We start from the raw sequence: 69,421 nt of genomic DNA, 5'->3' as shown, positions 1-69,421 counted from the left end.
AGATTTTCTTGATAAGTGTATATCTACTTATCTCAATAATATTCTTATCTTTACTGATAAGTTCAGAAAAGAATATTAAGAATATGTACAAAGAGTATTACAATGACTATAAGAAGCAGAACAATTAATAAATATAGATAAGTATAATTTTAAAGTCAAGAGAATAAAATATCTAAATTTATTATAGAAGCTGATAAGAGAATCTGAATAAATTCTGAGAAGATCTCTACTATTCTTAAATAAGAAGCTTCACACACTGTGAAAGATGTATAAAGCTTCATTGAATTCACTAACTTCTATCAATAATTTATATAAAACTTCTCAGATATTACTAGATTACTTACAGAACTCATTAAAAAGAACTCAGTATTTTAATAATCAGCAGACACTAAAGCTGAATTCATATAGATAAAGAAAATATTTATTAATACTTCTCTACTAATAATATTTAACTCTGATTATAAGATAGTTGTTAAAGCTGATTTCTCTGACTATATTATAGAAGAAGCTATATTGTAAGAGATCTACGCTAAATAGATCAGTATATTATTTATAGATCTTATAATACAAAAGAGGAAAATGTTGCAGAAAAAAAAAAGAGAAAGTGCAGAAACCAGTGATCAGAGTGAATATTTATACATGTACATAATAAAGCTTCTGAGTAAAAGAATAGAGATTCTGTGTACATAGTAAAGCTTTGAAGCAGAAGAATAGAAATTCTGTGAGTTTTTCAGTCAAGAATCAGTGACTGAGAATCAGAGCTTTCAGTGAAATCTATGAAGTGTAATAAAATAGTCTATATAATTGATCAGGCGCAGCCTGTCACATTAGCTTTCTCTTTTCAGAAGTGAGATTGTGTATAGTTCTCATCAGTCAAGAGCTGCTGTTTCAGATAATATGAAGCTCAGAGTTCAGATCAGATAATTATAGCTGACTTATTTCATACAAGATACTGTCAGTCACAGCTGTGAAGTCTTTTATTAAGAATATCTTCAATCTCTCACTCAAGTTCATTATCTTCTTCTACAATCCCTGACAGCTGTTAGTCAGAAGTCAGTTGAGAAGAGAATAAATCAGTAATAGTGCAGCAGAGTAAGCTCATGTGAAAGATATTATGAATTTCTGATAATATATTAAGATAGTAGTTATGACTGTCTAGAACTTCTATCACTTTATACTTAATATAATGATAATTCAATGTACAAGATGAGTGTGTGATCTGTATATTCTTAAGATTCAATTACATCAGATTTTCTATCTTATATTACTTAGTGAGATCTCAGTGAATATTAATTTAATTCTCTTAATCTTGTTTAATGCTTATTATAAAGACTTCTGCTCAGTTACAGATGTCTCAGAGCTCTATTACTATATTATCAGTTATCTGAATCAGACTGTAGAGATTTAATATAAAATATATAATCTCTAGAAGATTTAACATCTTTATATAATAACTGTGTGTAAGAAAGAACAGACTTATATCTATTAAAACAGCATCTTGATTATTAATAGTGATCTCTGTATGTAGAAGAAGATTATATCAATTATCTTATAAATAATTACAGAACTTATGAAGATAATTCTTTATAGTCTGAATTATTCATTCTGATACATTATCAGTCTCAGAGTAATAGACAGTTGATAAACAGTATATAATCTTGACAACTTGACAGATTCTTATTCAGAGAATACTTATGAATTAACAGTCTTAATCTGATACTATAGATCTCAGTAATTTATACATCTGATAGAACAAGCTTTATAGAAAGACTTCAGTGTCTTGTTCAGTATCTATCTTATTATAAGATTCTAATATAACATCTTTACTCAATTAATCAATGATAATCAGAATGTTCTTATAACTCTTACTCTTAGAGAGATTAATGGTAAAGTTAATTACTACATCTCACTCGATTCTATCAGAAATATTGAGTGATTTCAGTAGATCTTTTCTGTGATTCTTTTATAAGATGATGAAAGAACAATGACTGCAGTTTCAGATGAAATATCTGATACTATTTAATATTTCAGATCAGTAGAGCTCTTAAGAGATTATTTAATACAGTTATTCATGACCTGAATAACTGATTATACACAAATCATGCATCTCTTGCATTATTCAGATATGTAAGAGTTTAAAGTAAGAGATTCAGTGTCATTCATAGAATCACAGAGTGTTATTATTATTGATTAAGTATTCTGAGATGTCAGTTCTTATACATAGTTCTGAGAGAAATCAGAGTGCTTCTTGATATACTGCTTTAATAGATACTTAAAGAAGTTCATCAATTTGAGCTGTTATATATCACAATTATTATTATTATTATTATTATTATTCTTTCATTATACTCATATACAAGTGAAGCTTATAATGAGTCCTTGCATGATGTTAAATACAGGTCAAGTGTTAGTTATACAGGAGGAAATACAGGTGTTGTGACCACATCAAGATAACAAGAACATAGGAAAATACAAAGAAGTGACAATTAGATACATGCAATAATAACTTCCCAGCTCAGAAACATAGAGTGATTTATTGAAGTGATTTGTACATCTCTGTATTTATTAGAAACCTGAGGTGCTTGAGTTCCGGATTTAATGTATCCTCTACGGGTTTCAAACCCACATATCTTGATTTCTCATGCCAAGGTGCTACTGAGTAGCTGTATTAATCATTCAGTCATCAGAGCTATATATCACAATTTATTTAGTGTAGATTCAGAAGAAGTTGAGATATCAGTAATAGTTCAGAGAGAGAGTATTCTAATTGAAGAAGCATATATAGTGTCATCAGTTATTTCATCTTGATTAACTAATATCTTCAGATTTAAGAGCTGATACTCTCAATTTATTCAGTAAGTGTCTGTCATATTGAATAATATATCTTACTCTCATTGTGAGAGAGTATCTGTCATTGAGTTCTAACTGTCAGAGTGATAGTGTATTGTGAAATAAAAACAGCTTAATAGCTCAGATTATCACATCTGTCATTCAGTAAGCTTACAGATAATAGTGAAATATTTAAGAGTCTTATAATCTGTGATTATCTCAAATTTGAAGATACTTTGAAGCTCAGAGTTTTATTCTTCTAGATAAGTATACTATTGTGAGAAGTTTCTTATCATAGATCTCATAGTTGTATTCAGCAGAACTCAACTTCTTAGATATAAAAGTGCATGATTATAAGACATCTTTATCATTATATTACAATATAGCTCTTTCTGTAATATAGTCAGAGAAGTCAGCTTCAACAACTGTTTCACAGTCAGAATTAAATATTATTAGTAGAGAGATATTAATGAATATCTTCTTTATCTGTGTAAATGCAGCTTTGATGTTCACTAATTATTGAAATACTGAGTTCTTCTTAATAAGTTCTGTAAGTGATCTCATAATATCTGAGAAGTTTCATATAAATCATCAATAGAAGTTAGTGAATCTGATGAAGCTTTGTACATCTTTCACAGTATGCAGAGTCTCTTATTCAAGAATAGCAGAGATCTTCTCAGAATTTATTCAGATTCTCTTATCAGCTTCTATGATAAAGTCTAGATACTTTGTACTTTTAACTTTAAAATTATACTTATCTATATCTATTAGTAGTTCTGCTTCTTGTAGTTATTGTAATACTCTTTATACATACTCTTGATATTCTTTTCTGAACTCATCAGCAAAGATGAGAATATTATCAAAATAAACAGATATGAACTTATTAAGAAAATCTTGAAATACTCAGTTAATATACTTCTGAAATGTACTGAGAATGTTAATCAATTCAAAAGATGTAACTACTCATTTAAAAAGATTATATTATATTCAGAATACTGTAAGTCACTTATCTTCTTCAGTAATACAGATCTTATGAAAAGCAGTGATAATATTAAGCTTTATAAATTATTAAGCTTATCTGATGCAAGCTAGAGTTTCATTGATAAGAGATAAGAGATAGCAGTTCTTCTTAATTAATCTGTTCAATTCTTGATAGTTCACACAGAATTAAAGTTCTTTATCTGATTTCTTTGCAAAAAGAATAGAGGCTGTGACAGAAGAGTTACTAATATGTATAAATTCTTTATTTAATAGATCATTGAGTGTCTTCTGAAGAAGAAGAAGAAGTTCATCTCAGAATATATTATAAAGAGAGTCTCACAGTAATTCAGAATTCTTATCATTCTTCGTTTCTAACTTGATACTGTGATTCACTTCTGAGTCTTGTAAAGAGAGTAGATTTGTAATATTATCTTATTAAAAGATATCTAGATATGTGTAATATTATTAAGAGAGTTTTATATGAGAATCTGTTATTGTAATATGAGATAACTTTTCTAGAGCTTTTTTAATATTAGTCAGACTGACAGAGTAGATTATTATATAATCTCACTGTTGACTCTGTTGATGACTTCATCAGAAGTTCTTTCAGAGTATTTCATAAGTGTTAACAGAGATCTGTGTCAGATTCATAGTCTTGTGAATATTATTCTCATGAACTTAATTATTATTAGAAAATATCAAACTTCTGTTTTAAGCATTTAATAAAATACCTTGTTCAGATAGTCAGACAAGTTCTAGTATAAGATTATAGTCAAGATTATTAACTTTATATGTATAAGCATCTTTGTAAGAGGCCTACGCTAAATAGATTGATATAATATTTATAGGTCTTATATAACAAAGTGAAAAACATTAAAGAAGAAAAGAAAAGAGAAAGTGTGAGAATTAGCAATCAAAGTGAATATTTATATATGTTCATGATAATGTATGCAGTGAAGCTTCGGGGTGGAAGAATAGAAATTTCATGAGTTTTTCAGCTAAGAATTAGCAATTGAGAATCACTGAGAATCAGAGCAGCGGGAATCTATGAAGTGTAATGAAATAGTTTATATAATTGATCAGGCGCAGCCTGTCACATTAGCCTCTCCCTTCTCTAATCATGTGTAGCTCTCATTGGTCAAGAGCCGCGGTCTCAGATAATGCGGAACTCGGAGTCCAGATTAAGTAATTATAGCTGACTCATTTCATAAGATATTATCAGCCACAGCTGCAGAGTCTCTTATTGAGAATATTCTTAATCTCTTACTTAAGTTCATTATCTTCTTCTATAATCTCTGACAGCTGTCAGTCAGAAGTCAGTTGAGAAGAGAATGAATCAGTGACAGTGTGATAAAGCAAGCTTATATGAAATATATTATGAATTTCTGACAGAGTATTAAGATGATAGTTATGACTGTCTAGAACTTCTGTCACTGTGTATTTTACATAATGATAATTTAATATATAGAATGAGTATGTGATCTGTATGTTTTTAAGATTTAATTATATAAGATCTTCTATCTTATACTGTTCTGTGAGATCTTATCAGATATTGACTTAATCTTCTTAATCTTATTTCACAGTTATTATAGAGACTTCTGCTCAGTCATAGATATCTCAGAGCTTTATTACTATATTATCAGCAATCTGAATTGAACTGCAGAGATTCAGTGTGAAATATATGATCTCTAGAAGATTTAACACTTTCATATATAATCTGTGTGTAAGAAAGAACAGGCTTATATCTGTTGAAACAGCATCTCAGCTGTTAATAGCAATCTCTGTGTGTAGAAGAAGATCATGTCAATCATTTTATAAGTAATTACAGAACTTATAAAGATAATTCTTTACAGTCTGAATTATTTATTCTGACACATTATCAATCTCAGAGTGATAGACAGTTAATAAGTAGTATATAATCTTGAGAACTTGACAGATTCTTGTTCAGAGAGTGCTCATGAATTGACAGCTCTGATCTGATATTATAGATCTCAGTAATTTATATATCTGATAGAACAGACTCTGTAGAAAAGCTTCAGTAACTTGTTCAGTATTCATCTTATTACAAGATTTCAATATTATATCTTTACTCAATTGATTTATAATGATTAGAATGTTTCTATAATTCTTACTCTTAGAGAGATTAACAGCAAAGTCAATTATTACATCTTATCAGATTCTATCAGAAATATCAAGCAGTTTCAGCAGATCTTTTCTACAGTTCTTTTATAAGATGATGAAAGAATAATAGTTGCAGTTTCAGATAAAACATCTGATACTGTTTGATATCTCAGATTAGTAGAATTCTTGAGAGATTATTCAATACAGTTGTTCACAGCCTGAATAATCAGTTATACACAAATCATGTATCTCTTGCATTATCTGAGTGCATAAGAATTCAGAGTGACAGATTCAGCATTGTTCATGAAATTATAGAGTGTTATTATCATCAATTGAACATTCTGAAATGTTGATTCTTATACATAGTTCTGAGAGAAATCAGGGAGCTTCTTAACATACTGCTTTGATAAGTACTTGAAGAAGTTTATCAGTTTGAGCTGCTGTATGTCATAGTTCATCTAGTGTAGATTCAAGAGAAGTTGAGATATCAGTGACAGTTCTAATCAGAGAAGTATGTATAGTGTCATGTATTGTTTCATCTTAATCAACTAATATCTTCAGATTCAAAAGCTGATGCTCTTAGTTCATTCAGTAAGTATCTGTTATATTAAATAGCATATCTTACTCTTATTATGAGAGAGTATCTGTCATCAAGTTCTGACTGCTGAGACAGTAGTGTATTATGAAATGAAAACAGCTTAATAGCTCAGATTATCACATCTGCCATTCAGTAAGCTTATAGATGATTATGAAATGCTTGAGATTCTTATGATCTGTGATTATCTTAAATTTGAAGATACTTTGAAGTTCAGAGTCTCATTCTTCTAGACAGTGTATAATTATAAGAAGTTTCTTATCATAGATCTTGTAATTGCATTCAGTGAGACTCAGTTTCTTAGATATAAAGATGCATAATTATAAGACATCTTTATTATAATATTGCAATATAGCTTCTTCTGTGATATAGTCAGAGAAATCAGCTTCAATAACTGTCTCATGATAAGAATTAAATATTATCAGCAGAGAGGTATTAATAAACATCTTCTTTATTTATATGAATGCAGCTTCAGTGTCTGCTGATCACTGAAATACTGAGTTCTTCTTAATGAGTTCTGTAAGTGATCTCATGATATCTGAGAAGTTTTATATAAATCACTGATAGAAGTTAGTAAATCTGATAAAGCTTTGTATATCTTTCACAGTATTTGAAGCTTCTCATTCAAGAATGACAGAAACCTTCTCAGAATTCATTTGAATTCCCTTGCCAGCTTCTATGATAAAACCTAGGTATTTTGTCTTAACTTTGAAATCACACTTATTAATATCTATTGATAGTTCTGCTTCTTATAATTATTATAGTATTCTCTGCACATACTCTTAATATTTCTTTCTGAATTCATTAGTGAAGATGAGAATGTCATCTAGATATACAGATGCAAATTCATCAAGAAAATCTTGAAGTGCTCAGTTGATATACTTCTGAAATATACTGAGAGTATTGATCAGTTCAAAGAATGTGACTACTCATTCAAAGAAATTATAATATATTTAAAATACTGTGAGTCATTCATCTTCTTCAGTGATATGAATCTTATGAAATATGATAATGACATCTAGCTTTGTAAATCATTGAGCTTATCTAATATATGCTAGAATTTCATTGATGAGAGATAAGAGATAACAATCTTTCTTTATCAATCTGTTCAGATCTTAATAATTCACACAGAATTGAAGTTCTTCACCTGATTTCTTTGTAAAGAGAATAGAAGCTGCAGTGAAAGAGTTACTAACATGTATGAATCTCTTATTCAACAGATCATTGAGTGTCTTCTGAAGAAGAAGAAGTTCATCTTGAGATATATTATAAAGAGAATCTTATGATGACTCAGAGTTCTTATTATTCTTCTTTTCTAACTTAATACTGTGATCTACTTCTGAGCCTTGTAAGAAGAGTATATTCATAATGTTATCTTATCAGAAGACATCTAGATATTCATAATATTATTAAAAGAGTATTGTATGAGAATCTGTTATTATAGTATGAGATAACTTCTCTAGAGCTTTCTTGATATTGATCAGACTGACAGAATAAATTGATACATAATTCTGCTATCAGTGACTTTGTCAGTGATTTCATTGATAACTTCTTTTTCAGAGCATTTCATAAGTATTGACAGAGATCTGTGTAAGATTCATAGTCTTGTGAATATTATCTTCATGAATTCTATCATTGTTAGAGAATATTAAGCTTCTGTTTCAAGCATTTAATAAGATGCCTTATTCAGATAGTCAGGCAAGTTTTAATATAAGATTATAATCAAGATTATCAACTTCATATGTATAGACATCTTCATGTTAATGTTCTCTGACATCTATAGTTAACTTCATTATGTAACAGGTACAAATGTCTTTTAAGTCATCAAATTCTGTAAGAACTCAAAGTTTTAATAAGAGAATATGCTGAAGATTGTAACATCTTATAACTGAAGATTTAATCATTGCATAATGACATAGATCACTGTCTATCATGACTTTCATATTATATATGTTATTGATCACAGTAGATACAAGAATTACATTCATTATCATTTTCTCTTTAAATTGTTATCATCTGATCTCTTCAAGCTTCTGTTTACAAATTTGAACAGAAGCTAATCTTTTCTCTGTTTTATCAGAGTATTCTCATAGTTGTCTTCTGAATCTTTCTTCAATGCAATGTGATTGACACAGACTGCCAGTATTAATCTTTCTTTAAAATAAGAAGGTACATAGACTGATCAGTAGTTGAAAGCAATATATTCTAGTCAGTTACAATTGATGCATATCTCTTGTTAATATCAATTAATGACTTATTCAGAGGTTATCTCAGAAACTTGAAAGCCTGTTCAGACAGCAGAGACCTTTGCTTACACATAGATATTCAAGTCTACTCAGTTTATAGTATTTGTATCATTGTTGTTATTCTTCAAGCACAGATGTATAAGTAACTGAGATGTAACATCTTCTATCACTGTTCTATATACTCTTGAGCTTAGTAAGACAGTTATTCAATGTTCAGAGTTGTGTGCAGAAGTCTTCATAAGTTGAGTCTTCATTTACACTTATAAGAGTCTGTAAGAGTTCAACAGTTAATATCTTCTTGAGCATGCTAATCTTTATTCAATTCTTTCAAGATTGATCACCTGCTTCTAGAATCTTGATGTCAAAGTCAGAGATAAATGTTGTGAGAGAAGTGTTTCTCTGTCAGATACTCTGTAATCAATCTAACACTTTCTGTTGCATGGCAGTGTCTTGAAACAGAATGTCAAGATATTTGATGATGTTATCGGATGTTTACAATGCTGATTCACATGCTTTTATTTATGAATAAAACTTCTGTTTCACACGATTTTTCAATCATTCATTGATATATCAATCTTGATTGATTAGTGAATCAATGACATCTTCATCTACACTTAGTTTTGTAAGCATTTTCAACCTTCATGATGAGTAGAGAGTGAGATTAGAAGTATTAAAATATGTAGAAGTATCTAAGTATTCTTTCAGTACTTACATTGTATTCAATTCTATTAATATTGAAATTGCATGAGTTTCTTGTGAAGTGAATTATTGAATTTCCTTGTATTGATGTTGTTGATTTGCATGCATATTAGCTATTTATTATTATTGTAATTTCAACATTGCTCAGAGTCACTGTGATATTATATCTATGCTTGCATTTGAGAGTTCTTTCATATTATCATTAGACATAATTATATCATTTATTGAATGTGTGATATCTGTGAAATTGAAAGAAGTGTAATTATATGAATATCTCATACATCTGTATCAGAACTCTCAGGTAGACTGATCACTGAGATTATGAATTTCATATTTGATCTCATTTGATCTGATCCCATACATTTCTTGGCGTGAATCCCGCTGAGACTAGTCATTAAAAAAACATGCAAAGTAACCATATATGAGATCTTAAAATGAAACCATGACTTGAAAAAAATGAGAAAGTGGTCTCATTTGATCTCATTTAGTCTCATTCTTGGCATAAAGTTACTATTTTTAGACATTTTAAGGTTTTTTTTAGACTATTTTTAATTTTTTAAAAAGTAACACTTTTTGATAACACTTAAATGAGATTTAAAGTCATTTAAAGCAATAAAAATAATTTAAATTGAGAAGTGAAAATCATAGTCTCATTTGGAAAATGTGATAAGAGTAGACAGTAAGTCTCACTGAGACAGTATGAGACTACTATTGAATGTTAAAACTGTGTAATGGAATCGGTCAAATTGATAATAAGATTATCAAAAAATCTAGTTCTGATTTCAGACACGGTCACACGGTCAGTCTACTCTCGGGTCTTTTACTGATATTCTCTTATGAGATCTTGTTACAGAGTCAGAGTGACTGATAAGCAAGCTTCTATTTAGAGACTCAGTGTTCACTTAACTGTTTAATTGTTTCTCTATTTCTTATATGTTGTTACACATTCAGCTATCTCAGTGAGTAATTATTTCTGATAAGAAGATAATAAATGTGAATAATTATTTCTAATAAGAAGATGATGAATGTTTTTCAAGTGTAAGAAGTCTACACTGAAGAGATCAGTATAATATTTATAGGTCTTATATAACAAAGTGAAAATCATTAAAGAAGAAAAGAAAAGAGAAAGTGTGAGAATCAGCAATCAAAGTGAATATTTATACACATTTGTGATGATGTACGCGGTGGAGCTTTGGAGTGGAAGAATAGGAATTTCATGGGTTTTTCAGCTGAGAATCGGCGATTGAGAATCACCGAGAATCGGAGCGGCGGAATCTATGAAGTGTAATGGAATAGTCTATATAATTAATCAGGCGCAGCCTGTCACAATCTTCGTGTTGATGTTCTTTGACATCTATATTTAATTTCATCATGTAACAGATATAAATGTCTTTTAAGTTATTAAGTTCTGCAAGAAGTCAGGGTTTTGATAAGAGAATACACTGAAGGTTATGATGTCTTATGACTGAAGATTTAATCATTGTATAGTGATATAGATCACTGTCTATCATGACTTTCATATTATACATATTATCTATTATACTAGATACAAGAATTATATTCATTATTATTTTCTCTATAAACTATTGTTATCTGACCTCTTCAAGCTTCTGCTTGTGAGTTTGGGCAGAAGCTAATCTTTTCCCTGTTTTATCAGAGTATTCTCATAGTTATCTTTCAAATCTTTCTCTAATGTAACATGATTGACGCGGACAGACACTAATTCATTCTTTAAATGAGAAGATATATAGACTGAATAGTAGTTGAAAGTGATATGTTCTGATCAGTTACAATTGATTTATAGCTCTTATTAACATTGATCAGTGACTTTCTCAGAAGTGATTTTAGAGACTTGAAAGCTTGTTCATATAACAGAGACTCTTGATTATATATAGATATTTAAGTTCACTCAATTCATAGCATCTGTATTGTTATTCTTTGACACAGATGTATAAGTGACTGAGATATAACATCTTCTGTCACTGTTCTGTATACTCTTAAGCTTGATAAGATAGTTATCTAATGTCTAAAGTTATATACAGAAGTCTTTATAAGTTAAATCTTCATCTATACTTATAAGAATCTGTAAGAGTTTGAAAGTTAGTGTCTTCTTGAGTATGTTAATCTTTATTTAATTCTTTCAAGATTAATCATCCGCTTCTAAGATCTTGATATTAAAATCAGAGATGAATATTATGAGAGAAGTATTTCTCTATCAGATACTCTGTAATCAATTTAATATCTTCTATTACATAGCAGTGTCTTGAAACAGAATATTGAGATGTTTGATAATATTGTCAGATGTATATAACACTAGTTCACATGTCTTTATTCATGAATGAAACTTCTATCTCATATGATCTTTTAATTGATCATTGATATATCAATCTTAATTAGTTAATAAACTGATGATATATTCATCTATACTTAGTTTCACAAGTATTTTCAATCTTTATGATGAATAGAGAGTGAGATTAAAAGTATTGAAATATATAGAAGTATCTAAGTGTTTCTTCAGTACTTGTATTATATTCATATTTGATTCTGTCAGTGTTGAAATTGTCTGTGCAGAGGTTTCTTATTGAGACAATAATTGAATTTCTTTGTATTGATGTTATTGAGCTGCATGCATATCAGCTATCTGTTATTATTGTAATTTCAACATTGCTCAGAGTCACTGTAGCACTGCATCTATACTCACATTTGAGAGTTCTCTCATATTATCAGTAGACATAGCTGTATTGTTCATGAAATGTGTGATATCTACATTTGAGAGTTCTTCAGAATTGAAAGTGTAATTGTATGAATATCTCATACATCTAAGATGTTAGCACTCTCAGATCTTTCACTGATATTCTCTTATAAGATCTTGTTGCAGAGTCAGAGTGACTAATAAGCAAGCTTCTATCTAGAGACTCAGTGTCTGCTTAACTGATTGTTCATTTTCTCTATTTCTTACATATTATTACATGTTTAGATACCTTCTCAATGAATAATCATTTCTAATAAGAAGACAATGAATATTTTCCTAGTATAAGAGGCTCACACTAAATAGATTGATATAATATTTATAGATCTTATGATACAAAAGAGGAAAACATTAGAGAAGGAAAAAAAGAGAAAGTGCAGAAATCAGTAATTGAAGTAAATATTTATACATGTACGCGGTGAAGCTTCTGAGTGAAAGAATAGAGATTCTGTGTACACAGAGAAGCTTCAGAGTGAAAGAATAGAAATTCTGTGAGTTTTTCAGCTGAGAATCAGTGACTGAGAATCGGAGCTTTCAGCGGAATCTATGAAGTGTAATGAAATACTCTATATGATTGATCGGGCGCAGCCCGCCACATATATTATAATATAATAATAAAAATATCTTACAATTATATATCTTTATATCTAAGAAATTGAGTCTCACTGAGTGTAATTATAAGATCTATAATAAGAAACTTCTTATAATAGTATGCTATCTAGAAGAATGAGACTCTTAACCCTGAAATGTCTTTAAATTTAAGATAATCACAGATTATAAGAATCTTAAGTATTTTATAATTACTTATAAGCTTACTAAATGACAGATGCAATGATCTGAGCTATTAAGTTATTTTCATTTCATAATACACTATCATCTCAGCAGTCAAAACTTAATAACAGATGCTCTCTTATAATAAGAGTAAGATATGTCTTTTAATATAATAGATATCTGCTGAATAAATTAAGAGTATCAGCTTTTAAATCTGAAAATACTAGTTGATTATAATGAAATAATTCATGACACTATATATACTTCTCTGATTAGAATACTCTCTCTTCAAACTATCACTGATATACTCTCTTTTTAAACTGTCACTGATATTTCAACTTCTCTCAAATCTACACTAAACAAGCTGTGATATATAACAGCCTAAACTGACAAACTTCTTTAAGTATTTACTGAAGTAGTATATTAAGAAGTATTCTGATTCCTCTCAGAACTATGTATAAGAACTGATATCTTAGAATACTCAATTGATAATAATAATACTCTGCAATTCTGTGAATAATACTGAGTCTCTCAGTCTTAGACTGACCGTGTGACCGTGTCTGAGACCAGGACCAGATTTTTTGATAGTCTCATTACCAATTCGACTGATCCCATTACACAGTTTTAATATTAGATAGTAGTCTCATACTGTCTCAGTGAGACTTACTGTCTACTCTTGTCACATTTTTTAAATAAGATCATGATTTTCACTTCTCAATTTAAATTATTTTTATTGCTTTAAATGACTTTAAATCTTATTTGAGTGTTATCAAAAAGTGTTACTTTTTAAAAAATTAAAAATAGTCTAAAAAAAACCTTAAAATGTCTAAAAATAGTAACTTTATGTCAAGAATGGGACTAAATGAGACCAAATGAGATCACTTTCTCATTTTTTTCAAGTCATGATTTCATTTTAAGATCTGATATATAGTCACTTTGCATGTTTTTTTGATGACTAGTCCCAGGGGAATTCACGCCAAGAAATGTATGAGACCAGATCAAATGAAATCAAATGTGAAATTCATGATCTCAGCGGTCAGTCTACTCAGTCTGAACTCTTATATGTCTGAATAATACAAGAGATGCATGATTTATATATAATTAGTTCTTTAGATTATGAATAATTATATTAAATAATCTCTTAAGAATTCTACTAATCTGAGATAATAAACAGTATCAGACACTTTATTTAAAACTGTAACTATTATTTCTCTATCATCTTATAAAAGAATTATAGAAATAATCTACTGAAACTGCTCAATATTTTTAATAAAATCTGATAAGATATAGTAATTGACTTCACTATTAATCTCTCTAAGAGTAAGAGTTGTAAGAATATTCTGATCATTATTAATCAATTGAGTAAAGATGTAATATTGAAATCTTATAATAAGATGAATACTGAATAAGTCACTGAAGTCTTCTTACAGAGCTTATTCTATCAGATATATAAATTACTGAGATCTATAGTATCTAATTAAAACTGTCAATTTATAAGCACTCTCTGAACAAGAATCTGTCAAGTTCTTAAGATTATATATTACTTATTAACTACTTATCACTCTAAGACTGATAATATATCAGAATAAATAATTCAGACTGTGAAGAATTATCTTCATAAGTTCTATAACTATTTATAAGATGACTGATATAATCTTCTTCTATATACTGAAGTTACTATTAATAACTGAGATGCTATTTCAACAGATATAAGCTTATTCTTTCTTATATATAGTTATTACATGAAGATGTTAAATCTTCTAGAGATTACATAGTTTACACTAAATTCTTACAGTTTAATTCAGATTACTGATAATATAGTAATAAAGTTTTAAAATACTTATAACTGAGCAGAAGTCTTCATAATAAGTATTAAATAAAATTAAGAGAATTAAGTTATTATTATTATTATTATTATTCTTTTATTATACTTATATACAAGTAAAGCTTATAATGAGTTCTTGTATGATGTTAAATACAGGTTAAGTGTTAATTATACAGAAGGAAATACAGGTGTTGAGATCATATCAAGATAATAAGAATGTAGAAAATACAAAGAAGTGACAATTAAATACATGTGATAATAACTTCTCATCTCAGGAATATAGAGTAATTTATTGAAGCAATTTATACACCTCTGTATTTATTAGAAACCTGAGGTGCTTGAGTTCTGAATTTAATGTATCCTCTGCGGGTTTCGAACTCACATGCCTTGATTTCCCACGCCAAGGCGCTACCGGGTGGCCGTATTAACCATTCGGCCACCGGGGTAAGAGAATTAAGTTAATATCTGATAAGATTCTACTGAGTAATATAAGATAGAAGATCTTATATAATTAAATCTTAAAAATATACAGATTACATACTGATCTTATATATTGAATTATTATTATACTAGATACAGAGTAATAGAAGTTCTAGATAGTTATAACTATTATTTTAATACTTTATTAAAAATTCATAATATATTTTATACAAGCTTACTCTACTATACTATCACTGACTCATTCTCTTCTTAACTGACTTCTGACTGATAATTACCAGAGATCATAGAAGAAGATAATAAACTTAAATAAGAGATTAAAGATATTCTTAATAAAAGACTCTGTAACTGTAACTGATAATATTTTATAAAATAAGTTAATTATAACTGTTTGATCTGAATCTCAGACTCTGTATTATCTGATACAGCAGCTCTTGACTGATAAGAACTACACTTACTTTTAGAAAGAGAAGGTTAATGTGATAAGCTATCTCTGATTATATAGACTATTTTATTACACTTTATAAATTTCTGTTAAAAGCTCTGATTCTCAGTTATTAATTCTTGACTGAAGAACTTATAAAGTTTCTATTCTCTTACTCTAAAGCTTTATCTCATATATATATAAATATTCACTCTAATCACTGATTCTTATACTTTCTCTTTTCTTTCTTCTCTAATGTTTTTCACTTTTATTATATAAGATCTATATTTTAATACTGATCTATTCAGTGTAGATCTCTTATATAGATCTTTATTGTAAGAGGCCTACGCCGAATAGATCAGTATAATATTGATAGGTCTTATATAACAAAGAGAAAAACATTAGAGAAGGAAAGAAAGAGAAAGTGTAGAAATCAGCAATCAGAGTGAATATTTATACATGTATGTGATGGCGTATGCAGTGGAGCTTCGGGGCGGAAGAATCTATACGTGTTCATGGCGGCCGAGGATTAGCAATTGAGAATGACTGAGAATCAGAGCAGAAGAATCTATGAAGTGTAACAGAATAGTGTATATGATTGATCAGACACAGCCTGCCACATTAACTTCTCTCTTTCAGAAGTAGTTTCCATCAGTCAAGAGCCGCTGTTTCAGATAACACAGAACTCAGAGTTCAGGTTGATTGATCATAATCAACTCATTTCACAAGATATTATCAGCTGCAGCTGCAGAGTCTCTCATTGAGAATATTCTTAATCTCTCACTCAAGCTCATTATCTTCTTCTATGATATCTGACAGCTGTCAGTCAGAAGTCAGTTGAGAAGAGAACAGATCAGTGACAGCATGATGAAGCAAGCTTGTGTGAAAGACATCATAAATCTCTGATAATGTGTCAAGACAGTAGTTATAACTATCTAGAACTTCTATTACTTTATACCTGATATGATGATAATCTAGTGTATAAGATGAATATGTGATTCATATATTCTTAAGATTCAATTATACAAGGTCTTCTATCTTATCCTGCTCTGTGAGATCTTATCAGATATTAATTTAATCTTCTTAATCTTGTTTCACAGTTATCATGAAGATCTCTGCTCAGTCACAGACATCTCAGAGCTTTATTACTACATTATCAGTGATTTGAATTAAACTGTGAGAGTTCAGTGTGAACTGTATAATCTCTAGAAGATTTAACACTTTTATATAATATCTATATATAAGAAAGAATAAGCTTATATCTGTTGAAATAGTATCTTAACTGTTGATAGTAATCTCTGTATGTAGAAGAAGATCATATCAATCATTTTATAAGTAGTTATAGAATTTATGAAGATAATTCTTTATGATCTGAATTGTCTGTTCTGATGTATTATCAGTCTTGAGATGATAGACAGTTGACAGATAGTATATAATCTTGAAAACTTGACAGATTCTTGTTCAGAGAGTACTTATAAATTAGTGACTCTGATTTAATACTATTAATCTCAGTAACTTATATATCTGATAGAATAAACTCTGTAAAAAGACTTTAATAACTTGTTTAGTATTCATCTTATTACAAGATTTCAATATTACATTCTTACTTAGTCAGTTAATAATGACTAGAATATTTCTACAATCTTTACTCTCAGATAGATTAATAGTGAAGTTAATTACTACATCTTATCAGATTCTATCAGAGATATTAAGTGATTTTAGTAGATCTTTTGTACAGTTCTTTTATAAGATAACAGAAGAACAGTGATTACAGTTTCAGACAAAGCATCTGATACTGTTTAATATCTCAGATTAGTAAAACTCTTAGAAGATCATTCTATATAGTTGTTCACAGCCTGAATAATCAGTTATATATAAATCATACATCTCTTGTATTATTCAGATGTATAAGAGTTCAGAGTAAGAGACTCAGTATTGTTCATGAAATTGTAGAGTATTATTATCATCAATTGAATGTTCTGAGATATCAGTTCTTACACATAGTTCTGGAAGAAATCAGAGTGCTTCTTATCATACTACTTCAGTGAGTGTTTAAAGAAGTTTATCAGTTTGAGCTGCTATATGCTATAGCTCATCTAATATAGATTCAGAAGAAGTTGAAATATCAGTAACAATTCTAACTGAAGAAGTATGTATAGTGTCATAAGCTGTTTTATCTTGATTAACTAGTATCTTCAGATTTAAGAGCTGATACTCTTAATTCATTCAGTGAGTATCTGTTACATCAGATGATATATCTTACTCTCATTATAAGAGAGTATCTGTCATTGAGTTCTGACTGTCAGAATAATAGTGTATTGTAAAATGAAAGCAGCTTAAGAACTCAGATCATTGTATCTGTTATTCAGTGAGTTTATAGATAGTTATGAAGTATTTGAGATTCTTATAATCTGTGATTATCTCAAATTCAGAGACACTTCAGAGTTCAGAGTTTCATTTTTCTAAATAGTGTATAATTGTGAGAAGTTTCTTGTTATAGATCTCATAATTGTATTCAACAGAACTCAGTTTCTTAAATATAAAGATACATAATTATAGAACATCTTCATTATCATATTATAATATTACTTCTTCTATTACATAGTCAGAGAAATTAATCTTAATAACTGTCTTATGATCAGAATTGAATGTTATCAGCAGAGAGATATTAATGAATATCTTCTTTATCTGTATAAATGCAGCTTCAGTGTTCACTGATCATTGAAATACTGAGTCTTTTTTAGTGAGTTCTGTAAGTGATCTTGTGATATCTGAGAAGTTTTGTATAAATTGCTGATAGAAGTTAGTAAATCTGATGAAGTGTTGTATATCTTTCACAGTGTACAGAGTCTTTTATTCAAGAATAGCAGAGATCTTCTCAGAATTTATTCAGATCTCTTTGCCAGCTTCTATGATAAAATCTAAGTATTTAGTACTCTTGACTTCAAAATCATACTTATCAATATCAATTGATAGTTCTACTTTTCATAGTTATTGTAATACTCTTTGTACATACTCTTGATATTTCTTTCTGAATTCATCAGTGAAGATGAGAATATCATCTAAATAAGCAGATATAAATTTATTAAGAAAGTCTTGAAGTGCTCAGTTAATATACTTCTGAAATGTACTGAGAGTATTGATCAGTTCAAAGAGTGTAACTACTTATTCAAAGAGATTATATTATGTTCAGAATGCTGTATATCACTCATCTTCTTCAGTGATGCAGATCTTATAAAATGCAGTGATGATATCTAACTTTGTAAATTATTAAGCTTGTTCAATACAAGCTAGAGTTTTATTAATAAGAGATAAAGAATAACAGTCTTTCTTTATTAATCTATTCAATTCTCAATAATTCATGCAGAATCAGAGTTCTTCACCTGATTTCTTTACAAAGAGAATAGAAGCTGCAGTGAAAGAGTTGCTAATATATATAAATTTCTTATTCAACAGATTATTGAGTGTCTTTCAAAGAAGAAGAAGTTCATCTTAAAACATGTTATAAAGAGAGTCTCATGATAATTCAGAGTTCTTATCATTCTTTTTCTCTAACTTGATATTATGATTCACTTCAGAATCTTGTAAGAGAGGTATATTTATACTATTATCTTGTTGAAAGATATCTAGATATTCATGATATTATTGAGAGAGTTTTGTATGAGAATCTGTTATTGTAACACAGAATAACTTTTCTAGAGTCTTTTTAATATTAGTCAGACTGGTGGAATAGATTGTTATATAATTCTACTATCAGCAACTTCTTTTTCAGAGTATTTCATATGTGTTGACAGAGATCTGTGTCAGGTTCATGATCTTATGAATGTCATCTTCATAAATTCTATTATTGTTAGAGAATATCAAGCTTCTGTTTCAAGTGTTTAACAAGATGCCTTGTTCAGATAGTCAGACAAGTTCTAACATAAGATTATAATCAAGATTATTAACTTCATATGTATAGATATCTTTATGTAGATGTTCTTTCACATCTATGATCAACTTCATCATATAACAGATACAAATGTTCTTTGAATCATCAAATTCTATGAGAAGTCAGAGTTTTAATAAGAGAATATACTGAAGATTATAATATCTTATAACTGAAGATTTTATCATTGCATAGTAACATAGACTGCTGTCTATCATGACTTTCATATTATACATGTTATTAATCACAGTAGATACAAGAATCACATTTATTATTATTTTCTCTTTAAATTGTTATTATTCAATCTCTTCAAGCTTCTGTTTACAAATTTGAATAGAAGCTAATCTTTTCCCTGTTTCATCAGAGTATTCTTATAGTTATCTTCTGAATCTTTCTCTAATGTAATGTGATTGATACAGACAGGTGCTGATCTTTCTCTTAAGTATAAAGATACATAGATTGATCAGCAGTTGAAAGTGATATGTTCTAATTAATTACAGTTAATATACACTTCACATTGATGTTGATTGATGACTTCTTCAGAAGTGATCTCAGGGACTTGAAAGCCTGTTTGAACAGCAGAAACTCTTGCTTATGTATAGATATTTGAATCTATTCAGTTCATGACATCTGCATCATTACTGTTCTTCAGTATGAGTGTATAAGTGACTGAGATGTAATATCTTCTATCACTGTTCTGTATACTCTTGAGCTTGATAAGACAGTCATTCAATGTTCAAAGCTGTGTGTAGAAGTCTTCATAAGTTGAGTCTTTGTTTACACTTATAAGAGTCTGTAAGAGTTTAAAAGTTAATATCTTCTTAAGCATGCTAATCTTTATTCAATTCTCTCAAGATTGATTACCTGCTTCTAGAATCTTAATGTTGAAGTCAGAGATGAATATTGTAAGAGAAGTGTTTCTCTGTCAGATACTCTGTAATTAATCTAATACTTTCTGTTATATAACAGTGTCTCAGAACAGAATATCAAGATATTTCATAATATTATCAGGCATTTGTAACACTGATTCACATGCTTTTATTCATGAATGAAACTTCTGTTTCATGTGATTCTTCAATCATTCATTGATATATCAATTTTAATTGATTAGTAAACTGATAGCATGTTTATCTACACTCAGTTTCATAAGCATTTTCATTCTTCATAATGAGTAGAGAGTGAGATTAAAAGCATTGAAATATATAAGAGCATCTAAGCATTCTTTCAGCACTTTTGTACTCAATTCTGTAGATGTTGAAATTGCATGAGTTTCTTATTATAATAATTATTAAATCTCTTCATATTAATATTATTGAGTTACATGCATATCAGCTATTTATTATTATTGTAGTTTTAACATTACTCAGAGTCACTGTAATATCATCTCTATACTCACACTCAAGAGTTCTCTCATATTATTATTAGATATGATTATATTATTTTATCAGATATATAATATCTATAAAATCTGAAGAAGTGTAATCATATTCTTATATATCTGAGTGTTAGAACTCTCAGATCTTTCACTAATATTCTCTTATAAGATCTTACTCTCTTTATAAGATCTTATTATAAGATCAGAGTGACTGATAAGCAAGCTTCTATCTAAGAACTTAGTGTCTGTTTAACTGTTTGACTGTTTCTCTATTTCTTATATGTTATTACATGTTCAGATATCTCTCAATGAATAATCATTTCTAATGAGAAGATGATATGTGAATAATCATTTCTAATAAGAAGATGATGAACATTTTTCTAATATAAGAGGTCTACACTGAATAGATCAGTATAATATTAATAGATCTTATATAACAAAGAGAAAAATGTTAGAGAAGAAAAGAAAGAGAAAGTGTAGGAATTGATGATTGAGATGGATATTTATACATGTATGTGATGATGTATGCAGTGGAGCTTCGGGGCGGAAGAATCTATACGCGTTCATGGCGGCCGAGGATCAGTGATTGAGAATGGCCGAGAATCGGAGCGGAAGAATCTATGAAGTGTAACGGAATAGTCTATATAATTGATCAGGCGCAGCCCGCCACATTTATAATTAATTAACTACTCTATAATATCATCTTTATTAATTTTTATATTTATTATATTTATTATAGCTTTTTTAATATTTACAATAATTAAATATAATATATATTAAATTAAAGCTATTTTAAATCTATTTTTATTTTTATGCTTTAAAAATTTATTAAGTTATTATTAAAATATTATTTATTTTATTTTTAATTTTCTTTCTTTTATATTTTAATCAATTCTTCATCTTTTCTAATTCTATTAAAAATATATATTTTCACAGAGTATTATATCATTATATTTCATTTTTAATCTCATTAATATAGAATTAATGAATCTATTCAAAGATTTATGACTTTTTAAGTCTTGATAAAAGTTGACATTACAATCTGATCTTAAATTTTTATATGTTTCTCAAATTTCACAAGCATTACATCCGCTACAATGGCTCACCTCCAGCACAATTCACTCTCTAGCTGATGTACTTTTGAAAAATCTAGGGCCGTCAATGGCCTTTCCCCCCACCTCCAAAAGAAAAAACAAAAAAAGGAAGGGAAATAATTTGACGCGACTTAGAACATCACTGCTCATGGAACATTTCAAATGGGGACACCTTCTCAAGGGATACTTGGAGTACGAAGATGCACTCTGAAAAATGGCCCAACATCAAGCCCAAACCTTCGGACGTAAATTTCTTGCCATTGATTTCTAAAGTCCAGGTGCAAGTGTCGGAGGACCTTTTTGGAAAATATTATATCCAGGATGAACACTCACGCGAAGACAGCCAATGCCCTTTGAATATCTGAACACTCTGCAAAAAGCAAATAAAATCGCTTGCCAATCAACCTACTCCTCCACAGGCAGCATGCGGATTAAATTTTGTGTAAGAGGAAACCCGGGAAGAAGTCAACCATCTTTAGCGAATACATTGGGAGGGAATGTAATGCGCGGGACGGTTGACGTACGTGGTTGCTGTACGTATGTATGTACTGTACGGAGTACATACAGAGGAACTCCATTCTCTCTGAGCTGTTAATTGTACTGTATGATCAGACTTTGTAGCTCCTGGATTTTATAGTAGAGTGTTGCGCTGATTCTTGCTCTCCTGTTCCGTGCCTATTTGAATATATTAGTAGTCTACAGAGGATCCTTTCAGTTGTAACTCTGTTACTGGCATAACATAAAGTATTTAGGGGGTTAATGCCTGGTGCACCTGGATAAACCAGCTACAGTTTAACTAAAGGTACTCACAGCCTCAGGATGCCTCTGCAATGAAGATCCTTGAATCGTAACAGTATTACAACTTAAATTCTTAGTTGCAATCAAAACTTTTGAAAGGATTCTCCGTATTTTCTTCTAATGTGTCCTGGTTCACGAGGTTGGGATAGAGCCCTTGGGCAACGGCAAACGGGACGCTTATGCAGTGGGCTGCTTGTGTGTTTTTCTCTCGTAACTTAAGCATTGGTGGGCCGAGGAGTAAGTTGACTAGGGTCTGCACGATGCACGTTCTTCTCCTTCCACTTTCATCTCCGCACTCACCTGTTGTCATGGCCGGGTTCTTGCGAGATTCATTCCCAGCATTTGCTTGCATATGATTGGCCCAACTAGTTACAAGTCTGGGGGCTTCTACTCCTGCAAGTATTTCTCCTTGGGAGGGCAAGATTTTAACAAGACCATTCATTTAGTTTCAATACGTATCCGTATGTTCTGGATGTCGGAACGGGTGGTCTGATATATAAGAATGAACCTGTTTCCTCTTTTTGTCGACTTTTTGGAAACTAAATACTCTTTTTCCTAACTCTCAGTTATCAGATACGTCACACGTCTATATCTATACACACCTATATATGTACACCTGATTGTTTCTGTTACTCCAACTGCATACGCTCCCGCTCTATAACACGGGTTTTCAAAATGAGTCAGAACAAGAATAAAACAGTTGAGAAGAAAGAGTAAGTCATATAACATTCCCCATTCTTCTCCCAGATCTGTGTCGTCCATTTTTGTCTTATCACTCGTGGCCGGTTTGTTCCCTTGCCTGTAGAAACACATCAGAGCTCATATCGCCCATTCTTCATTTTCTAGTCGTAACTCTACCAATTTCAAACTAAAAGCCCACACGGGAAGAGGTCTCAAATCTTTGAAATCTTCAATATTCCTGCACAAATGGTCTGACTAAGAGCCTATCGCTAACATCGTTGCCTTTCTTATGTCTTGTACCAGGCAACCTCCCACGACTCCTCTGACGGAAGCGGCCTTGAATAGACATTTGGACCGAAATCCGGGTCTATATAGCCCCCTGTGGCGCTTTTTGAATCAGACCAGGGATGAGGAACTGTTCTTTCTTGATGTCCAGCTAGCTGCACACCCTCTTCCGATCCTCCCCAAGATTGGTGATGCAAACTAGAGTTCACCTTGAGAGTGGATAAACCTCAACACTACCCTCGTGGATCTGGCGAACCGATCAATCCACGCTGCCCCGTCCTCGGCCTACCCACCGGTTGTCCTTTGGGACAATTACGGAGATGGATTTCTGGGTACTATCAACTCCCGTTTTGGTTATTCCTCTTCGTTTATATATATATATGCGTTTGGCTCTTTGGGTTGATGTGTGGTTGACAAGTTATAACTGCTGTTTCAGTTTGGTGTTGTATGTAGTTTGTCGGACTTTGGCATTGGAGGTTGTTGATGAGGGCTGCGGAGTCGTTAGTTTTGTGGGGACCGCGCGCCTAAATAGTAACTAAGTTAAAGAGGGTTTAGCTTATTTTCGAGGCGCGGCGTGGTGGGCCTAGACCGAGGAGACCGAGTTCCCGATCTGTTTGTGTTTGCTAATGTTTGTTCACTCTTTTTTGCCTAACAACTAACAAACCTTTGACAATGCCATTATGATTCCGTGAAGTGATGCCATCTTTTCATCTTTTTTTCTTTCTTTCCTTCTGACTGATCTATGGTAATGATGAAAGGTGAAAATGATTGATGATTGCTAGCTAAGCGAGAAGTTATATGATGGAAGGTGGATGGCTAAGCGCCAGACAGCTCACTACCTCGCTGGAACAGAATTTGTATCTTTTGTAGGAGTTCATCATACAAACAGTACTTATAGAAAGCCATGAATATCTTCAACATCATAATAGATATGAGTTCTGTATTATAATAGAAAGTATTTGTATATTCTTCTAAGTATACTATTTAGAAAAAAAAAGTCATTCTCTCATACTTGAAATCAGCTATGATGAATTCGATTGAATTTAGCAAATTTCATTCTAGAAAAATAGGTATACATTCTTATCAAGAAAAAAACATTGTAATATACTTGGAGTATGATATATATACTTCTATTACAATATAAGACCCATATCTATTATGATGTTGAAGATATTCATGTTTTTCATAAAATTGAAATTGGGTATACCGTATCTTTTACATGAGAATCATATATAAAGGGTACTTATTTCATTAATTTTTTACAGTGTGACGGTTATCTGATATTGCCTTGTTAATTAAATGGCAAAAAGTTTTTTAAATATATTATGACACGCTCTCTCAGCACCCACCATATAGTCTTTTCTGCTTCTGTATGGATCAGTCTTTTGTAGGTTTATCAGCTGAGAGCTCAGTCGCTCTCAAAGCATCCTCAAAATCTATATGTCCTAGTTTCACAGGTATATCCCGTCGTCTCCCCCAACTCCCCCCCACTCCCATTTCTCCCTTTCTCGATTCACAGCCTATTAAATAACTGCCGACAAGTAGAGTCGATAACGCCTCGTTTTCGCTGATTTTGACCTTTGCAAAAAAAAGATGAGGCGTCCACCAAGGGACCAGGGAAGAGTTAGTGTTTGTGCGGGAAATGAAGAGCCGGGCACCAGGGCCTGATGTTTAGGCTGCTAATCATGGGAAGTTGGACAAAGAAAAGTAGGAGGGATGATTGTATCAGATGATGCATCGGAGTAACTCAACTCGCCGCGCTATGATTTCCTGCTTTTATGACTGCGGTATCCTATCCGGACTGGACGCCTCGCAATCCTCTATTGATTTTGATTCATTGATCAAATATAGGAAACACAAGGCTTGAAGGCTTCACTTCATATTGGCAAAGGGGAAAAGAGAAAATGGAGAAGAAGAAGAAGAAGAAGTGACAAGGTAAGGTAAGATAAAGAAAGGTTCGGATAAATTTGGGAGGTGAGTGAGGACACGCGTGAAGGAGACAAACTGCTATTTTTGGGGAGATTATCATGAATTCTACCATGTGACACAATCCATCACTTCCAAGGTTGAATGACAGCCTCAGTTTGCTGTAGTAGTAAAGGGGGGCTACTCATCTTAAAAATGCTGCATACTGTAATGATCCCAATGACATTGATATTTTGATATCAATTCAAGCATAGTCCCTCATTTATCATTTACACTACAAGTTAGCTTTGATGAAAGCATCCCACTCTCAATATTAGTACAGTTTTTGGCAGCTGTGATATTTTTCAAAATCAAACTCGCTTGATGGGAGGAGTGATATAAGTACGTATTGCGGACTACTGCTATTCTATATATGTACAGTACATGTACATTACATTCACCAAGCTGTGGAGCGGCAAATATTAAGCAGATCTTTACAGGCCTGTGATACAGAGTATTAAGAGAAGAATATATTAGCATTTGTTGCAGATTTCTTATGAATCTTGATCATTGTATCTGATTCAAATTTTAGAGTAATATCACATAAGTTATCTTCTAGTAGATGAGGTCATGCATGCAGAGCCTTTTCCAGCATTAACTATCAGCAATTATAGCCATCTTGATGAAAACAATGCTCTCATTATCATTGTAATTGATGAAGCCTGCTTTGATTCAACAAAAGTATCAAATCATGACAGTTTCTAGTACTATAGGAATAAAGGAAGTATCTAAGAGTGTAGTTGTCTGGACTTTCAGTACAAAGTTATTGCTCTCTGCATTTGTTGAAGGATTGGCGAATCAGCAGCTTGACAACAGACTAAATAACATGGGAAGTGCCGGATTTTCTCTGGGGTTTGGAATGCAGGGTTGTTCAGTTCAATGTAATGCATGTCAGGTAACGTAGGATGCACATGTCCCTGCAACAAGAGACGCTAACCTACTAGGATGTGTGTGGGAGCTGTCTTGCTCGCCTTGCAGGATTGGCAAGCCATACATACTGCGTACGCCTGGTAGAGCTGCCTCATGTTAGGCTTGTCTAGCTGATCTCCTATTTGCTTTTCCAGCTGATCTGGTCTTCACATGATGACTACTTTTTTTTAATTTCACCGGTATCAACTCCGAAAAAAAGAAAGGGAGAAAGAAAGAAAAAGAGAAAAAAAGAGGGTAGGTCTTCAAATAATAACAACTTGAGAAATGTCATCATTGACCCTGAACCAATGTATGTATATCCTTGATTACACTGTATCTATAGATTAGACCGCTAGCAACCTTAGGAGGAATGGGGTATTAGAAGTTTCGCATTGTGCAGCACAACTGCCTGATCTTAGCCTTCACTCCCTCCATATCTGCTTGGCTGCCTGTTATGCGGTTCATTCTAATGGGCTTGGAATCTTGTGTTGGGTGCTAGTACCTGATTGGATCGGATGCGATATCCGTTCATATTTTTTTTTTATATTTCGCTTCTGACCGCATATATGTATGGCTTGGTCCCCTTTTCAAGATAGGGAAGGGTGCAGGTGCTCAGATAGCTTCATTCCAGCTGGCTGCTTGACTTCCCCTCGTGATTGTCGTCGCCGATTTGGGAAACAGAACTGCGGAAAGTGGAATTCGATAAAGCAGTGTAAAAGGAGTGCATGTATGTACATAGTAATGCACATGAACGTCTTACAGCGTAAGGCCTACGTTTAGAGCGGTTGAACGCGCTGAAGGATTCCAAATATATTTCTTGGTAGTATCTAGAATGATGGGATCATTTAAAGGTAGTCTCATGCGCACAACTTAAGCAGGAATAAGAATATCACTCTATGAAACGATATATATTTTCCTCAATTCGAAATTAACCGCGAGTTTATTCGTAACTAGACCTTCGAAATATGAATGGTCCAGAGGTGCAATCGTTTAATATTACCGTTTTCCTCAGCCCTCCTCGTCCTTACCTGGCGTACGGCGGTATATAACCAGCGGCGTCCCAGCGAGCTCCGCTTTAATCTGCAAAGACACGAATCGAGAAAAGAAACGACTATGTCCAAAAGGGCCACCCATATACCATAATCCCGGGTCTTTAAGAGAGAGATATTAATCATATTGTTCGAAAAGGATCGATAATTGCAACGCTGAAACTTACGGCCAATTGGTTTCCATGCTCCTCGTACCTCCCCTTCCTCATCAAGACCCCAAAACTCCTCAACCCGGGCCGCGATGTCGGCGCCTAGAATCCTAGCAACGGTGGGACGGAAAGACATTTCAAAACCTGTTGCCAGGATGATGATGTCGGCTTCCAGCTCAGAGCCATCATCAAACATGAGGCCATCTTTACTGTAGCTGGAAATCGCAGTGCCAGATTTCACTTTGATCTGAAATAGTGAAGGGCGATTAGCTCACCTGAACGATCACCATCACCCTGCTGCGTTGGTTGGAGAAATGGATATTTGATTGCCATTTTTAGGAAATAGAACGTACCAGACCCTGGGCAACCTTTGCTGATGTTCCTACATCAATATAATGTCTGCTCTCTGTTAGTTATTGCTAAAGTATAAGTGCACGTTTGGCTTGAAAAGTATAAAAATTGTCAATATATTACCGGCCGCCCTCTTCGTACAGAGTGGATATTGGACTACCGCATCTTTTCACTCTGAATCCCACACGCTCTAGAGCGTCGAGCTGCTCGGTATTCTGGCTCACCATGGCATGGAAACGGGCCATGACCATTTTGTTGACGATTGAAAGCGGAGTCGTATATTCAATCCGGTCGGCTAGGTCGGTGGGAAATGTGTCATTGTATCTCGCTTGCGGCTCATCAGTCCTTATCAACATCTCATACATTGCATCACAATGAAGTAACTTACTCTTGGCTCCTGTTTGTGTTACGCCCAAGTAATAAGCATGATATTTCGAAGCAGTATGATTGGGGGTTGAACATCTTTACCTTGTTGGTAGTATTCAAAAGGTAAAACGTCTAATAGCCACAAAGAAATATCCTCAGTATAGAGTCTTTAGCTACAAGAATTTGCCTAGAGAACTAGAAAAATAATAACTCACATGTTTGTCCCCTCTGTATCATCGTGACGGAGGAGAGGCCCGCTTCAACCATATCAGCACATATATCATGAGCTATTTAGACGAGGTTAGATATTGCTTTAGGTCTTCAACCAGTGTAATCTCTCACCAGTATTTGCAGAGCCAACAACCTAGTGGAGAATTAATATTAACTGCCTCAAGGTGCGCGAAATGGGATGTCATACCACTGCCGACTTCCCCTTCCATTGAGACGCAGATCTATAATCAACGGAATGGAGAACCAAGCCTCCAAACTTTTCCTAGTTAAAATTTCAGCAGAGAGATCATTACTTTGACCGGTATGACAATCGTTCAAGGAAAAGAGAGTGCTAATATTGCATACCCTTTCAGGAAATGTGGGTGCCACTGGAGTTTGACCCCCGGCTCCAGTCGCAAGGACGAGGTGACGGACTACGACGCATGTTTCCCCATCTTTACGACGAATTATCAGATTCCATCTCTTCCCGTCTTTGTCCCAGGAACCAGACGTCAATTGTGACGAGAGCCAGACATTCTATCATTCCCTTGGCTTAGTTAACCTAATAATTATACTGAGGGAAGATTGAGAGCTTGTGGGAGGCTCACAATGCCGAGCATGTCAGACCATAATTTATAGCGCTTCGCAAGATCGTATTTGGACAGGAGCTCTGGATAGGACTCGGGAAACGTCCGCTCGAATGGGAGGTGCGCTGTAATGTTAGAGGTTTAGCTATCAATATTGCGCTGCGTGGAAGGTGTATTGCTTACCATATGCTCTGAGTGTGTGTAACTTCATTGAGTCGTATCTCAAAAGCCAGTTATCCCCTATGTTATCGTTCTTGTCAATGAGAAGATAGTTAACCCCCAGTGACTGTAACCGCCCCGCAGTGGATAATCCACACTGGCCAGCACCAACTACCAGACAGTCAAACTGATTGGCCTCCGGGTTAATGATCCTTGCCTGCGGACTCGGTGTATCAACATCAAGATGCCCTTTAAGCCTCTCCAGGATGGTTCTCAGAATCCATATCTTCCACCCGCCTTCCCCGTCAGGTACAAGGGAGACCATGCCGGAGCAAAAGGAAGCTGGGCAACCTCTTGTCTGGAAAGTAAATCTGGCTTCCACCCAAGACAATTTTGGCATTCTCCGCACAATCTCCGCTGTGCCTGGGGTAAACGTGAAATCAGAGGGCTTATGGATTCTGGAAACATCGTTCCAAGCTGCTTCAATCGTTTTTGCAGTGGAAAATGTTCTTGGCAGTCCCGTCAGAGAGTACAGGTCCTTCCACAGAGCATCGCCAATGAAGTCGGCAGCGGTGAGTAAATGCAGACCTGCGATACAGGAGACCGCTACGGTCTCGGGGTTCACATCATCTGGTACAATGGATATAGGTAGGGACCCAGGAAGGGCATCAAGCACCCCAATTGTCCCAGTATGGGAAGGCATTTTGCGGTTAATCGAACTTGTAAAAGAGGGATGTTTTTATTTATGAAATGGTGTTGAAAAGGGAAGCCGGGCACCTCGTAACCAGAAGTACTACTTTCAGGCTTGAGCCTTGCCCTATTTAAATCCCCTATTATGTAGGAGAGCATGAAGAATTTTGCAAGTTACTATACCAGGCTGTATATATTTCTTTGTTTGATGTGTGCGAATATTGTTCTAATGGACAATAGAGACGGCAGTTTAGTCCCTAACTTTAACTCAATCCGCTGGTGCCTTCGCGACTTAGACATTGAGCTTGATATTTTTGTTCCGCTTCACCGAGGAGATTAAACCACGCACGCTTCGGCGCCAGACTGAGATATGACATCCATTCAAAATAAATAATAGATTCAAATCTGGGTTAAAAAGGGATGGATGTCTCTGTGAGAGAGAGAAGATTCAGCATGCACACAGACCCAGCAGATACAGTGCAGGCTCAAATAAGGTTTTCGGTAGGTTTCGTGACACAAGTGGGGCCAGCGAAAACGGCGGGTAACTAATATTAACTTACTTACCAGAGTCTCACAACATCAAAGTTGCTCAGCCTCAAGAGCATGGCGATGAATGATGGATGCACAAGTTTCATACACAACATTCATATATACATCATACTCACAGGATCTTGTCGCAAACCTGAATCTCCATCCCTATTCTTGCTAAAGCTTTGCGGTCTTTGCGTGTTTCTCCCCAAACCCCCCAGGCCATTGCGCAAGGCGTCAATAGGAAGAGGCTTTCTAACTCTAGTAAGATGCAGTAATCGTGTTCTTGCGTTGATGAACGCGCGGCATTTTCATGGTCTACGGGTAAAGTCCCTTTAAGTTTCTTCTGGACCCCAGGAGAGAGGAAATCAATTGAAAACAGGACTGGCCGTCTCAATTGTTCTGGCGTGTTTGTGAGTCGTCGGTCGGTCGTCAGGGCCTCCAAGATCCAGGAATTTTAGCTTGCATAAAAGATGCACTTACAGGGAACGTCGTCAGCTCTGATTGGATCTTTTCATCAGGGCGCTTCGCCGTGTTGGCATGAAATACCAAGCCTCGCCCCGCAGCAGTTGGAGGCCTCAATCCGCCTTGCTCAGCCAATTCCTCTGTATAAAAGGCCTCTACTTCCTCTGCTTTCTCTTGAAGAAATACAGGGGATTTCCTTTCTTCAATAGTGCATTATACATTTTGTGCTGCTCAGCTCAGTTCTATATTTCTTGCTTGCACTTTAACTTGCATCCATACGTTCTTTTATTCCTATTATCCCCCTATTCCATTCCTTAGTTTTGCGAGCACCGCGCTCAAAACCATAGAATACCTTCAAGAAAATCCATCAATATTCCAATTCGACCCTGACCCAAAGGAGCCATTCACAGAGGGATTCATCGATCCTAGGGTTCTCACGCTTAGCCGATCCCCTGAAGTTGAAGAGGGAGCTTATTATAACTCTCCCATACCAGGTCGGCAGCAGGATATAACCCAGGACGACGCTTACTACTCCCTTTCGGAGTCGTCATTAGATTACTCCTCTTCATATTTGGCAGGCTGCGAAATTGAGGATTTCTTGCGTTGTACGGCTGACGAAGCCCAGCCAGCTACCACCGTACGAAACGATACCTGTTCACCATCCGGACAAAGTCCGGCTCACTCCTTAAGTGAAGGTGAAAGCCGTACGTTGAAACTTTTCTGTTTGCACTGCGGGAAAGAGTTGAAACGTCGATGCGATCTCCGGTAGATATCCCTACCCCTTTCCCCTCTTCCATTTTCAAGAGATATTTAGCTAATACATACGATTCCCCCCCGTCGTCCTCTGGCTGAAGAAAACATGCGAAATATCATGTAAAGGATTGGCCTTGCAAAGTCCCCAACTGTACCAAAAAGTTCGCTCGGGAGCGGGACCTTCAGAGACACCTCGGGAGTGTCCACGGGGAATCATTCCCCGGGCTGGTGAAACGTTATCGGTGCCCCAGCGGGGACTATGAGACCAGTCGAGGAGAAAACCTCAAGAGACACATGGAGGCGAAACATCCAGATGAGCCGATTCCCGCGAACTGGAGAGAGATTTTTCTGAACAGAAAATGAAAGGCGTAAAGTCGGCTTTACATAAATTGAGTAATCTACCGGAGGTTTCTCCCCCCCAGGGGTGGTCGGTCACCTTTTCCCCTGATTTCGAGATGGCGATAATTAGGTACAGGAACATCGAAGACATATTCACCGAGTATTGAGGGACAATGGAAGTATCACACTCTTTTCTCCGCACGGGTAGGGCGGTGTCATGCGGCATTCGATTTGAGGCGCTATCCAGAGATGTTCGGTTCGAAACAGACCCCATGGGATTGATATGTGTGGAAGACCTGCAGAGCCAAGACCTGAGGGAAATTTAACGAGGCGGGAGGGAAGGTCTTGGAGGAAGGAATGATGTTGAACACGATGATTATTACCCACGTAATTCGTCTGTGCGCCCGGAAGGGTCCATACAGACATCGCACTGGTTGCCACACTCGTTTTCCCCCCCTTTTCCATTATGTATCAAATGTCAGATTTTTGCAGCAGAATGAAATGTGAAGCCTCATTTAGGTATATCCTTGAAGTCTTCGAGCGGAACGTGAGTAGATCTCGGTGTAATATATTTTGCGTCGGTGACCCCAATGGATACCAGAAGAAATAACATAGGCAACATGTACACGAAGGGCTCCAAAAATATCCAAATTTTACAATCAGATTAATTCTGTCGGGTCCCACCTGAGGAATGCTAGCCTGGTTAAACGCGAGAGAAAGAAAACGAACGAAGCAAAGGAAGCCTGCAAAGGAAGCCTGCAAAGGAAAGACAATGAGACCCAAACAAATAGAAAGAGAAAACCACCAAGGCTGAATAAATTGCCACATCATAATCGCGTAAAAAAATATTCTCGAGGTAGGTTTAAGCAACGTGCAGCGGCCATACCACCTACCAAGGTATAGAAATGGCGAACCAAGAGCTACTTAAAGAATGAGGAAGTCGTGGGAAGGTAGTGTTAATAATATGAAGGATTAGGAACGCGCGGAGAGAGGGAGAAAAGGGAGAAAAGAGGTCATGAACACTTTGAATGAGCATGGCCAGTATACAAGGGCCATTTGTGAAGGACGAAGATGGAGTAGAGCATATAAAAAATAAAAATAAAAAAGAGCAGAAGAACAAGAAAACAAGAAAGTTATCTGAATTCCCTTAATACAACCTAGAATAAAAACGGTAGGAAATCAACTTGATGGAAATGGAGAAGAATCTGAAGATGGAAAAGCTGACTTGAAGCGAGGACAATTTCGGCTGGTTCAGAGGTGAGGAAAAGAAAAGCAGGATTGAAGGAAACCGAATATCCGAGTCGAAGGCAATAAGAAAGCATCTGATAAGAGAAGCCAGAGTGAAACAATAAGATGAGGTTATTCTGGATTTTATTCCTGGCGGGTTCGTTTCACGCCATGTGGGTTCCAAGCGCCGTCGTTGCCGCCATGAGGCTGGCCAAAGAATGCAGGATTGAAATGAGGATTTTGGTTTTGGAAGCCGCCTTGAACTAGGTTAATGCGTGACGGTTAGTATCTTTTCTTTTGGGCCTGGTATCAAAACAATTAGCTCTCGAAAAGGGGTTGCCATACCTTGCATTCCCATGTTACCTGCCATACCACCCATCATCCCGCCCATCTGGTTGGGCATGCCTCCCATCGGCATGCCGCCCATGCCCATCGCACCCATTCCACCAACATTAGCAACCCCACCAACCGGCATCATAGGATTCGGCGCAGATCCCATACCTCCCCGACCTCCCCGCATACCGCCGGGACCACCTCGCATATTGCCCATCATGCCGCCACGGTTATTAAAGCCGCCGTAAGGTTGCATGCCGCCAACTGGGGCGGTTTGGAACCCGCCGCCCATGGCACCACCTTGGAAGTTCCCAGCTCCCATCGGCTGGGAGAAGCTACGATTAGCGTTAAACCCTCCAGTCATGCCGCCGCGATTATAGCCTCCACCGCGACCCCCGCGATAAGCACCGCCACTGCTCATGACGAAACTGGAGCTTTGGGTTGAAGGGGAACCGAAGCTGCCAGTCGATCCGGAACGCGCTTGTCGATCATCCTTACCGCGCATAGGGTTATCCTTTGGTAACGTACGGAATGGATTGGTGTGAGGATGTGTATACGTGACGGTGTGTTTTCTTGAGCTTTGTTGCGTGTTGAAAGATTCAATTTTATGTTTGGCGGCCGTTGCAGCCTGGGGCGATTTGAATTCAACAAACGCTTGTCTAGATAGCATAGCAGATAATTAGTTGTCAAGTCATTTGAGATCCGAGATTTGACGGTAATTTCGGCGTACCCTTTACTTTTACCGTTCACCTTATGCTCGCTGAACGTGACATCTTTAAGCTCGTTTTCAACACCCGCTTGATTCACCCAGCCTCTAATATCATCGTCTGTAGTCCACCAGTATAGATCAGAAACAAATAGTGCAGTAGTAGCATCGGGATCCGCAGTTCGATCATCATGACTCTCTTTTCGCTTCACCCCTTGCTGTGGTGGCGCTGGAGGTTGAGACTGGGCTTGAGGCGGTTTCGCAGGCTGGGGTGTTGCGGTACTAGATTCTCCAGTCTTAAATATCTTGTGACTGCCATTCTCGGCCTGGCCATTACCATTACTGTACTTCTCACCCGTTCCTTCGTTATTTACCTCACCATTCTGGTGTTGTTCCGAAGCATCGAGAATGATATCTGTTTCTTCGCCCTTGAAGTCGCCTTCTTGTTCATTCCCATTGTAACCCCCACCGTCCCCGTAAATGTCAATGTCAAAGTTATCATCCTCAGTATTAGCCATCTCGCGAATTTCCTGTACGGGATATCTGAATTCTGACGTAAATGATTGATCTTGATTTTCGTTATGCACAGGCTTCTGGCTCGATGAGCTTCAAGGAGAGTACATGTCTGCCAGTCGGACAACTCATATTAGCAACAGGGAAGACATGGATGGGGAATGAAGTTGGCCAGATGTAGATGGTGGGAGGTATAGTGCGATATCCCGGTAACGAGATGAGTCGCGGCAAGCCGCTTTCGTGTCTAGAGATGGACACGGCGGGAAGGAGAACGAGAAAGAAATATGAAAAAATAGCATGAACAGGATATACAACACGAGAAGACAAAGAGAGAGATAAAAAGGCAAGAAGATACGTACAAATCCCGACCGTACAAGGCTGCCGAAAAGAGAACACAATTGTTACTCGCAAAAGCGGGATTGGACTTGGTTCCTCACGAATGAGTATAAGCTACCTGACTGCCTTCGATGGCAAGTGCAGGAGATATGGAAGTCTTTTGGGAGTATGTTTTGAAGACAAAGATGCCTTGTACAGGACAATTTCTCGGAGTTCCCTCGCCAAGCTGATCTAGCTAGACAACAGTTGACACCACCACTCGATTTCTCTTCTTTTGAAGAAGTACAAGAAACAGGGAAAAAGGGGATAGTAAAGTCAGCTATGGCGGGCCAGTCAAAGTGGTAATGGTCAAGGTGAAGAGACGATTTGAAGCCCAATATTCACAATCAAGCCAAACTCACAGCCGCGTCGCCAACGACACAAAACCCTGGTAATGAAAAGGTTAGTCTGCCAAGCTGAATATAGAGAAAAAGGGGATAATAGAGAGAGATAGAACGATATGACGATGGTAAAGTGCTGGAGAAGGGGGAAGACGTGTGGGTTTGGGAGATTTGAAACGGTTGAAGCAAGTTTGGAGCTTGGGCGGTGATGAGTAAGTTCAGAATCACGTGGAAACGTAATTGGAATAACTAATCGCCGGCGCTAGAACCCGATCCAGGCAGTTACCGTTAGGACACCTACTACATACTCCGTACGTACAGGTTCGGTGATCTCGCTACTCCTCAACAACCTCCAATACATCTCCTCTCTTCCCTCCTTCTGACTCCTAACGCCACCAAATAAAGAAAAAGGGATATATCTGTCTCCCTACCACCTCCTATCTCTTTTGCATTCCGCCTGCACGCTCTCTTCCCACAATGTCGGACACCTTCCAAGAACTTGCGGATATCCCTAAGGATTTCGTCAAAGATGGCATGCTCTTTATGAACCGATGTACAAAACGTATGTACCACCGCTCCAGTCCCATCCCCTTTCACGCTGGTTGTTACAAGATCTAGTCCCTCCTGTCATCTTCCATCTACTGACACGCGCCATCAATCAGCCGACAAGCGCGAGTTCCTCAAGATTAGCCAGGCAGTTGGCTTCGGGTTTCTGATCATGGGAGTTATCGGTTACTTCATCAAACTGAGTGAGTAGTTTCCCTCCTTTCCAAGTCTGCTTCTATTTTTTTGATTATGCCGCTAACCATACTGCACAGTACATATCCCCGTCAACAATATTCTCGTTGGAGGCGCATGATGTGAGCAATCAAACAATATAACCGGTTGGGGGAGTCTAATAATACTCCCGGCGTTGAAATTGAGGAGAGGGGGGGATAAAAAGAGACGAAAAATATAAAAGCATTGCGCGCGAATATCAAACAAACTCCGTTGCTGCACTCGTTGGTCCTATCCGTTCAGCAGGGCCGTGCCTTCGAACTTCCCAGGCAGTATCTCCTCGAAAAGCCGATGATCATAGGGTGTGCTGTTAATTGGGCAGGAAACCCTTTTTGAGCGAAAGACGATAATTTTTATTTTCATATTTTATTTTATTTGCAAAACAAAAGGAGAGGGAAGCTGGTGGGAACTGAGTTCAGCAGATCGCACTTTATGTTCCCTCTGTTAATTTTTCTTAGCCATCTTTCTATTATTCTTGTTTATTTCCTTTATGTTATGCTTATGTACAATATCCAGCCGTCATTTATGTTGAGCTCCTTTTCCTGTATTGGTCGGTGTTTTGCCCTTTTTTACATTCATTGGAAATAATTTCATCTGTCCCTTTTCTACTGATGATCGGGCGTTAATTAAGCTGATATATATATCTCTCGACTAGATAAATATTAATGCATTGGGAGCTGCATTTCTTCGCATTTTTAATGACACGGTTTTGGTATACATAGAATCTGTGACAATGTACTGCTCGCTCATCCTTCACTAGAAAACAAGGTAGGGTAGCGATGGAGTTGGGCGATCAGGAAAACGATGCTAGCCACTACATAGTTGCCAAGTGCAAGTGCCGCGCCAACTAAACAAAACTGAGGAGATATCTTGGAAATGTCGCCCATATTTTAGGAGATAAGGGGTGCAGAATCGCGAAATACTCAGAGGTATCGTGTCGACAGAAACATCTCCGCCGCGCAAAACAGAGGGGCTGATAGGAGTATGTAAAGAATAAATACACACGAGAGTAGGCGTAAGCACATGTTCATCACGACATAAAACTGCGTAATCTGGAAAAAAAAAAAAAAGAAAAAAAGAAAAAAGGGAAAAGGAAAGAAAACCGTAACTCTGCGGACTTCCATATGAACACAAGAGCTTGTCATCTAATAGGCCATGGCTATCACGAGTTCGTGTCAAGGGGATCGTCGTCCTCTAGCGTGATGAATGATGCGACTCTTCCATTTCTTATTATATGACCTGTGAATGATCGGCTCTCTTCCGCAGAGCGGTTGCTGGGCTGTAAGGGTTCCAACTTGCTGTTGTAGCTTTGGCCGATGGGAGCTTCGGCTTCGTCGAGCTCTGCACCATCGCTCCAGGCATGCACGCTGCAGGTGCCCGTGGACATGCCCCACCCGTTCCATGAAGTTGCTGAGTTAATTAAAGACGTACGTGGTTAGCCGGGGAACCTAAATATGCACTGGGGACAGTGGATTTACCAGCTATAATGGGGGCATTTGGATGCCAACTGGCGTCTCTCACGCACGTTGCCCATTCGTTCTCGGCCCGCCCCATTCGGCGGGAAGAGCGGAACATATCTTGTTCATGTTTCCGAGAATTAAATGAGGCCTCTCCAACATCGATAATGCCAGCCACTGTAGCGTCGAGATTATAAATAAAAACACGGCCGTCTGAACTTCCTGAATACACATATTTGGAGTTGGTGCTTGTATCAGGAGAGAAATGACATCGTATGAGGGTCTTTAATACGCGGTGTCCTCGGAACGTGACAACAGAACAGTCGTGCGGATGGGGCCTGTAATCTGCATCTGAGATAGACATATATCTGTAATCAAACCCTGTGGAATAGCTATTCAAGTCGATTGTATCTAGCTTTGCACTCGTCATCATCTTGCGTAGGTCCCAGAGCTTCATGCTTTGGTCCTTTCCGTTGCTTAATACATATCTTCCGTCTCCCTTACTATCGACATATGCTATCATACACGTAAGTCGGGATAGTCACGCCACTTTGGTTAGTCCGGGAAAGATATTCTTTTCTACTCACTGATTCCTTCACTATGGCCTAAGAAACATCCTGCAGCACGACCATCTCCCATGGACCTCCGGTCCCAGACCTTTATTGTCGTGTCATCAGACCCTGAATAGAGAATATGGGGCGAAGACTTGTCCCCAAAACAAACGGCGTTCACATCGTCGTCGTGGTTTTCTAGCGTTAGTATTGGTGTACGGCTTTCGATATCATAGACAATCACACTTTGACTGGAAGTGCCTGCAATCAACTCGCGCCCATCACCACTAAATCGAATGCTCCATATCTACGAGATAAAGAGGGTTAGTTTATCCATCTAATTATATATGTAACGTTAGGAGGTATATACTCCAAAGTCTGATCCACTAAGGGGCGAGCCGTAGCGGCTTGCAAAATTCAGTAGAGTTGGTTCTGAGTCTGAAGATGGGTCTGTTCCCGCTAGGCACACAATATTTCGGATCGAGCTGTATGCCAAGTACCTGTTGTCTGGACTCAAGCTCGCGTCTGTGAGGGTCCATTGCCCGAATGGATACTCGACTGTTTTATACCAACGCCACTCGAGTGGATTTGACGTATCGTACATTCGCACCTTGAAATCCTGAGCGCAGGAAAAAAAGAAATTTCCGTCGTCGGAGAAGGATCCAGAGTAACATCTCGAATTATAATGAATGATTTTATCGGCTTTCGAATTGGGGATGAGATCCTGTCCATCTAGTTAGATCTAAAAGGGCGAAGCTAGATCCAAAATAGAACTACTGGTAATGCGCACCTGCGATATAGCACGTGGACGAAGTCGTGGGCTATTGGCCAATTCCCTCCACATTAACCTCGTTGCTAGCCTTTCTTTCCTTCGTTTTATCTTATCCACATAGTTTAGATGGCTTCCAAAATCGCCCGAATACATTAGCTTTCGTCCGGCATCGCTTGGTATTTTGGGTAGTAGGTGTTCGCCGGAGCGGGATCCGTGCATGCGATATATAGGCCCTCCATACACATCGTTGCCGTTATCGTCCAAGTAAAATCCCAACCCTGATATTCTGTGTGTAGGTAGCACTTGACGCAAACCCGACCCAAAAAGGCGAATAAATTCGGTGGCGGACACTATAAATCATTATCAACAAACGGCGGCTTTTGCTTCGGGCGACAAAGGAGCTCGTTACATGAGGCCGTGTAATGATCTTCGTCATCCGCTCCATGCCCGTCGGATTCCTCTAGTTGGTCATCTATTTCCCAGTCAGATCATCAACTAAATAATAAATAATACATCCATCACGGACGAAAGCCGGAGAAGCTTGATCTGCTGGCTATAGGACATCTCAGGAAGGCTTACCCATATTCTCAGATTCTTCTTCATCTTCCCACTCGTCATCATCTTCTGCTTCAACATCAAAGTCATCTGCCGGCACAAAATCCCTATCGTCGCCATCGTCACCATCGTCACCGTCGATTTCATCAATCAGCCATTCGGGAGCGTCCTCCCAGATATGTCTTGTGTCATGTTGATTGCCGGGAGATGAATTCGACGAGGTCATGACGGAAGCGCTTAGCTGATGTAATGCAGGCCTGCTTCGTCAATAAACGGGTGAGAGGAGCTCTTAACCTGAACCTGGGGATGGGGGTTTAGTCAGCTTCATGGACAGTTGGTTAACTATGGTAAGTAAGCTTGTATAGTGTGCACCAAGGTCACCCGGCGGAAATAAGGTTAAATCCGAGTTGTACATACAAACCTAATTCCCTTAAAATCCAGTCATGTCAGCCGTATAGTAAAATTCTCCTCCACCCAGATTGCCCCGTACTTGTTCCATATACTTTTCCCTGCTGTGGTCTTACTATCATTGTAGTTCTAAGAGCATTATCGCGCCGGTATCTGCCGAGACCGAGCTTGCAAACAGCTCAATTGTGCCAAGGAATATCGGATCTGGAGGAATATAAACCCGGGCCCCTCTCGGCGCACGGGCCACACTGCTGAATCAGCAAGCTTCTTGCATGCTCGCGCCGCGTCCATAAATGTATCTACTGCCCATGCGACCTTTAGACCTGATATCCCAACCATAGCCTACATTAATCCTTTTAACGAATGACAATCAATTTTCATAGCCATCCGACCAACGACCTCACAACTCATTGTTTCAAAGCTACCCCTCCAAATCCGCTCTGGTATCACTCTTGAGGGAGACCTCTGTTTCGGTGTTGTGTAGAGAAGCCATACGAAGATGCAGGCCATACCAGATGCACGCCAGCAGACCTTCGAGGAGATATATGGCCCTCCTGAAAACTTCCTCGAAATTGAGGTATATATCTAACTCCAAGGCACCCACTCCTACCTACACATTCTGTTGCAATTGTTTTGTTACCCCTCCATATACAGGCCTGCCTACGGTTTGCCCGAGGGCTATGGCTTGCGGGGTTGCCCGTCGCCTTTGACTACCTAAGCACTGATTATCTTGAATCCCAAACTGATCTCCGGTGTCTTCTATTTGTAACAGGTAAGAAATCCTCAAACTCACGGCACATCGCGCAACATGTATACCTCCTACGAAATCGTCTGCCGTACCAACATCCCCGCTTTCAAACTTAAACACTCGGTCGTGCGCCGCCGCTATTCAGACTTCGAATACTTTAGAGATATATTGGAGCGTGAGAGCGCGCGTGTGACAATTCCACCGCTTCCGGGGAAAGTATTCACCAATCGGTTCAGCGATGACGTAATTGAGCATAGACGGGAAGGTTTACAGCGGTTTTTGCAAATAGTTGTAGGGCACCCCCTACTGCAAACGGGGAGTAAAGTGCTTGCGAGCTTTGTGCAAGGTAAATATAGAAACTGTTTTCTTATTAACGTTTCATTTGTGTAAAGCTATTTCCCCGTATCCAGCTAACTTGGCCCGTACTAGATCCCAATTGGGACCGGAATGCATGGTAGGAACAAAATTGGATATACCTCTTTGACAGATTTTTTTTTTCTTTTTTTTTTTTAAAAAAAAAAAAACGCTACATTATATTCTTCCGAGCTACGCAAGAATTATACGAGGCATGACGGTCAAAAAATTGCAGAGTGTCTTCCTTTTTCCCCTCTCTCCTACTTTTTCATTTCGACAATACCCGACTGAAAACAATCTGGACAGAATGTTTTAAGAGCACTAAGCGGAGAACAGACGATCAAGTATTTAAGTGACGGACGTGATGCCTTGATCGATTTGATCAACATTCATATTTGCCTGGATGGAAGGTTATCTGTTCACAAAAATGCTGGCAACCTCGTGTTTCTGGGACCATTCCGATACTGCCATCAAACTAACGACAGGATGAATTGACATGTCCGTACTGTTTCTTTGGATTTTGATCTCCTATCTCCGCCTACACCCTCCATTACACACATCGAAGGTTCTCAATAATCTTTTTCCTACCTCCCATTCTCGCCCTGTTCTCACTCCTTCTTGCCGTTCCGTGCACACCATTTGCTTTATTTTAACCAACTCACCCAAGCGCGTATTCCACCCTGTTCTTTGTATATTTTCTTTCTTGCCCCCGATTCTCCTTCACATTCTCATATATATATCCTTTCAAGCTAAGTTACCAAGCCTTCCTTCAATAAGCCATCTTATCTTTATCTCTACAATGGAGCGAAATTGGAGACTCTTGATTTTTACATTTTCCCCCTCTCATGTGCAGGGTTACGTACTAGAGTGAGTCCCATGTACCATCAACCCCGGTATTCTATAGCCTGTTCAAAAATACGATATGCATATCTCATTTGCCTAGAAGGTCGCTTGTCAATTTCTCTAAACGGTATGATACAGATTACGCGACGTTTGTTCGGCTGTTAGGAGCTCTGTCTGAGCTTTCTTTTGGCGATTTGTAAAGGGCTCTCATTTCCAGTACTCGTACATCAAATAAACATGGCTACTAAGGTGAACTAATGCCAATCGGATGGTGAAATGTTGAGTGGTTGTGTTGACTGTGTGATAAGATGGGGCCGAAACTTACAGATATATGAATAAGTCGCCTATGACACCTTAGAATAATCACTTATATTACACTACCGGTTGAATCATTAACCTGTAGGAAATCCGTAAAAAATATGACTAATATTAATATAAAATGGTAGTGAATAGCCACAGGATGAAGATCAAGTAGAGAAGGTTGGAATATAGCACATCGAGAGACAATGTCAGATACAATCATAAATGCATATACCCACTATGTTAGCTCATCCCAGACGAGTGGAGGTAGGGTATTATCTCCCCAACTACTACCGTCCACGCAACCTGATCCTCCATCATCCATTTGGAATGTGAATAATGAAGTATTAGCAATGCTGGGCAAGTCTGGTAGCGCGGGCTGGGGAGGTGGAAGCATGATTGGATCTGTGGCGTTCGCGGGACCAACATCGTTCGACGGGGATGGCGAGGTAAGTCGCTTGCCAGATCCAGTGTCAGCTACGTCAGATTGGGCCCGAGTAGGTGTTGTTTTCGACTGGTTTCCGGAGAGCAGCATGGATATCGTTGGTGTATCTCTATCATGAGTCGAACGAGGTTCAGCAAGAGAGCCGTTGTTGTTGCTAACAGAATCCTTACTAGCGGTTACGGAGCCCCCTTCCCGGTAGACGTCGGGAAATTTAGTCCGGAAACGGTCTCTGAGATCTGTTGCTTTCCTATGCATTAAGTTCAGCCGTTTATCCTGCCGAATTAATGTCCATTGGAATCCATGAACCGCATGGCCTTTGAGGAGAGCGTCATCTTCTGTTGGTGTGAATGGACGGCGAGAACGCCTATTAGACTTAATGGTCAGGCAAGGCTCTCGAAGGCCTAGGGACATGAGGGTTGATCTAGATTTGCTGGACAAGGATAGGTTGGTTCTAGGGGTTGAAGACCGGGCCTTTTTGCGTTCGGGAGACTTAGGGGAAGTCGAATTCAAAATTCCATCTACAGACGGCATGGCCGGCGGGGACTCCAGGCTCGAATGAACGATATTGGTAGTCTGATTGGCAGGCTTCAGGATGATTGCCGTTGAACTTGCATCTGGTTCCTGCTTATTCCTGCTAGCCCGCGGATCAGGAAGTAGGATTTTGCCCAATAAGCTAGATTCCGGCCCATTTGACGAATCCGTGAGGCTATTTGTAACTGCTTCCAGAGTGTGCTGTTCCGAACCATAAGCCCATGGGCAGCAGACGCGGAACCTATCCTTCAGATTTGCAGCGGTTCGTTGGTTAAATTTAAGTTCAGGCTGGGCGAGGATTGCTGTCCAATTCCCAACTCCACACTTCACTACCCCTCGTAATAGATCTCTCGTCTCTGATTCTGTCCATTTTCGTAGCTTCTTCCTTGACCGGGTCTGGGGTTTGGACGATACAGGCTCCTTGTCACTTTCCTCTACAGTTTCTTTCGAAGAATGATGCTCTGGAAGAGTAAGAGGGCCTCCTTGCTCTGCGAAGGTTTCTTCGATTTCTCCAATACTCTCTTCAATACCGAGTTCAATGATATTATTAATCCGTCCGCCTCTTCGTTCGTTAGCCGCACTTCCAATTACGTTATCTTGCGGGGCTGGGGTATCTCGCGTTGGTCGCGTAAGAATTGTGGGAGCAGCATTAGGTTCTATGGGAGGGAATAAGGCGGCGTTTGGCGGAGGTTCATTTAGGCCATTTAATATCGTTAAAGGCCCAAAAGGAGGACGCTTAGGTGTTTCCTTCTGATTTTTGGGAATAGGAAGCTGAAGATGTTCTCCAAAAACATCACCACTTAGCTCCGGTCGGCGAGGCTTTCGTGGGACATCCTCGTCGAAGGATGCGTACGGTAGCTTCTCGATCGCGCGGAGATTAATGAACGTCGGCAGAATCGTCCTTGGAGGAGGATCAGAGCTTGATACCTTCCCGTAGATTGTATCAGAGCCTGAATTAGATGCCCGGGCCGCATGCAGGAAGTCCTCCAGAGTAGGAAGTTTAGCTGGTGGGTTTCCGCTAAAAAGTGAGGATTTTGAGATGTTCGTAGTTTCTCTCGTCCCTCCTGCATTCGGCTCGAGCGGTGAAGGAGCTTTGAGAGAGCGAGAGGGGATAGGATCCCGCAGAGGTGGGATGCGTAGATTGTTGGGCTGTGGCAAGTCTCGAAGTTGATTAAAGGGGTCATCGGCCGTGGGGATCGTATACATTCCCATAAGCGGGTCCATCGTCTCGACCAGCAAGACCCAAAGCCATTGACTGTGTAGCCATTTGTTCACAGCTGCCGACGTTAATCATATACTAAGGAACCTCGCTGGTCATAAAGGAAGTAAACTCTCCACATGGGAATTTTGGAAACCTGGATAAGCACCCGATCACGTGTTCTCTCACAGTCGCTTAGTCACCATATTCCTTGAAACTGCCGGCTTTGCAAACAGTCAAGTTAATTTTGACAACGATTAAGATTCGATATCGTCTCATTGACCAGACGGACCGGCTTGTGGATAAAAACACCCTTATAAGTTGAGAGTTCCTCTAGATCTCGAAATTACCGTGGATCTCCGTCCAAGCTACGGTGAACATTCAGAATGACCACAATCCTCCCACTATGGCCTCACATTCTCTTCGCGGTTTTGGAGCCAATTTCGCTGTATCTAAATTTTTATTTTTATATACCACTGAATGTTGGGAAATGAACTAACACTGGCTTCTCATAGGATTGCTGGCTTCTGTGTCGCAATTGGTAACACCAACAAATTCGTCGCTGGCCAGACCCCCAACGCCTTTACGCCCGCAGAATTGCCATTAAGCACCCAGGCTATCTCTTACCAGCTTGGCAATTTGTATCTGCTGCTGATGATGGCGGGTGTCGCTGTTTTGTACTCAACGTCGGAGCCAAAAGTGGTCAGAAACTACATCATTGCATTGGCAATCGCAGACGTGGGACACCTCTATGCCACCTATTGGTGTATCGGATTCCACGACCTAATCAACGTGATGGAGTGGAATGATCTGACGTGGGGAAATATTGGAGCTACCGGAATTCTCTTTGTGAATCGCATCGCATACCTCCTTGGTGCCTTTGGGTATGCTAAATCACCCTCTGGCACAAAGAAGTCCCAGTGAGTGGGGTATTCGAGAGTCATGGTCGGCCAAACTTGCTAGCCATTCCAGACAACATCTCTTTGGCGAGACTACTTGTTCTTGAAATTCTCATTTCCTTCTAGGTACATGTATGTACCGTACAATGCGCTAGCTTCCAACCCCATTTGATATACTTTGTGAACAAGTTTCTCGATTTCTTCATCCAGATGCCTGTCTAAGTGTTACTCAAATATACCCTCTATTTTGTTCTTTATAATTGGATTTCTTTTTTTTTTCCTAGCCCTGGCTTTTAGTTTGGGTGTAATAGATTCGGGGTTAGCAACAACACAGGTCGAAGGCTACAAGGCCAGAACGGCTAGTGAAAAGACGACTGTGAGAGTTTACGACATGAACTTTAACCAAGTGTGCGTTCATGGCGTTGTTAGGCGCCGCTGCCGAACGTATTTCTCAATAATACGAGTGGGTCTTCAACCAGCCATTTTTACAGCGTATTCCCGGAGGCCTAGTTAATAGCCGGCGATTATTACTTGACGAGCATGGGATAGGTCGTCGAAAGTTACACATCAACTAGTTCTCTATCTTAAATGTTGTATGTACTGTACCTTCTTTTAACTACAATTCCGCTAGCCTACTACCTCGCTGTCGTCTCACTGTCGTTTCTCGCTGGACTCCTCATTCTACTGGTGACTAAGCCCAGCGGGTGTATGGGCAGATCAGCCCCTCACCCCAAGGGAAAAGAAGAAGAAGAATAAGAAGGATGTGGAGAAAAGGGCGAGATGTCCCAAATATTGTCCGCTGAAGGTGTGGGGGACGGGAGCGCGTGTAAACCGGGCGGTCTGAAAATCCCGCTTTTTTATGCACGATGAGCTCGAAGCGGTAAACAATCCCCGAGCAAAATTGTGTGCATTCACTTTGCTTCAGGTGTCGACACGTACTTCATCATGTATGCACCTCGTCTCCAAGGCAGTCCAGGAAGGGCATTGTCATTCCCTCTCACCAAATGAGCCAATAAAGCCATAAGCATGGAGGTTGGTCTCGAGAAGGAGCTTGAGGTCCTGTCAGTTGTTACTTAGCCTTGCAGAGAGAAATGTAAATGACTAGACCATTTCCTTTGCTTAAACGTCAGCTTTGGTCCACACATTTGGCGGATAGGTGGGTAGTGACAGATTGCATCAATACTAGACTGGCGTAGCTTCACCTAAAGCTGATCTCAGTTTGACAAGCACTCTGGGCTTGCCAGAAACGAGGTACAGTACTTACAAACGTCTGGTTATCATGTAACTCAAGCCTGCATCATACCTTGCCAATCACTCGTAAATGGAGGGAGTGGTTGAAGCTACAAGCTCTAACCCAAGAAAAGTCCGCTGTGTCCGTATGAGGCTATAGTTGTATCCATTGTCACCTTGGGCAAATGAATAGTCCGATTCAGCAACTGCTTAATTGCCGTCTTTTTTGTTTTTCTTTCGGGTTTGTTAAGGCCCGAATAATAAGTAATCGGGTATAGCGTCTCCAAACAGCGATTGAGCTCCGTATATCATTTGTAGGATATGGGGCTGCTCATGCATTTCCACTCCGGTCTAGTTAACCTAATTGCCGATTGCTGTATTGTTTTGAGCAAATAAGCAGAGAACAGCATGGCTTTACGGACTGAGACGGGGGGCATCGCTACCAGCCAATTTCGGACTGCGAACGTAAATCATTGAAAAAAATTTCGTTAGAAACAGGCAACCGCTGTGGGAGCGTAATGAGCACCTTCCAATAGCTTGTCCAGCGAGCTTAACGAGGATATTTTAGGTCTTTTGTTCCTGTGTCGGCTTTGGTAAGCTTAGCTCTTCATTTGGGGAATGACATTATTAGGCACGATTTATTTACGAAAGATAAAAATGAAAGATTGAATTTTTTGTTCTCACGCAAAGTGCCACTGGACTCCCTGAGCAGTTTTGGCGGAATCATTGCTCTTGACCGCCCACATTCAACAGACGCAGCTTAGTTCAAAACCTAGAGCTATTGGCATGACGTGGAACAAGGGCCAGCAGGCGGCGTGGTTTCGGTAAGCTAGAGTGTTAAGAGCCTCGGGCTAGCGAACGCGGACAGCGCCCGCGATTCCACGAAACAACGGCCCACGCTCCAAGCATGCGCCCGTCCCAAGCTAGGGGTTAGCACCCGACCCTTTACCATGGTAATATCCCGCATTGTGGATCCGCTTAACAGGTGGAGAGAGACAACGCAGGTTCAGTATGGAAACCCTAAAGCCATGCGTAAATCAATTTGTAACTATTATTCTGTAGTGTGACCAGAGTGAGTGGCTTTGCGATACCGACTGGGGATGGAAATATGCAGCAGCGGAGTGGGTATCAATTGGCCCCTTGGCTTCTCGTGGCAGGTTGAAACTCTGAATTTAAGAGGTTGGATTTAACGGAAACCGTTGCACCTTAAGCGAAGCGAGCTCTGCTCATTACATGCCCCTCAGTTCCTCCTCAGGAAGCTGAACAGCCTTGTTTAACCGTGCGGAGAGAGATGCTGTGTATACCCGCTTTCCTGGAGAACTCAAAAAGCAGCAGTCAGGCCATCCACTGTTTCCATTCCAATCTTTCCGCTACTTAAGCGGTGGCAGTATCTGACTGGCGTACACAGCATGCTAATGTAGTGGGCTCAAATTCATGATGATACGTACTCTAAGAGAATTGCCGGGAAGCTTCTTTGAGAATTACTCCAAACGTACGGATGCTGTTTTTTGGGGTCTGATGCGTTGCTTGAGGTGGCAAATAACAAGGAATTCTTGGTATGTTTTCTGGGATTTTGGCGACAGATAACTTCTTAAGCAAACGAGAGACTAGGCTGAGAAGCAGGAACACCAAGCTGTTCCCAAACCAGTGAACCTCGAAACATTCCTCTCGAAGATGAACCGAACCAAACACATCCCTAGTGCGCGGAAATTGGGAGGGGTTCTCGAGCGAGACTGACGTAGTGCTCTACAAAGCCCGCCCCAGTACGGTATCGAATTGGGCTGGACAAAAAAAGGCTCCATCCTGGGCAATCGATGTAGAGAAGTGTCGATCTGCAGGAGCCACTAAATAAAAACAATTGGGATGCAGACACTGGTAACATGCACTATACTTGGAACTGCAATGCAGAAATCCCCCCCAAAATCTTCTCCTGTGGTGGGTTGCGAGAAGAATCAGAGGCGGATGCAGAAGAGTACAGCTCGATCAGCAAGGCTACAAATTTCTGCTGGCATCTTTACCCAGGTTTCCCCCAGGCTGACAGAAGCGGAGTATTTGCAAGGATATTGTAGCGTGAGGTCCGTTGAGCCAGTTATGCTTCCAAGGCCGTCTCTGGAACCCAATGATCCGCTACACATGGAGGTGCTTTTTGTGCCTTCGCCCCGTAATGAATCTCTAGCATACAGCCATTTCATTTCTTATGATATCTCATCCTTCCGCGGTTGGCTCAGCTGCCTTCACACAGTATATAAGGGCTCTCGAGAGTGGTTCCTGTTTGAGTTTGATATCAAATAGCGCTTCCTCAGGCGGGCCGAGCGTCAGGCCACGACTCTAAAGGTCTCGAGTCATGTAGTCCGAACAAGTACGTACCCCGCCGTAAGCGCACATGTGCGGAGTACCTACCAGCGGGGTGGTTGCTAGTAGCGGCATTCAGCGAATTGTGGCTGTTTTTTAAAAAGAAAGTTGCGGTCCGTTTAAAAAAGTGCAGATTGGCCGAGGATGACTAATAAGCTATGGAGCTTTCCTCAACATGATGCAATCTGTCTGTACGCAGTAATTGACGAATAATTGCGAGTAAAGAACAACTCAAGACAGCCAGCCAGCCCCCGCCGGAATTACACCCGAAGGTCTACTCCGTACGGCGCCTTCAGTCGTGGCCTTTGGGAATATAATAATAATGGCGATCCGATCCTGGCAACGCTGCCAAAGCAGTTAGCACCTCCATAACTCCTCGTTGCCATCAAGGGGCAAGCAGATAACAACCATCGCTTGGTCCAGTGGCTCCTCGCGCGCCCCTTAATAATAATGGCTGGGTCTGGAGTCCAATCCTGGGCACTAGGGATGTAATATAATCAACCACCCAAAACCACTCCATTATTATTACGATGATGTCGCTGTGGATCTTTGCACGCACGCGATATATTAGACGGCTAATCGCCGTTCAGCAGTTGGTTTCTGCCGAAGCACAAACATACAAAGCACCCATTATTATTATTTGTCTTAAGGTAAGAATACCAACTGGAAGGGTTCAATCTGACCCCGGAGATTTCCTCGCTCGGTTTCCTAAAAATACGCTTGTTCTGGAATTCGGGCTGATTTGATGGGTCCGCCACTAGCAGATTCCGTTCTTCTTAAGGAAAGGTGAAGCTTGTATCAGAGCCCCAGCGTGGGTGAAGCGTGCGTTCCCGTGGCACGATGTAATCCATACCATACCGGCCATTTTTGACAGAGCGCTTGAAGGGGCACTTTTTATCGTATCCAGTCACTGCGGTTGCTTCTCTGACAACCTGCGTTGTGATTGGCAAACAATGAGTGCCAGCGTTTGCCGACCTGCTGGAGGTCAACTCGCTAAGATCGAGCCAACTGTGGACTGGACTGCAACCCCGGAAGCACTGCACACAGGGGGAGGGGCAGGTTCAAGCTAAAGGGTGTCAAATTGGAGTATTATTACATGGTTGGCATTGATTGTCTCTCCTGTTTCACGTTTCTTTTATAAGGATCAACCCACAAACCTAGAACTCGGAATCCGCCTGAGTGGGACAGCATACCCAAGCGGTATTTGGGGAACGCCACCCACGCCCCCATTATTTGGCCATGAGCCCATCTCGAAAATGGCAAGAGTTGTCAAAGCCCCCCATAGTTAACCAGCCAAGCCGGCCTTCTTACGGTGAAGAAGAATGGAGAGTGAGGGCTTTCAAAGTAACCCTTCATGTTACGCTTGATTCCAGCATCGGAGACCGCCAAGGCAAATCGGCTTTTACACTCTTCATCCTCGCCCCCCTCGGGCTTTTCCAGCTGATCACACCTCATCCTGCTAATCATCATCCCCTGTAGTCGCATCTTTTTGACCCTCTTTCAGTTTTTCACCACTCTCCTTCGATTTTGGACTTGAGAACAATTATGATCCCCCTGTTCTGAATGACTCTCCTTCTGCTTCGTATAATCTCTACTAGTGAATGCCTGTATATACTTGCCGCTAGACGGAACCTGGGGACATGGCTCAGCTCCCAGAAGGGAATGGCAGGCCCTTCCTCCTTTGGCAAACCGCCCAACTCTTTGACGCGCCGGCCGAATATGACTCTGCTCAAGCCTACCCCGCTGAGATCATGAAGCCGGCTGGATATATATTGGAAACACCCCCTACAACTCACGATAACCCTCTTACCACCGTTTCCAGACCAGTACCGATTTCCGTGCCTCCTTTCAAGGTCGACCTAAAGCCGCCCCGTTTTGATGTCCAATGGCGATGGTGGGAAGATGAAGCCAGCTTTATCCTGCGAGCATTTGCGGTTGAATCCATCAAACGACTTGTGCAGTTCCGTTTGTATCACGACGACAACCTCCCAAGGTCCATACTTCGGAGTCGAGACGCGAACACGGTGACTGCATTTCTCAACTCCTTGCTATCTCCCAATGATGGCACAGTGGTAACGGAGCTTACTCATTACGATAGAGTCGAAAAGCTGCTGAGCCTATGTCGTTCTAAGGATAACGAAGCCAGGCCTTGGAGTTGGTTTCCCACGTCCACCCCGAACGAGATCTGCTATGAAGCCGTTGCGAGAGACATTAACGACGAGAGCTACTTGCAGTTTAAGGCAGTTCGGTTCGAAGACTGGGCCCACTACTCACTTGGATACCCCACGCCATCGGTGGAATGGTTCCTCATGCAACATTCTCAGCTCTCTAGCTACCTCATGGCCCATTTCAACGAATTCCCTGACCAAGCATATAAATACGTCGAGGTGGAAAAGGTCCGTACGAGTCCCCAATGCTTTGATATTTATAACACTAAACCTTCCTTTAGCGTCTCCGCTCGGGCAATCCTTTTGCTCATCAGGCGGTTTTATGCACTCTTAAAGCCAAAAGAATTTTGGAATTTGACGATTCTCCGTTATCGGCGCACAGACTTATGAGATTCCTCACTATCCCTATACAAAACTTGTTCACAACACAGCAAAACGGCCTAATACGGATGTTAAAGAAACTGGTGGTATTGGAGGTCCGCTTCAACCAAATATACCATCGAGGATCAGATGTGAAATGGGATAGCTACTTTGAGGCTGAATCTCCCTTACTCGACGAGTTCTTCGAGGCATCTTCTCCTCGCGCTCTGGCAAGGAGTCTTACACACTCGGATGACCGGGACTTTACCGGCCTATGTCTACAAAGCTTCGTTACAGAAGACTCCATATTCCGCCGATTGACAGCAAACTGGGATAATTTGTGTACAGTTACCGAGGAGTGTTGTCTCGCTTATCCGGACCTGATTGACTATTTTAAAAGCTGTGTTCAGGTTAGTTTTTTCTCCGTGTGCTCATACAAACCTTGGTTTAGACCTTGCCATATGACAGCGGTTGACGCATTGGTTTAAAAAGGATCTATACAACCAAAGGAATTATTATTCGGCAACAGCAATCATCCATGGTCTTCAGAAAGCGAACCCGCAAAGGTTTTCATTCAACCTGCTTTTTCCAGCCACGGGCGCTACATCACAAGACTTTGTAGGATTCCCGTCAAATTTCTTTGACCTCCTTGACGCTGCTAATAACTACGCATCATACCGAAAAATATTACAAAACAGGCCTGGGTTACCGTTTCTCCGCCCCCATGCTATAGAATATCAGTCATACGGAGAGCTGGGGCTTGTGGGCTTATTCCCCCTTCCTGATCTATAGTGATGAAGGAAACAGCAGATATGATTATAAGATGCCGTATCATTCTGTTTTTCTTCTAGGGTTAAACTACCTATCAGTCACTAGCAAGCCCGTGATGTGATAGCCATCGGTTATTTGTTGCCAGATCGAAGGATTAGGGGCTGCGGTGACAATATAGCTGACAGACAAAAACTGAGGAAAGGAGGGCTTTCACGTAATGATTTGTTTTGCGTATTGAATTTTCTCCCGTGAAATTCGCTTTCTCCAGTTTTATGCGCTAGAAACGGCTATGAACAATGCGCGATATGTGATGCCTGCATTCATTCTTCTTTGAAGGTATGGCCCACACCCTTTGCTACGTATGCGTTACAGCCACCCACCCACTATCTAGCTATATCAACTTTCCCTCTTAATCTTCGCAGAGCTCTCTTGACGATCCACTCCGTAAGCGAGAATGGCATCCACCGATTCCATGAGTCTCCGCAACCTCGCCGTGAACACCCGCAGGGTCATTTTTGCAAGGCGCGCATTAAGGCGGTGGACAGGCCAGCTCTAGACCGCTGATAGGAAAATAGGTTCAAATTGGTTTAACCCATACGCAGGTGGGAACGTCTAAAATGGGTTTCAAAAGTGGTATAAGGTCGCCAATGGGAGAAAATTAGTGGCAGGCTATCCTGCAGCCACTATGATATAATGGCCATTAATATCTCTCTTCCTCCTGTTTGCCACAAGTCCCATCACCTTTACAAAGCCTTCGTGCCACCTGAGACATCAAAGCTACGGAAGGGCCAGGGAGAGGACGTGCCAATAACATCCATATAACACTCACTCACCCGCTTTCCTGCGAGGAATATCGACCTATGCGCCTCGTCTGAACTCACGATTGGCCCCATGCTTCCAGAGCCAGGTATAGAATTGAGTTTTCGTCCCGCGTTTGGAGAACATTTGATTATTTCTCCGGTTTTCTAGCTACATGCCTAATGACCAATCCATGATCTCCTGGGGTATATGCACCTATCAATCCACTATGCGAGGTTTCATCAGCGGAATCACAAAATCAGAATTGATTGAAGCAAAGAAAGGTGATCATGTCGATTACAAGCCTCTGCGAGTTAACAAAACCTCGTTGCAGTTTTGAGTGGCGTGCAGCAAGAAGGGTTATGCAATGAATAGTAGCCAGCTGGGGGTGATCGGATAACATTCCAATTCCGTCCTGCTTTTTCAGCTGGTTTCTCTCTTTGCCTATACGAAGTCTTTCATAAATTTACCCCCAACACTTTAGTTTGTGCTTTGCATATTCTGGTTTGCTCGAGGCCGTGGTTAATCTTCCCGCCACTGGCCTCTGTGTGCGACTCTTAGGGGGGAGCTACTTCTGACTGTCTACTTGTTTATCATACATAATACACGCAAATATAAAGTATACCCACTATATATGTAAAACTATACCTCCACGATAAATTTTCTTCCCAATGATTGATTTCGAAGTACTAAGGAAGCACCAGTCGCGACTTCTCGTGCGACAACTAGGCGGCGTGGTGATGCTTGGGCTGAAAAAGGGGGCAAAAGACAAGGTCGCCGAGCACCTTCACAGTGGGATGGGATATCTGCGGCACCCCTGGCCACTCGCCAATCTGACGGATCAGTTTACAACCAACCTGAGATCTTGCCCCGTCACCCTTCCTGACGTGCGTGCGATTTGTTTCCCGGATTTCTCGCCTACTACATCTGTTGGAATATATAGTGACCTCAAAATAACGGCCCCTTCAGATTCTCCATGAAAAGGATTTTTCAAGTGCGTACCCTGTTATTATGTATCTGAAAGCACGTATGAATTCGCCACCAAAAACCCATGCGTGACTTGGGAATTCGAACACTGCTTGATTGGGTACGTGTGCATGTGCTGCGACGAAACGTGTGTGCAATATATGCAATGTTTTCTATCAGGTACGTAATGTATGGATGGTTCATCCGCTCAGTCGGGATGCAGCGCAATGGGCAATGTTGGAGGGTTTGAGATTGAGCACTCGTGTTGTCGGTAGGGTAGAATATTGCCTCTTTTTTATTTTTTATTTTCTATTTTTTGGGGGGGGTTGGTTGGTTGGTTTTGTGCATCAATGCATGCAGGTGGTGCTGGCATGGGTGGAGCTGAAAGTCTACTTTTCATGCATTAATGCACATACTACTAAGAAATAATTCAACTCAGATTTCATATCAATCGCCCCATATCTCATCCCTAAAACTACTCTACTTGCGCTCAATGCAGTCAGTGTATACAAGCACATGCTACACATAGAATAGAATCCCCGACATTGTTAGCATAGGCATTTTGTCTGATAGATTTGTTCACAGCACCGAGATCATCCTTTGTCAAAACCCTGGTGCAGATACGATCGATACAGTCTGCAAGAGGTAGAATATACGGGAATTGCGATGAGGGAAAAGTTGGTAAGTCATAGTCGACCCTGAGCGGCAACTTTATTTTGAGTTTCCATGCCCAAGATTCTGCAAAAAGAATGGCATTGCTTGTTGCTCAGGTAAGGCTACGGATATGACTGGAGGGTTTATGCTTGCTGGGTGATGTAGTGGGAACGGAACATGATTTCATGAGAAAGATGGAGTCGGCAATTTCTGAAGTCTAACGGAGATTGTTCGCACCCAATACGCAAGGAAACTTTGAATCTCTGGGGGGTTTGGCAAATCCTCCAACTTGACATATTCTTTTGTATTCTAGAATTGAACTACGTTTGCAGAGAGCTTTTGGGGAAAATATAGGGACCAGGCCAGACGAATGGGTTTGGGTCATGCTCATGCATTAATCCCCACGAAATCGTTCAACCTGGATAGTATATTATGGAAAAAGCCGTGCAACAGTAGTATCAAAACATAAGGTATCAAACAATTCAAACCATTACAGGACGCCATTCTCCCCATGAAATTGTTTAGTCATGCGCATATTTCATTTCATTTTATTTATTTTTTTGTCACATGTCACTACAAACTTAGTGACCAGCAAGGGCCATGGCACGGCGGCGGTCACGCTCCTCAGCAATAGAGAGCTAAATAATATGGTCAGCATACATGTATATATTTCGAATAGGCAAGGAGGGAAATAAAAGCGTACCTTGACCCCCTTGCCCTTGGGCAGGCTGATCCATGGCTTGTCCTGTCCAATGATGAAGACGTTGGTCTCACGAGTGGCAAAGGAGTTGTCAATGGCATCCTTGATGTGGACGATGTTGAAACCACCATCATGACGCTCACGATGGGTAATGACACCCACACGTCCCATGTTACGACCACCAGTAGCCATGGCGATAACACCAGTGTCAAACTTGATGAAGTCAGTGATCTTGCCAGTAGCCAGATCGATCTTTACAGTATCGTTGACCTTGATAGCAGGGTCAGGGTAACGGATCCTATAATACCCCAGAAAGGGAGATGTCAGCATTTCGGGATAATTTCCCCATGTTCTTCATAAAAGAAATATAGCCAGGATATCGTGATATCGTGTTTCCAAGGATATCAACCAAAGCTTGGTCCAACGACTGAATGATGCGGAGGAACTCACGTTCTAGCATCGTGCGTAACCAAGAATGGGATACCGCCCTTGCCGAGCTGAACACGCTTGACTTTGCCAAGTTTGTATTCGGCCTCCTCAGCTTGGATACGGTGAACGGTGAAACGGCCCTTGGTGTCGTAGACGAGACGGAAGTTCTCGCCGGTTTTGTCGATGGTGATCACGTCCATGAAGCCAGCGGGGTAGGTGGAATCAGTGCGGACTTTTCCGTCGACTTTGACGAGACGCTGCATGAGAATGGCGTTGGTCTCACGCGAGTTGAGCGCATACTTCAGACTATCATCCACGAGCTCTTGTTAGTATTTCTATAACCCATCTACAGCGTCCAATGTTCGGAATCTTGGGCTCACCGGTTGCGAATGAAGACGATGAGAGGCAAGCAATCTCTCAGCTTGTGAGGACCAGGGGATGGGCGAGGAGCATAGGAACCGGAGAGTTTGTCCAACAGCCAGTGCGAAGGCGCACTCAGGCGCTTCTGATGCTTCTTTCTAAAATCGCAAAACGCATTAGTTTCAAGAATGGTTCACGTGAATTGGCGGATCAGTGAGTAACATACGGTCCACGGCCCATTGTGATTGATTGTCGACTTGATACCTCGAATTGTCGTTGTCGCGGAGTGGAGGTTGTCGGCGAAAAGAAGTGCGAGCTGGAGAAGTTTTTGGAGGCTTGCGGAAATTCGCTTAGATTCATGTTTTGGGTTAGTGTGAGTGTAGCCCTAAGGCTAACTGGATCAGGACCTTGGCCTAAACTTTGGAAGGCGGGTCCCATTGGAGGTTTGTCCAGTTTGCATCAAACGGTAACTAGTTACTTCTCTCACACTAAATTAGTGACGGCGGTACAAAACATTTCAGAAAACTACATAGGATTATATTTGATGATTGACATATTTCACCACTACCTCACTTCATGCGCATCACAACAACATAGAAAGCGTTAAAAGAGATTGTCTTAAACACATTCTCCCGTCTACTGTGGCGGAAAATAAGTTCTCTCAAGACAGCGATCTCGTTTACGGATTGAATATACGGGTGTTTGCGCACTTTCTATTGCCTCGTGAGATTTTCCTCCAGACTACGTGTCGCTTCGAATACTTTCCCAGGATTCAACAACCAGAGGGGGTCAAGGGAGCGCTTGATACTGCGCATGACGTCGATGGTGTCCGATCCGACTTCTTTGACAAGTGACTGTTTTTTACCGAGTCCAACACCGTGCTCGCCCTAAATAATGTAGTTAGTAGTGATAATAGAACAATCAGGACGTTAATAATATCCACACAGCGATAAAGGGAGGGTTTTAGAGCAAAAGCAAAGAAGGGAAGGAAGATGAAGAGGGCTGCAAACTTACTGTGCAGGAGCCGTCCATTTCCAGTGCAAGATTAACCATGTCATACACGCTCTTTTCCACCTTCGCCCGCTGGGCAGGGTCCTTTTTGTTGTACAATATGCTCTCGTGGAAGTTGCCATCTCCAATGTGGCCGAGGATACTGGCAAATAGCCCTAGATCATCCATGTCCTTCTTTGACGATTCTAGTTGTATTTCTTAAATCAGCCAAAACTCTACAAATCCCGTTTGCTTTTATTTCCTTGCACTTTTTCAATTAAATGGCAGCCGGGTGTAAAACTTACCGATAATGTCAGGGAGCCTAGAGAGGGGCACTGCAACATCCGTAGACCAAATATCATCTCCCTCCTTTCGAAGCGCCATCATGCTCCAGAGAGACTGCTTGCGTGCAGACCATAGCTCCTGAGCTTCCTTGTCGTCCTTTGCAAACACGAAAGAACTGCTGTTGTTTTTCTTAGCAATAGACTTGGTCGCTTTGATGTTATCAGCGACGCCAGCGGGCGATCCTGAAAATTTGAAGAAGAGCGTGGGAACCTCCTTCCATACGCGATTGGTACCCCCAGCGCCATTAATAACTTTCATCTGCACCTCGTCAAGGATTTCCATGCATTGGACCGGAACCCCGGTGCGGATGACCCTCATGGCGGCAGAAGCGGCATCACGTATGCTCGGGAACGTGGCCACGCCAACCCTCGTCTCTTCAGGCAGTACAGCGAGCTTGAGAGTTATTTCTGTGACAATTCCCAGCGTCCCCTCAGATCCTACAAACATCCCTGTTAAATTGTATCCCGCTGCGCTTTTCCGCGGGCGTCTTCGTGTCTTGATGACTCTCCCATCGGCCAGCACCACTGTCAGGTTGATAACCCAGTCTTTCATAGTCCCGTAGCGAACAGCATTGGTGCCGCTGCAATTTGTCCCAACCATGCCTCCAATCTTGGCGGATGGGCCCGGGTCAATGGGAAAGAAGAGGCCCGTATGTTTGATTTCCTCGTTCAATTGCATCCATTGAACAGACGGCTGGACGACAACATCCATATCATCTTCATGGAGCTCAATGACCTTATCCATATGGACAAAGTCGATGCTCATACCCCCGTGAGGCGCTGAGAAGTTCCCCTCAAGGCTACTACCCCCCGAATAAGGTATCATGGGCATCCGATACTTGTGGCATATTTGGGCGATCTGGGATACGTCCTGGGTGTTCTTGGGATAGGCCACGGCGACGGGTAGTTGTTCGCAGTTTATTGATGACCATTCCGAATATCCATGGAGATGCAGGTCTTCATCGTCCGTACTTATCGCATCCTCTCCTAGCAAAGTGCGTAATTCGGCAATTGCCTGCCAACACCACGGATCTCGGGTTAGTCTGCGGACATTTGTATGCATATTAAGCACCGTATATACGTGCACATTGTAAATGTGTGTAAAATTGTGTTTGACATATTTTTACTTGAAAGGGATGTTATTGCTTGCTTTTTCTAAATCCTTCGTCGTTCCATATTTTGGCTCCGCATCTATTCGGCCAAATAGCTGCGAAACGCCGGGGACAGAATCGTTGATACCAAGCGCGTACCCGAGGCCGCCAGCAATGGTTGCTAGAGCGAGAGCCTGAACAGCTCTGAAGGAAGATGAATCTGGAGCTGCTTTTTGCGCTTGAGAGCCAGGCGCACTGCTGCTATTCCATCGACAGGAAATTTTCTGTGGGCGTTGTTGAAGACCTCGCGCACGGCAGTAATATCCCACCCCTCGCCGGCTAACGGTTGCGGCAATTCGGCCGAAGGGTCTCATGGCGGCTCGTTTCTAAGCGTTTTGTATGACTAGGTATTCGTTGTAACAATCAATCAATCTATAGTTTAGGATAGGTGTGAGGAGAATTAAAGGGTAGTTAGTAGTTTAGACATTCGAATAGATCGAGCTGGTGCCACGCGCGAGTTTCGGACAGTTTCAATATATTTCTTTTTTCTCGGCTGTTCCTGTTCCTGTCATATAAATATGGGGAACGATTTTTGCGCGGCCGGGCGATGGTGGCGCAATTCTACTTTGCCCTATTTATTTATCTTTTGACTGCGAATATTGGAATACAATGCTAGATGAACGGTAATGTTAGTTTCAATGTTAAACAGAATTCGACTCAAAAGTTTGTGTGTGTGGTATTTAATCCGGATTTCTCGTTGAAACAAACCTGCGATGATAACCGAGAAAACTCCTCCTTCCCCTAGATTCTTGGAAGCACCCTTGCTAATTAATATGTTGTTAGATGAATGTTGTTGCCTCAGTAAATCAATTTCATCGATGACTTCATGAAATACGGGATATAAGACTGGTTCTTCATCTGCGAAACTCAGCCGCCCAGGTAGCCCTATTTCGAGCCTTTCAAGTCATTTTCGAACGATGAGACGTGAAACGCTTCAGTTCCTGTGGTCAGTATTTAATGAATTCGCGAAGTCTGAAAAGAAGAAACTTTACTACCCATGTGCTGACGAATTCTAGGTTGGGCTGGTTCAAGTCTTGAAGCGAATGGTATGGCTCAAAAGTCCTTCTGGAGATTTGGAAATGTGCTCTGTAACTACCCCCCGGAGCAATTTGACAATTGTCACACTTAACATGGTGATTGTTAAATGCTATTTGGAGCCATGCATGACATTCGCTCTCAATGCCTTGCACAAATCCTACCGCTCCTACTTAACGCAATAACGGTACATATTCATACTCCGACCTGTGGAATGCAAAGCCTCCGCCTTGAATCAAGACATGAGCTACCATATATCCATACAGATTGACCTGCAGTTTAGGGAGAGCCAAGCTATTTTTTGGAGATATGCGCGGAGATGCCTATCACATCCGCTCCCTGGAGATTATACAACCATTGTGCAGAGGACGTGTGCAGAGACAATTTTATATACCTGGTTACGGGAGGGATAAGCGACCGGCCCTAAGAACGAACCTGGAAAATACAATGGCAAAAATTCCAAGCTCAGCGCATCCGGACCCTGAGTGATATGGTCCGTCACGCCGGAAACCTGCTTTGTTTAGCCATAGTCGGCTTCGACACTATGTATGTATGTTCTCTTCCGGACAGCTAATGTACCTACAATCAATCTGTCAACTGTTTGATGCCGCTAGGCGGTTGGCGATGCTTGAACTGGTGGCTCTACATGCTGGTGGTTGGAACTACGGGCAACCATGCCATACAACCGGATCAAAAAGATGAAAAAGATGCCGCACCCGGCCGGAGCTGGCTATTTTGTGTGTTCCAATGAAGGTATGTTGCTTCCTTTCCCCAAATACCAGTGACCAAGCGGCAAGTGCTTAAATGCTTGCCTGTGGAGGTGACCCAAATAAGAATGTAGGGTAGTCTATGATATGACAAATATGTTCCGATGAAATATATAACTAGTCGATCCAGGAAGCAGAAAACTTGACCTCGCTAAGTGCGCCACTTGACCTCGTTATGTAAGCTGACCTCGCAAATGTGGCCCGTGCCACTACCTGACCTCACTCAATACATCTTTTCTTGTAATTTGAAACCACTCAATTATTTATCATCAATTCTACAATCAATTTAAAATCAATTTAAAATCAATTTAAAATCAATTTAAAATCAATTTAATACTGAAATTATTCTTGAATTTAATAGTAAAGTAAGTATTTATATAATTTACACTGAATTGATTATTAATTGATTTTCAATCAATTATTAATTATTTAAATATATAGATTGAATTTATTTTTATTACTATAATTAATTAACAATTAATTCAGAATCAATTTAAAATCAATTTAATACTGAAATTATTCTTGAATTTAATAGTAAAGTAAGTATTTATATAATTTACACTAAATTGATTATTAATTGATTTTCAATCAATTATTAATTATTTAAATATATAGATTGAATTTATTTTTATTACTATAATTAATTAACAATTAATTCAGAATCAATTTAATACCGAAATTATTCTTGAATTTAATAATAATACTGAATTGATTATCAACTGATTTTCAATCAATTATTAATTACTTAAATATATAGATTTGTGGCGGGCTGCGCCCGATCAATCATATAGACTATTCTGTTACACTTCATAGATTCTTCCGTTCCACTATTGTACACATACACCCCGATTCTCAGCCATTCTCAATTGCCGATTCTCAGCTGCCATGAACGCGTATAGATTCTTCCACCCCGGAGCTTCATCATGTACACTACTATATATGTGTATAGATATTCACTCTGATCACTGATTTCTACACTTTCTCTTTCTTTTTCTTCTTTAACATTTTTCTCTTTGTTATATAAGATCTATTAATATTATACTGATCTATTCAGCATAGGCCTCTTATACTAGAAAAATATTCATTGTCTTCTTATTAAGAAATAATTATTTATGCATTATCTTCTCATCAGAAACAATTATTCATCAAGAGATATCTGAATATATAACAATGTATAAGAAATAGAGAAACAGTTAAACAGTTAAACAGATACTGAGTTCTTAGATAAAAGCTGCTCATCAGTTATTCTAATCTTATAATAAGATTTTATAAAGAGAATGTTAGTGAAAGATCTGAGAGTTCTGACACTCAGATGTATGAGATATTTATATAATTACACTTCTTCAGATTTCACAGATATCATATATTCAATAAATGATATAATTATGTCTAATAATAATATGAGAGAATCTCTGAATATAAGTATAGATACAGTATTATAGTGACTCTGAGCAATGTTAAAACTATAATAATAATAAATAGCTAATATACATGCAACTTAATAACATCAATATAAAGAGATTTAATAATTAACTCATGTAATTTCAATATCTATAGAATTAAATATAAAAGTACTGAAAGAATGCTTAGATACTTCTGTATATTTTAATACTTTCAATCTCACTCTCTACTCATTATGAAGAATGAAAATGCTTATGAAACTGAGTATAGATGAAGATGTCATCAGTTCATTAATTAATCAAGATTAATATATCAATGAATGATTAAAAGATTACATAAAATAAAAGTTTCATTCATGAATAAAAGTATATGAATCAGTATTGTGAACATCTGATAATATCATGAAATATCTTGATATTCTGTTTCAAGACACTGTTATGTAATAGAAAGTATTAGATTAATTATAGAGTATTTAACAGAGAAATACTTCTTTTACAACATTCATCTCTGACTTTAATATCAAGATTTTAGAAGTAGATAATCAATCTTGAGAGAATTGAATGAAGATTAGCATGCTTAAAAAGACATTAACTTTTAAACTCTTACAGACTCTTATAAGTGCAGGTGAAGATCAGACTTATAAAGACTTCTACACACAGCTCTGAATAATAAATAACTGTCTTATTATAATGTGACGGAACTGAAGCGGTGACTAGTCAGCGGCATTATGTAGAGATAGTTGTTTGAAAAGCTGTATGAATAAGCTTGACTATCTTGCTTGAATAGTGAGCTCATAGGCTACAGAGTTATTGCAAGAATATCACAGATGTGATACTTAGTATACTAAGAAGATTGTATGAGACACACAGTAACTCTCATATATATTTCAGTAGAAGAAAAATGAATCACTGACTTCTTTAATAAGAAGTCAGCATCTAGCTATTCTATATAGACAATGAATGAATACTCTTCTTTCATTTCATAAGTGAGAATAGCCAGAGCAATATCTCAGCAGCATCTTATTATCAAGAAAGAGTAATCTGCTAATCTCATATAGAAGCAGAGTTCTTATATTTATTAATTAAATCTTTCTATGATATATCTGAATAATGTTATAGAGTGATTGAAAACTAGTTCAGACAGAATGAAATTATTTACATGAAATTAATAAGCTATGTGAAACTGTAATAAGATCTTGATATAGTTAGAAGTATAACAATGCTCTTCTTTTTAAGAGTATAGTCTTAATACTCTTAAGATTACTGAATTAGAAATTATCTTTGTTGTATAGTAATAGTTATCAACTGATTGACAGTACATATACTGTGTGTAGTATAAAGAAATAGATGAGTTTTTCTACTGACTGTATAGATCTTTCTTTTCTCATCTTCATTCAAATTAAACATGTGATAAGTGAGTTTCTTATATATCAATTTGAAATGTGAAAAATGTAGTTAATAAGTGACTTACAGATCTCTCAACATATTTCATTCTATATATGAAATTCTCTGTAAAAGTGATGTATTTTAGAGATAAAGCTAACAGTAGTGACAGAATTTTTTAAAAAGATCTCTTCTCTCTGTGATATATTTTTCTTCCCTCTCTCTCATCTGTAATAGTGAGTGCATGAGAGCATCATTCTTAGAAGATAATAAGAGGCTTATTCTGACATTTTCTAGTGAATAAATGTCTTTGTGATGCAGCTGTGATCTTCATGACTATCAAGAAAGCCAGGTTGAAGACAGTAGTGTTAATAAGTCATGAGAGTATCACTCTCATTGTCACATCTTCTCCTGCTTCTCTTGCAGCTGTGATGATAGTTGCTGTGCCTTGCAGTGAGATGTCATTTCTTCTGTTAGCTAATGTGTCTGTGTTCAGTTCATTCTCTGCTCTTCTCATTACTGTTGCAACACTGCTCTCTCTCTCAGTCAATATAATAGTGTATGACTCTGTATAATCATTCAGAGAGAAACTCAGAGAGAGCTTGATTCTGAAAACAGTGACTCTGAGAAGCTTAATCTATAGTTCTTCTTCTACAGCATGTCTGAGCCCTGCTCAGAATACTGCTGAGTTGAATCTGCAGAGTTCTGTGATTTCTTTATCTTCTCTCTGTAAGAAGGCTCTGATGCAGTCTCTGACTGACACTGCTACTTGTCTGCACTGTGTTAAACAGCTGAAGAAGAGAGAGATTTTATATATCTGTCTCTTCTCTCACTTCTATTATTTCTGTTATATCTGTAACAATAACTCCTGTCTTTCTGTAAGTATTATCTTATAGAAAGACATCATATCAGCTCTGATAAGAAGTCTAGATACTCAAGCAGTATAGAGTAAGAGTCTCAGAGCTTTAAGTATTGACAGATTCTGTCAAGACTGAAGAGATCTCTCTTACTCATCTGTAAAAGAAGATGAAAGTGTGAATCTTTAAGATGAAAAAACATCTCAGAATAACTAATCTTAAGAAGAAATCAGCTGATGCTGCTGTTAAAAGTACTGTGAAGATTAATTACTGATTAAAGAGAATCTCACTCTAATTAAAGCAGATAACTGAGATGCTTTATAAGTTAATAAGTTAATATTTTTATATATTTCTTATACTCTTCTGCAGTGCTGCAGTACTAACTTCTTGACAGATAAAGATATCAGTATTAAAGACTTCAACAGTGAAGAATGAGTTTAATGAGAATATGATTATTAATGAGTAGACTCTGGTTCTTCTTTTTACTTTTTCAGCAGACTGTAGTTTTATTAGAATAGCAGCAGTCTGCAGATTAATAATATTAATCTTTTTATTAATTTTCAATATCTTTTTTCTCTAACTACTTCAGGAATTTTACACTTATATAGTCTTATTAAACTTCTAAAAAACTCTTTGAGAGAAAATAGAAGAAGAGTACTACAGAGTCTACAAGATACTGACTTATTACTGTGAGATTATCTCTAAAAAACTCTTTAAGAAAAATAAGAAGTCTTAAGTAGTATTTCTTATTTAATGTCTCTGATATATAATAAGACAGTCTCTACTAGCTGTCTTATAGCTTGTAATCTCTTTCTCAGTATTTTTCAAATACTTAAGTAATTCTCATGAATTCTCTGACAATGAATAATCTTTTCATTTAATAAGATATTGAAGCTTACTGTAATATATTCACTTATTCAATATTTTCTCTATAAGATATTCAGTATTACTTTTAATCTTAATATTATCTGACTAAGACAGCTCTGCTCTGAGATGTTACTTATAGAGCTTTAAATAGAAAATATGAAAAACAGAATGAATTGATTTCAATTCTGTGAGTAATTTTAACTCATATATCTGCTTACTCATCACTCTTGTTACTGAGAAAGATTCTAGCTATCACTTACTAAGCTTTTTATACAGTCTTATTATCTTAATATTCTTTGTTAAAAGTAGTGCTTGATTCTCTATTAAGAACTTCATTGAAAGATGTTTTAAATTATAGTATTTTATCTATCACTTCTGAGTGCAGTGAATGCTTTTCATCACCTTCTTATAAATTTTATTCAAAAGTTTTAATCTCACTTTTACTTCTAGTACTGAGAGATACTCTGTTCTCTGTATCTATCTGATATTCTAACTGTCTATTTCTCTCTTTGAAATGTCATCTGTGATGTCACTGAGTAATGAAGAATTATATTCATAATAAGCATAGAAAGAAGATATCTTTAAAATTGCATTCTTTATATTATTATATACAAATTTAGTGATCAGAAGATATTTGAGTCAATTATTCTGATAATATAAACAGAATACTTGAAGATGCTGTTCTAGTGTCTGATTCTGATGTTCAGTCTGACTATCTGTTCATGAATGAAATGCAGTACTGAGAAGATGTCTTATTATAAGATGATAGTTAAAAGCTGATCAGTATTTACTAATGAAGAGAAATTCTTGATCTGTTATTAATAATTTCAGAGTACTGTGATTATAAATAATAGTATCTAAAAACAGGTCAGTCAATTCAGAGACTTTAATCTTTTTATAAGTAGAAATATATCTGATTATCTTTATAAAGTAGTCAATAATAACTAAAATTGAATCATATTCTTTGACTCTTGTTAACTTTAGCAGATCAACTATGAAATTCATCAATAGATTCTATCATAAGCTCTTTAAAATAGACAGTGATATTAACTCACTGTATTACTTATACTGTGAGATCTTTATCTTTTAACAGATATTATAAGTCTCAATATACTCTTTGATATCTGTCTGAAGCTTGTCTTAAATGTATTTACATTTTAGAAGCTTCTCAGTCTTCTCTAATCTGAAGTACTCTGTATGAGAATTATTATGATAAATTCTTAATAACTTCTGACACACTGCTCTGCTATAAGAGATAAAGACTGAATTATTCAGTAGTAGAAGTTTACATTCTTCTAGTTATCAGTAACTTGATTTCTTAGCAGCACTGTCTCACTCAGAGTCTGTCTCTTTCAAGTTTAAACTGAATTCTTTCTTCTTTAACTTCTGAATTTAAGCTGCAGTAGAGATGTCTCTCTTCTATAACTTATTAATAAATTTCAAAAGTAGTTAGATTGAAAGATTGTAGACTGTTTTATTCTTTATCAATTCAATAATTGTAAGATATAATATAAGAAGCTTATGATCTTCAGTATTAGTTCTCTACAGAGATCTGAGTTTTCTTTCATCTTCTATACTGAGTTGCACAGCTGTCTTACCAGCACTGTTTCTGAGCTTCAGAGAATCTCAACTCTCTGCAGCCAGCTTCTTCTACAGTAATAGCAGAGATTCTTTTATAGAATTCTTCTTCACATCAATGATATTATAATCAGACTGTCTAGACAGTGTATCAGTGAGATTAAGCTGATCTGAATGATATTGAATATAGAAATCATACTCTGAAAGCAGCTCTGCTCATCTGACTTGACATTCTGTCAAGCTCTTTGTTATTAAGAAGTAATACAGATTTACATAATCAGTGAGAACTTACACTGAGTACTTACTACTCTGAAGATAATGTCACTAGATCTTAAAGAATTTGATAATTGTTAACATCTTCTGATCATGAGTATCATATCTTCTCTGTGTGAGTGATAACTTCTTGAAGAAGAAGATCACTGATCTTCATTTACAGTGTCTTATAGACTCTGTGAAAAAGTCTTCTCTCACAGATAATTCATTATCTGTTTTTTCAGAGATGATTATTCTCTGATTCTTTCAATGTTGAAAGATCTCTGATGTTAACTGTGAAAAGATTTCACAGATCTCATTCTCAGATGCATCAGTCTTACACTGACTAAGTAAGTCAGAGTTAAAGTGATTCAGTATTGTGACATCTGTGAAAGCTTGTTTCAATTCTGTAAATATCTGCACAGTGTCTTGAGTGAGAATAAACAGTTCTGTTTTTCTGTCTTTCACACTTCTCTTTAACAGATCTGTAAGAGGGACAGTAATCTGTGAATATGCATAGATGAATTGTCTGTAGAAATTCATAAATTCTAGAAACATCTACATCTCACAGTATATCTGTGACATCAGTCAGTTCTTAATGACAGAGACCTGGCTTCTGTTCATTGAAATGCTATTTATCTTAATAATATAATCTAAGAAATCAATCTCCTGCATGTAGAATGAGCATTTTTCAGTGTTTATATAGAGTTGATACTATCTCAAGCAACTCAACACTTTTTAAACCCCTTTTGCGAAATCATAAAAGAGGAAATAGTTTGAAAGAGGCATGAATATTCTCTGATAGTCAAGCTGCTTTAAAAAGACTTAGAAATAGTCAGATTCATAATAGTCAAATGAATCTTGAACTGATCTTAAACTCTGTTTTGAAAATTCAAAAGAGAAGAACATCAAAGCTGATAATTCATCTGCACTGGGTTCCTGCTCATATGAATATTCATGGCAATGAATTGGCTGATTCAGCTGCAAAAAAGGGTGCAGAATTAAGCAGATCTATTCAAAAAGTTGTGTCCTGGTCTTTTATAAAGAGAAAAATAAAAGAATCTTGTTTAGACAAGTGAAATGAAAGCTGGCAGAAACAAAAGAAGAGTATACATTATTCAAGATTTGAAACAAAACCCAAGTGGAAATCTTGTTCAATTAAATGTAAAAAGAAAATATTCTCATCTATAATACAGCTAAAACTAGAACATGGCTATTTCAAATCTTATATACAAAGATTTGATGATAGATTTGACTCAATAGAATGCTCATTCTGCAATGCAAATGAGAATCCTGAGCATATTGTAATGCACTGTGCGTTATACAATAGTCTCAGAGTCAGATTGAAAGAGAAGTATGATCTAAATCAATTAAATATGAGATTCTTATTCTCAACTGAGACAGGAATTAAATATTTAATATACTTTCTATCAGAAACTCAAGCAGCTACAAGAAAATGACTAAACTCAGAATTATCTGAATATGAAGAGGAGGAAATCAATCAGATATAGTCTGTTAAAACAGCTATATACTATCTTTTAATAATTTGTTTTGTTACAGTCTTTCTTTACTTTATCTTTTCCTTTCAATTTCTTTCTGTCTATCTATTTAATGTGTCTATCTTTAAGACTGTGTTCTCTGTTCCTTTGTTATGATATTGTCAAATGATTTCAAAGTATCAGAAGATGTTAAAACACTGCAATTTGTAAACAGTTTTTATATTCTGAGCTGGAATTTTCTGATTTTACATATCTGAAATTGATGAATGTATAATAGTTAACTTTACAGATATAGGAAAAACCCTGAGAACTAAAAGTTCTCAGGTAGATGTCATAGTCTCTGACTGCATACATCTATAATTGAAGAATAATAATAATAATAATAATAATAACACTTTTTAAACATGAGTATCATGTTCTTTCTCTGTTTTTGAGAAGATTAGAATGTTGTCTATGTATACTATACAGAAGATGTTGACAAGGCCCTGCAGTGTCTTATTTATATAGACCTGAAAGATGACTGAAGCATTACAAAGATTAAAAGATAAAACAAGATATTTAAAATTACTGTACTTGATACAAAAAGCTGTTTTTCAAACCTTGTCTTTGTTAACTCTGATTCTATAATAGACATTCTGTATATCAATCTTTGAGAACATCTTTGTTTCAGATAATTAATCAATCATCTTGTCAATTAATAGTAATAAATAGTGATTCTTAACTGTCATCTTATTGAGGCCTCTGTAGTCTATGCATAGACATAGCCTATCATTCTTCTTAAGTACAAAGAGTATAGATGTCTCTGCTGAACTCTTTAA

At 38.4% G+C, this 69,421-nt stretch overlaps 12 protein-coding genes across 14 annotated transcripts; 6 read left to right on the top strand and 6 right to left on the bottom strand.

Moving 5' to 3' along the window:
- Window positions 1-27,510: 27,510 nt before the first annotated feature.
- On the bottom strand, window positions 27,511-30,287 carry BDBG_00786 (flavin-containing monooxygenase; the record flags this gene model as incomplete). The annotated part of the gene is made up of 12 exons (XM_031720040.1): window positions 27,511-27,864; window positions 27,930-28,158; window positions 28,265-28,310; window positions 28,386-28,590; window positions 28,651-28,659; window positions 28,731-28,760; window positions 28,844-28,915; window positions 28,971-28,992; window positions 29,047-29,121; window positions 29,205-29,375; window positions 29,447-29,550; window positions 29,609-30,287. 12 exons carry the CDS (start codon window positions 30,285-30,287, stop codon window positions 27,722-27,724), a joined length of 1,785 nt encoding a protein of 594 aa, XP_031576028.1. The 3' UTR covers window positions 27,511-27,721.
- A 200-nt stretch (window positions 30,288-30,487) lies between these two features.
- On the bottom strand, window positions 30,488-36,021 carry BDBG_00784. Of its 2 annotated transcripts, none has more exons than XM_002629492.2 (5): window positions 35,498-36,021; window positions 34,650-35,250; window positions 33,932-34,578; window positions 30,839-33,849; window positions 30,488-30,704 (listed from the first exon to the last, which is right to left on the bottom strand). In XM_002629492.2, the coding sequence occupies exons 2-4, from the start codon at window positions 35,141-35,143 to the stop codon at window positions 33,731-33,733; spliced, it is 1,260 nt and encodes a 419-aa protein (XP_002629538.1). In that variant the 5' UTR covers window positions 35,144-35,250; window positions 35,498-36,021; the 3' UTR covers window positions 30,488-30,704; window positions 30,839-33,730. The 2 variants fall into 2 exon arrangements, with proteins under 2 accessions (XP_002629538.1, XP_031576026.1); XM_031720038.1 differs by having other exon boundaries at window positions 30,839-33,843.
- On the top strand, window positions 31,276-32,120 carry BDBG_00785 (uncharacterized protein; the record flags this gene model as incomplete). Its single annotated transcript, XM_031720039.1, has 2 exons — window positions 31,276-31,409; window positions 31,586-32,120. The coding sequence occupies 2 exons, from the start codon at window positions 31,276-31,278 to the stop codon at window positions 32,034-32,036; spliced, it is 585 nt and encodes a 194-aa protein (XP_031576027.1). The 3' UTR covers window positions 32,037-32,120.
- Window positions 36,022-36,142: 121 nt separating the features above from the next.
- BDBG_00783 (protein transporter Sec61 subunit gamma) lies at window positions 36,143-37,323 on the top strand. Its single transcript, XM_002629491.2, has 3 exons — window positions 36,143-36,416; window positions 36,517-36,603; window positions 36,673-37,323. Exons 1-3 carry the CDS (start codon window positions 36,332-36,334, stop codon window positions 36,711-36,713), a joined length of 213 nt encoding a protein of 70 aa, XP_002629537.1. The 5' UTR covers window positions 36,143-36,331; the 3' UTR covers window positions 36,714-37,323.
- BDBG_00782 (WD repeat protein) lies at window positions 37,087-40,523 on the bottom strand. Its single transcript, XM_002629490.2, has 8 exons — window positions 40,384-40,523; window positions 39,991-40,266; window positions 39,821-39,883; window positions 39,430-39,761; window positions 39,010-39,363; window positions 38,676-38,946; window positions 38,110-38,604; window positions 37,087-38,041 (listed from the first exon to the last, which is right to left on the bottom strand). Exons 2-8 carry the CDS (start codon window positions 40,190-40,192, stop codon window positions 37,794-37,796), a joined length of 1,965 nt encoding a protein of 654 aa, XP_002629536.1. The 5' UTR covers window positions 40,193-40,266; window positions 40,384-40,523; the 3' UTR covers window positions 37,087-37,793.
- Window positions 40,455-42,746, top strand: BDBG_00781 (sorting nexin-3). Its single transcript, XM_031720037.1, has 3 exons — window positions 40,455-40,951; window positions 41,147-41,468; window positions 41,552-42,746. Exons 1-3 carry the CDS (start codon window positions 40,874-40,876, stop codon window positions 41,578-41,580), a joined length of 429 nt encoding a protein of 142 aa, XP_031576025.1. The 5' UTR covers window positions 40,455-40,873; the 3' UTR covers window positions 41,581-42,746.
- Window positions 41,984-44,906, bottom strand: BDBG_00780. Of its 2 annotated transcripts, XM_031720036.1 has the most exons (2): window positions 42,645-44,906; window positions 42,319-42,573 (listed from the first exon to the last, which is right to left on the bottom strand). In XM_031720036.1, the coding sequence occupies exon 1, from the start codon at window positions 44,817-44,819 to the stop codon at window positions 42,858-42,860; it is 1,962 nt and encodes a 653-aa protein (XP_031576024.1). In that variant the 5' UTR covers window positions 44,820-44,906; the 3' UTR covers window positions 42,319-42,573; window positions 42,645-42,857. The 2 variants fall into 2 exon arrangements, with proteins under 2 accessions (XP_002629534.1, XP_031576024.1); XM_002629488.2 differs by having other exon boundaries at window positions 41,984-44,906.
- A 132-nt stretch (window positions 44,907-45,038) lies between these two features.
- On the top strand, window positions 45,039-47,294 carry BDBG_00779 (uncharacterized protein). The gene is made up of 2 exons (XM_031720035.1): window positions 45,039-45,241; window positions 45,309-47,294. The coding sequence occupies exons 1-2, from the start codon at window positions 45,180-45,182 to the stop codon at window positions 45,715-45,717; spliced, it is 471 nt and encodes a 156-aa protein (XP_031576023.1). The 5' UTR covers window positions 45,039-45,179; the 3' UTR covers window positions 45,718-47,294.
- A 3,620-nt stretch (window positions 47,295-50,914) lies between these two features.
- Window positions 50,915-52,594, top strand: BDBG_00777 (uncharacterized protein; the record flags this gene model as incomplete). The annotated part of the gene is made up of 3 exons (XM_031720034.1): window positions 50,915-51,670; window positions 51,724-52,212; window positions 52,352-52,594. 3 exons carry the CDS (start codon window positions 50,915-50,917, stop codon window positions 52,592-52,594), a joined length of 1,488 nt encoding a protein of 495 aa, XP_031576022.1.
- A 1,382-nt stretch (window positions 52,595-53,976) lies between these two features.
- BDBG_00776 (uncharacterized protein) lies at window positions 53,977-54,798 on the top strand. Its single transcript, XM_002629484.2, has one exon. The coding sequence runs from the start codon at window positions 54,043-54,045 to the stop codon at window positions 54,349-54,351; it is 309 nt and encodes a 102-aa protein (XP_002629530.1). The 5' UTR covers window positions 53,977-54,042; the 3' UTR covers window positions 54,352-54,798.
- A 774-nt stretch (window positions 54,799-55,572) lies between these two features.
- Window positions 55,573-56,840, bottom strand: BDBG_00775 (40S ribosomal protein S4; the record flags this gene model as incomplete). Its single annotated transcript, XM_002629483.2, has 5 exons — window positions 55,573-55,629; window positions 55,695-55,989; window positions 56,142-56,426; window positions 56,501-56,638; window positions 56,707-56,840. The coding sequence occupies 5 exons, from the start codon at window positions 56,838-56,840 to the stop codon at window positions 55,573-55,575; spliced, it is 909 nt and encodes a 302-aa protein (XP_002629529.2).
- A 353-nt stretch (window positions 56,841-57,193) lies between these two features.
- Window positions 57,194-59,279, bottom strand: BDBG_00774 (D-lactate dehydrogenase (cytochrome); the record flags this gene model as incomplete). Its single annotated transcript, XM_031720033.1, has 4 exons — window positions 57,194-57,367; window positions 57,495-57,676; window positions 57,776-58,829; window positions 58,965-59,279. 4 exons carry the CDS (start codon window positions 59,277-59,279, stop codon window positions 57,194-57,196), a joined length of 1,725 nt encoding a protein of 574 aa, XP_031576021.1.
- Between the last annotated feature and the right edge of the window lie 10,142 nt (window positions 59,280-69,421).

This window comes from Blastomyces gilchristii, assembly GCF_000003855.2.
Source record: "Blastomyces gilchristii SLH14081 genomic scaffold supercont1.1, whole genome shotgun sequence".
Classification (NCBI taxonomy): Eukaryota; Fungi; Ascomycota; class Eurotiomycetes; order Onygenales; family Ajellomycetaceae; genus Blastomyces; species Blastomyces gilchristii.
The sequence above is the reverse complement of the archived record's forward strand: the minus strand, read 5'-3'. Positions and strand labels throughout refer to the sequence as shown.

Excerpts from the sequence above, each read along its gene's own strand:
- BDBG_00784 (XM_002629492.2), bottom strand. The coding sequence starts at position 35,143 with ATGGCTAATACTGAGGATGATAACTTTGACATTGACATTTACGGGGAC. Across the intron at positions 34,579-34,649 it reads GTGAACGGTAAAAGTAAAGG|ACAAGCGTTTGTTGAATTCA; the intron begins GTACGCCGAAAT and ends TATGCTATCTAG. Across the intron at positions 33,850-33,931 it reads AGGTAACATGGGAATGCAAG|TTCAAGGCGGCTTCCAAAAC; the intron begins GTATGGCAACCC and ends GCATTAACCTAG.
- BDBG_00783 (XM_002629491.2), top strand. The coding sequence starts at position 36,332 with ATGTCGGACACCTTCCAAGAACTTGCGGATATCCCTAAGGATTTCGTC. Across the intron at positions 36,417-36,516 it reads TATGAACCGATGTACAAAAC|CCGACAAGCGCGAGTTCCTC; the intron begins GTATGTACCACC and ends GCCATCAATCAG. Across the intron at positions 36,604-36,672 it reads CGGTTACTTCATCAAACTGA|TACATATCCCCGTCAACAAT; the intron begins GTGAGTAGTTTC and ends CATACTGCACAG.
- BDBG_00782 (XM_002629490.2), bottom strand. The coding sequence starts at position 40,192 with ATGACCTCGTCGAATTCATCTCCCGGCAATCAACATGACACAAGACAT. Across the intron at positions 38,605-38,675 it reads AGGCCATAGTGAAGGAATCA|CATATGTCGATAGTAAGGGA; the intron begins GTGAGTAGAAAA and ends CGTGTATGATAG. Across the intron at positions 38,042-38,109 it reads AAATGCCCCCATTATAGCTG|CAACTTCATGGAACGGGTGG; the intron begins GTAAATCCACTG and ends TAATTAACTCAG.
- BDBG_00781 (XM_031720037.1), top strand. The coding sequence starts at position 40,874 with ATGCAGGCCATACCAGATGCACGCCAGCAGACCTTCGAGGAGATATAT. Across the intron at positions 40,952-41,146 it reads AAAACTTCCTCGAAATTGAG|GTAAGAAATCCTCAAACTCA; the intron begins GTATATATCTAA and ends TATTTGTAACAG. Across the intron at positions 41,469-41,551 it reads GCTTGCGAGCTTTGTGCAAG|ATCCCAATTGGGACCGGAAT; the intron begins GTAAATATAGAA and ends GGCCCGTACTAG.
- BDBG_00780 (XM_002629488.2), bottom strand. The coding sequence starts at position 44,819 with ATGGACCCGCTTATGGGAATGTATACGATCCCCACGGCCGATGACCCC.
- BDBG_00779 (XM_031720035.1), top strand. The coding sequence starts at position 45,180 with ATGACCACAATCCTCCCACTATGGCCTCACATTCTCTTCGCGGTTTTG. Across the intron at positions 45,242-45,308 it reads GTTTTGGAGCCAATTTCGCT|GATTGCTGGCTTCTGTGTCG; the intron begins GTATCTAAATTT and ends GGCTTCTCATAG.
- BDBG_00776 (XM_002629484.2), top strand. The coding sequence starts at position 54,043 with ATGATTGATTTCGAAGTACTAAGGAAGCACCAGTCGCGACTTCTCGTG.